This window comes from Lampetra planeri, chromosome 39 (assembly GCF_965212315.1).
Source record: "Lampetra planeri chromosome 39, kcLamPlan1.2.h2, whole genome shotgun sequence".
Taxonomy (NCBI): Eukaryota; Metazoa; Chordata; class Hyperoartia; order Petromyzontiformes; family Petromyzontidae; genus Lampetra; species Lampetra planeri.
Window position 1 is genome coordinate 5,404 of NC_136145.1, and position 72,089 is coordinate 77,492.

Below are 72,089 nucleotides of genomic sequence, written 5' to 3' on the forward strand. Positions count from 1 at the left end.
TATGCAAATTCTTTTGTCAAGGCGCCCTTCCCCCCCCCCCCCCTTCCAACCCAGCTTATATATATGCTCCAAGCACGTGTGCTGTTTCATTCAGACTCTGTCGCCTCGACAGACCTGGTTTCACCTGAGGACGGCTGCTTGCGTTGTGGCCAAAACGTCGTGGGAATTATTTTATTGTTTTATTTTTATTATTTTATTACTTCCCTTCTATGTGACTTTACCGAAAGAACCAAGAAGATGAACCTTACACTTATTACTACACCGCATTACACTTATTACTACACACATTACACTTATTACACATTATTCTTATTATAACATTATACTCGTTATAACATATTATAATTACGGCTTTGTGTCAATGAGAGATTTGGAGGTTTGTTGACTGCACTTAATCAAACAAACTTCGTAACATTTGAAATGTAATGCAATGCAACACAGAGAGTCGGTCAACACACAATTGACGCATCGCCTGGCTGATTGCGTTCTTCCACAGATTGCTAAACTAAGCGAGAGAATTGAAGCGAACGCCATCAGGCGAGGGCAGGAGGCAAGGCCCCGCGTTGTAAAGTTCCAACGTGGACATCGCTTCCATGCTCGCTGCTACTCAATTGACATCCCTACGAGAGAGAGCGCGAGGCTCTACCTCGGTATACAACAACAACCACCACATCCACCACCACATCCACCACCACATCCACCACCACAACAACCACCACAACCACCACATCCTCCACCACAACCACAACAACCACCACAACCACCACTACAACCACCACAACCGCGATGAAAATTTCTCACCTCGAATTTCAGTGTGAGCACGGAGATGCAACAGTCACGCAGCAGCAGGCCGTGACGTCACTTCCAGGGTACAAGACACGCCCCTCCCGCAATGAGCGTCTCTTAACTTAAAAAATTATGTTAATGAGCCCCGCCAATACGTGGAGGGGTGGGGTGCGCGTGCTGAACCCGTCGCAATGAACTTGCGACGGCTTTCACGAATAAATTATGTTAATGAGGTGCCAGTCACTGGGCGTGGCTTTGCCCAAATAAGGATTGGCATTGGAAGATATCGTCTTCTTAGGTTTTTTCGGTAAAGTCACGTAGAAAGTAAAATAAAATAAAAACAAAAATCACGACGTTTCGGAGGCAACACAAGTCTCCGTCATCAGGTGGGACCGTCACAGCCAGATTAGCTGTATCAAGTGAGGCAATGATTCAAGATGTAATCCCTTAAAAGCGAGTTGAGGGGGGAGGGAGAGGGAGGGGGGAGCTCATCAGACTATGGTAGCCAATGAAAGGAACGTATCGGGAGGGAGGGGGGGCGAGGCCAAAAGGGTGGGCGATGGACGTGGAAGCGCTTGTGCCCAAGCGGCCAATTACTGCACACGCCAACACAATGGAGCGATTGTGCGCAAGCGGCCAGCCACTGCACCCGCCAACACAATGGGCAGAGAGGAGGAGGGGGAGGTCTAATACACATGATAGACAAAAGAACGAAAATGATGATGGGTACAAACTTAGGGGGAGCTCATCAGACTATGGTAGCCAATGAATGGAACGTATCGGGAGGGAGGGGGGGGGGGGGGCGAGGCCAAAGGGTGGGCGACGGACGTGGAAGCGCTTGTGCGCAAGCGGCCAATTACTGCACACGCCAACACAATGGAGAGAGAGGGGGAGGGGGGGTCTGATACACATGATAGACAAAAGAACGAAAATGCCTATGTTTATACCAATGCTGGCTGAACAATGAAGAGAGTACTGTTAAAATAACTGGGGATGTTAACACTCGGTAAAGTACAGTAAAATAGTGCCTGTCAGATAAGATGGTCCAAAAAATTTGTGATTAAGTCTTTTTGGACCATCTTATCTGACAGGCACTATTTTACTGTACTTTACCGAGTGTTAACATCCCCAGTTATTTTAACAGTACTCTCTTCATTGTTCAGCCAGCATTGGTATAAACATAGGCATTTTCGTTCTTTTGTCTATCATGTGTATCAGACCCCCCCCTCCCCCTCTCTCTCCATTGTGTTGGCGTGTGCAGTAATTGGCCGCTTGCGCACAAGCGCTTCCACGTCCGTCGCCCACCCTTTGGCCCCCCCCCCCCCCTCCCTCCCGATACGTTCCATTCATTGGCTACCATAGTCTGATGAGCTCCCCCTAAGTTTGTACCCATCATCATTTTCGTTCTTTTGTCTATCATGTGTATTAGACCTCCCCCTCCTCCTCTCTGCCCATTGTGTTGGCGGGTGCAGTGGCTGGCCGCTTGCGCACAATCGCTCCATTGTGTTGGCGTGTGCAGTAATTGGCCGCTTGGGCACAAGCGCTTCCACGTCCATCGCCCACCCTTTTGGCCTCGCCCCCCCTCCCTCCCGATACGTTCCTTTCATTGGCTACCATAGTCTGATGAGCTCCCCCCTCCCTCTCCCTCCCCCCTCAACTCGCTTTTAAGGGATTACATCTTGAATCATTGCCTCACTTGATACAGCTAATCTGGCTGTGACGGTCCCACCTGATGACGGAGACTTGTGTTGCCTCCGAAACGTCGTGATTTTTGTTTTTATTTTATTTTACTTTCTACGTGACTTTACCGGAAAAAACCTAAGAAGATGATTCCTTGCAGTCACGAAAGCTTCAAATCTAGAATGGAAGATATCGGTTGCGGCCGAGCGGAAGTGACGTCAGGAGGTGGGCGAATACCTTGGTGACATGACGTCACTAGCGAAGCACACCTCCCCCTGACGTTTGACGTCGATGAGGTCACGCTGAGCGGCGACGTCAGAGAGCGGGGTCAGAGTTCAAGTTTGTTGACAACAGTGGAGCGGCAGTGTCGTGGTGAGCGCTGCGCTCCGCACCGACCAGCCGAGTTCCATTCCCGCTCGTGGCCAACACCGCCAGTGACGACTTTCTGAACCGGTCCTGAGCCTCCCCTACGTCGACTCAGCCTCAAACGAGTACCCGGTGCGGTGTGTCAACATCGCCACTGGGGAGACAAAGGCGGCCGGGCGTGGTGCTGGCCACCCACCCCCTCGTGTGCCGTCCCACCCTTAATAGGTGCTCGCTAACAGCACTTGCCCCTGCAGTCTGTACGGGGGATCGTTGTCTTTGTGTGTTGGGAGCAAGTTTGTGTGGCGTGTAGCCTTGGGAGTTGAACGGGCGACTGCTGGTACTGACAGTCGTTGACTGCGGTTGGACAGACGCTGATAGACAGACACACACAGACAAGACAGGCGGACAGACACAGACAAGAGGAACACAGAGACACAGAGACGACATAGACAGAGACAGGCAGAGAGAGAGAGACACAGAGGCGAACAGAGACACAGACGGACAGAGAGATGTTGAATCGAACTCACTGAACTCGCTCCATTGAAAGAGATTCCTCGATCTTTGCCCATCCCCGGAAGTCGTTCTCGTTTCTATTTATTTCATTGTGTGTGGTGTGTAGTGTAATCAATGTGGGATATCGATGTACACGGATATGAACAAGATCAGCAGACAAGACGTCTTTCGTACTCTTTGGTTCTTTCGGTAAAGTCACGTAGGTAGAACAAGTAAAATAATAAATAAATCACGACGTTTGGATCGCAACACGAGCGGTCGTCCTCAGGCGAAAACATCCAGACATTGTCGCGGCAGAAGTCACGTGAGCTACAGCTGAGCATTGTTGTAATGCGGTGGGCTCACTCGAAATTGATTTCTGTAAGACGAAGGTACTTTGAAAACCCACTGGCGATGCTCTTTTATATAAGCGCACAACTTGATCTATCTGTATTCTTAGTTCTTTCTTAAAATTATTCATTTTGATTTCATTTTTTACCTACGTGACTTTACAGAAAGAACTAAGAATATGAATCCTTGCAGTCACGAAAGCTTCAAATCTAGAATTAATCTGTGATGAATGCTGCACTTTCCGTCGTTTTCATGCAGGGGGCGCTATAACCCTACGCGCCCCCTGCATGAACGACGGAGGCACAGGGACAGACGTTCGATCACGTTGGAATCGATCTGCAGACGGCGGTCTTCTCGCACGGCCAGCTCTGTGTCGCCTCATCTCAATCCCGCGATCCCAACCAGGTGAAAGTCCGCATCGAACCGAATCCCCGGCAAGGCCACCTACTTAACGACGAGAGAAAATTCACACGAAATGTCGTTTTCAATTAAGTCTTCCAGATGTAAAATTGTATTGAAGAAACACAATTCAAAACATAATACAATTCAAAGTTGTTTCATTTTAAAACTTCAAAACGGAGCATCGGGTGCTTGCGTGGATGCGTCCGTGTGCAATTTTTTCGTGACTTTCCTGGCCAAGGCCGTAAATGGTTGTGAGGGGCACCGCAGGCAGTCAGGCTTGCTTCAACCCATGGTTGTGAACATCCAGACGTTGATCGGCAAGGGCCATTTCTCGTCCTAATTCGACAAAATCTACGTCAACACGTAATACAAAATTATAATTCGTGTTGTTGAGAATGTATCTCCTCTACGTGTAACTTTTGGGTGGTATGCCTTGTAATTGATGAATGATCCGAGTGTGCTCCCTATTTCAAAGACAATGAGTTGCTCCAGAGAAAGATGCTTCCTGAAAACACAAAAATACCCTTTTACCTGTATCACAAGAACAATGAGTCTCACCTGAGTTATCTGTACAGGTTACTTGCAAAACACACATTGTGTCCTAACATCACTTATTCAATGTTTGACCCTCATAGACAAAAGGTTGCATGTACGCACACAATCAGACAAGTATTCATTGTAACTTATTGACAGGCATATGAACAAAATTGAATTACTGCACTGAAATATACTGCATCAGGTTACATCCTATAAACTAGAAGCTAATTAAAAAAACACGCACCGTCTATGCATGTACAACATACTAATGCACCATTCAAAACGAGTCGACCATTGCATGCTGGCATCTGGGTAAAAATTTAGCAAATTCTAAACATTACCTACAAACTCCACAACTGAGATGCCACATCAACCATCGCCCCCTACTGACAGGCTCTTGTCCACATGCAGGCCGGTAAAGGGCCACCACCTTGTGCCACACAGGGGCAGCTGCTACTTGGGGATGCTCTTCGAGTGTTTGAGACGAGATACGATGCAAAACTCCGAATTGCCGAGGCAATTAAGCAAGGACAATATAAATGCAATTGATAACAGTGAATGCTTGGGAGCTTATTGGCATTCGCTCCTGGTTAGAGATCTACCCAACACACAGGTTCACAAAGACTGGCCGCTCTTACCCTGCAGGTTGAACCTAGGAATTGAGTGTTCAACTTCACATTCTTGTCATTAAAAGCCTGTGACAAAGGTGCATCTACTGGAGCGACATCGTCTCAGGCTTACACATCTACCGTGTCTCCAATTGACTTTGTATTGTCTCGGAGGAAGTCCACCCACACCTCCACTTCCACAAACTGCTGGGAGTTGCCTCGCTCTGCCTCACAGTCAGAATTCTTCTCCTGCTTCACGTTGCCTCCATCAATGTGAAAGTCCGATTTTGGAATTTAATCTTCATTTTCACATTTTACCTTCACTTCTTCGCTCTTCACCATCACCTCTTCACATTTCACCTTCACCTCTTCATATTTCACCTTGTTACCTTTAAAAGTGTCCAAGCTGGGATTGTCATCCGGTTCTTGTTTGATGAGGGATGGGCTCATTGCGGCACTGACTTTCACAAGCTGATTTCACACTCCACTGCTAGTGGATCTTCTGATGCTTGTGTGTTCTCTGGTGTATTTGAAGATTTGATGAACGTGCAAACGCCTTCCCACACACACTGCACTTGAAGGGTTTTTCTCCCGTGTGTATTCTCTGGTGTGTTACAATAGTAGATGAAAGTGCAAACACCTTCCCACACACACTGCACTTGAAGGGTTTCTCTCCTGTGCGAGTTCTCTGGTGCCGTGTCAAATGTGCAGGACAATCCGTGCTGTATGCACACCGGTCGCATTGATGCCTTTTTGCACCGAGCCACGCCGACTGCCTTTGCTCCATGAGACCAATTCTGCAGAGGCAGCGACAGCTGCAGACAGACAAAAAAGAATACCCACACCATCTACACGTCAGTATCGAGGCACCGAGGAATGCATATACACAGTCACACGTGACTTACACGTCTATAGTTATTCATATATTTATGATATAGTAAAAAAAAGTGTCCCAAATTCATCACACGGGCTGTTATGGCACACAATGAGAGGATAAATGGTCATAAACATGCCTGGAAGCCCTCGTATCTTCAAAATGAACGTTAACCCAAAACTCAGCACACAATTTCAACTGTCTGGCTTCAAAATAAATGTTTATGAAAGCTAAATTCAGCTGACATAGCAAAGGGTGTTGAAAATAATACTATTTGTGTTCTGCACAAATGCATAAATTAATGTTCAATTGCAACTTAGAGGTGTGAAGCCAGGCACAGATGTCCTTGATTGCCGGGATGAGCAGTTCCGACTTCAGCTGCTGCACGTGTGTGCAGTGATCACTTCCTGACTCCATTCTTACAAAGAGTTCCAGAGGAAAAATAAAATAAACTACCGTTTTGATATAACCTCTGTGCTCAATAGAGTTAATAGACTTTACTGCAAATACAAACTTGACACTGTTACACACTCAGAGGTGGAGCCAGGATTTTCAGGAAGGGGGGGGAACCCCTCCAGCAATGAAAAATTACAGGAGTTGTTAGTAAGTAAGGAGTTGTTAGTGAGAAAGGAGTTGTTAATAAGAAAGGACTTGTCCCTTGCTTTTCATTCGACGCGTGTGATCGTCATCGCGCTCGCTGAACGTGTTGATGCCTTCAGGAAAGAAAAATAGACTTTTGTATTTGGGGGGGGGGGGGGGGGAATGACCATGACGTATGTGGCATCAACCCGCATCACACCTGAGCTAAGCGCTCTGCAATGCTTACCCCCCTACCACATGGCTCTTCGCGCACCGTACTTCTATAGCTGCTCACAGCGTGCCGGGAGATTTTAGGTGGCGCTTCGCTCCTGGCCGATTAAGTCAATGGCTTCTCGGAGTTTCAATAAAAATCCGTGTGAAGAACGGGTACAACTGCCATCTTAAATATATAGCAGAACTTACACCTGTTTGTTTGTGTGAATCAGCAAAAACTCTCCAACGCTGAGCTCTGGCGTCATGAAATTTTCACAGCTTATGCTGTCTGGAATTTCTAAGCGAACGCCACGTCATTCCCTTCCCGAGTGGCAAACATCGACCTGACGTAGCAGTGGGTTCAGGTTGAATTTCCTTGAGTGAAAACATCCGATTTAGGTAAATTGAAGTGTTTCGGCTTCCTTCTTGCAAGCATCAATTTTTCAGGGTTTTTCATTGAATTATGAGGAAATATTAAATTAATCCAAGACAAGAATCCAAGTCCCGGGCAAAGCCGGGTAGTGAAGCTAGTTATTAATAAACCCCAATGATCCTATCGAAATTAGGGATTTCTATCGGATCGTTGGGGGGGGGGGGCACGTGCCACCCCACCCCCACTGGCTCCACCACTGTCACACACTGGTATGGTTCACAGGTGGTGGTGTGTCCAGACCCACGCCTGGCACCTTCACCTGCTCAGTATTAATGCTTCCTCACTCCACCAAGTAATTCATTGAGGATCAATCAACACAGCCGAGACTGCGTGTCTCTCTCTCCGCGTGGTCGTGTGGATTTCCTTCCCGATCCCCGGGTTTCCCCTCCACATGTAGAGAGTGAACACCGCCACGCGTCTAGAGTGAACACCGCCACGCGTCTAGAGTGAACACCGCCACGCGTCTAGAGTGAACACCGCCACGCGTCTAGAGTGAACTCCGCCACGCGTCTTGAGTGAACACCGCCACGCGTCTTGAGTGAACACCGCTACGCGTCTAGAGTGAACACCGCCACGCGTCTAGAGTGAACTCCGCCACGCGTCTAGAGTGAACTCCGCCACGCGTCTAGAGTGAACTCCGCCACGCGTCTAGAGTGAACTCCGCCACACGTCTAGAGTGAACACCGCCACGCGTCTAGAGTGAACACCGCCACGCGTCTAGAGTGAACTCCACCACGCGTCTAGAGCGAACACCGCCACACGTCTAGAGCGAACACCGCCACGCGTCTAGAGTGAACACCGCCACACGTCCAGAGTGAACTCCGCCACGTGTCTTGAGTGAACACCGCCACGCGTCTAGAGTGAACATCGCCACGTGTCTTGAGTGAACACCGCCACGTGTCTTGAGTGAACACCGCCACACGTCCAGAGTGAACTCCGCCACGTGTCTAGAGTGAACTCCGCCACGTGTCTAGAGTGAACTCCGCCACGTGTCTAGAGTGAACTCCGCCACACGTCTAGAGTGAACACCATCACGTGTCTAGAGTGAACACCACCACGTGTCTAGAGTGAACTCCGCCACGCATCTAGAGTGAACACCGCCACGCGTCTAGAGTGAACACTGCCACGCGTCTAGAGTGAACACCGCCACGCTGTTGACGAGCCCTCACCTTGTTGTTATTGTTGTTGTGGGCAAGTCATCTCAGTCATCTCGGTCATCTCGGTCAGTCGACCCGTGGCACCTGGGTCTGCCCCGTGACCTCCTGCCAGCGGGCGTTCGACACTTCACGTGGCCTCAGGGTGCACATGGCCTGGCACAAGCGTCGTGGTGACGTCACCGCCACTTAGTGGCGAATGGCGGTTGTTGTTTTATCTCTCAAATGTAGTTCTACCTGATGACGACTGCTTGTGTTGCAATCGAAACGTCGTACTTTATTATTAAATTTATTTTCTACCTACGTGACTTTACCGAAAGAACCAAATAGTAATTCCCAGAGGTGTGGACTCGAGTCATGTGACTTGGACTCGAGTCAGACTCGAGTCATGAATTTGATGACTTGCGACTCGACTTGGACTTGCATAACAATGACTTTGTCCCACCTATGAGATGTGGACTCGAGTCATGTGACTTGGACTCGAGTCAGACTCGAGTCATGAATTTGATGACTTGCGACTCGACTTGGACTTGCATAACAATGACTTTGTCCCACCTCTGGTAATTCCTGCAGTCACGAAAGCTTAAAATCAAGGAGGGGAATTGTCCGCCTATTGATTATTTCGAAAACTGCACAGGAAATCGGGAATAGATCGTAGAGCGAGAATCGATTACTAGTGTAATATAACAAATCGATTCTCATGAGGGCGGATGTTCGTGTTGGAATCGAATCGCGACGTCACTCGCCCGGGGTGTGACGCGGAACATCGTGCGGACTCTACCAACACCGATCCCGTGCGCGAGTGGGGGGTGGGCGGCATTTAATAGCAACTCAAACTCCTTTAACCCGGATTTTTACTAAATGGCATCAAGTAATTCCGCATGTTAGTAAATAAAATAAAACTACATAAAGTACTTGAGACGAGGGATTATAAAATGTGCTGCTGGTGACAGGAATAGAGAGTGGGAGTCCCCACAGGGAGTGGTTTGGTCGCATTGTGGTGCGAAGCCGCCGCCGCCATTTCGAGCAGAGGAGACCAGCGGCCCTCAGAGGCAAGCGACTCGGGAAGAAGAGACACGGGGAGAGACACGTGGAGACACGGAGAGAGCCGCGGGGAGAGACACGTGGAGAGACGGTGACGATGGCAGACACGGTGAGACGAGCGAGAGGCTCTCTCCTTCGCTGGTGGCGGTGACGCGGGGCCCTGAAATGCGACCGCGCGCGCCTCGGCGCCGCTTCTGCCGCGGGGCCGCGGCTTCTTCGCCTTGCGCCGGCGCTCGCTGCTGCTGTTGTTGTTGTTGCTGCTGCTGTTGTTGTTGTTGTGTGGAGATTTTGCCGCACTGTTTTCAGTGCAACAAACATCGTCGCGATCGTCGGGGCAACTTCGGTAAGGCGCGGCCTTGACGTTCTCGTCGTCATCCAGCAGCGGATGGGTCGTGGCTGCTGCTGCTCATGAGCGAGTATCGTGCTCCTCGTAGAAGTGCCTCCCGCTGTTTGTAGCGCGGTGGTGGTGGTGGGTGGTGAAGCCGGGTCAGATGTAACCCTCCCCCGTCGCTGAGGTGGTGGTCGGGGTTAGTTTCGCAGTAACCAAACCACTGCGCCACCGCTCCAGTACCCTCACACACAGACTACACACACACACAGACTACACACACACAGACTACACACACACACAGACTACACACACACACAGACTACACACACACACAGACTACACACACACACAGACTACACACACACAGACTACACACACACAGACTACACACACACAGAGATACTACACACACACAGAGATACTACACACACACAGAGATACTACACACACACACAGAGATACTACACACGCAGACTACACACACACACAGACTACACACACACAGACTACACACACACACAGACTACACACACACACAGACTACACACACACACAGACTACACAGACTACACACACACACAGACTACACACACACACACAGACTACACACACACACAGACTACACACACACACTACACACTACACACACACTACACACACACACAGACTACACACACACACAGACTACACACACACACAGACTACACACACAGACTACACACACACACAGACTACACACACACAGACTACACACACACAGACTACACACACACTACACACACACTACACACACACACACTACACACACACACTACACACACTACACACACTACACACACACGCAGAGATACTACACACACACTACACACACACAGACTACACACACACACAGAGATACTACACACACAGAGATACTACACACACAGAGATACTACACACACACAGACTACACACACACTACACACACACAGACGGCACACACACACAGACTACACACACACACAGACTCTACACACACACAGACTACACACACACAGACTACACACACACACAGACTACACACACACACAGACTACACACACACACAGACTACACACACACACAGACTACACACACACAGATGACTACACACACACAGACGACTACACACACACAGACGACTACACACACACAGACGACTACACACACACAGACGACTACACACACACAGACGACTACACACACAGACGACTACACACACACAGACGACTACACACACACACAGACGACTACACACACACACAGACGGCTACACACACACACAGACGGCTACACACACAGACGACTACACACACAGACTGCTACACACACAGACGGCTACACACACACACACAGACGGCTACACACACACACAGACGGCTACACACACACACAGACGACTGCACACACACACAGACTGCACACACACACAGAGATACTACACACACACAGACTACACACACGCAGAGATACTACACACACACAGAGATACTACACACACAGACTACACACACGCAGAGATACTACACACACGACTACACACACACACGGACGACTACACACACGGACGACTACACACACGGACGACTACACACACACACGGACGACTACACACACACACGGACGACTACACACACACACGGACGACTACACACACACAGACTACACACACACACAGACCACACACACACAGACTACACACACAGACTACACACACAGACGACTACACACACAGACGACTACACACACAGACGACTACACACACAGACGACTACACACACACAGACGACTACACACACACGACTACGCACACAACGACTACGCACACAGACGACTACGCACACAGACGACTACGCACACAGACGACTACGCACACAGACGACTACGCACACAGACTAATACGCACACAGACGACTACACACACACACAGACGACTACACACACACACACGACTACGCACACAGACGACTACACACACACACGACTACGCACACAGACGACTACGCACACAGACGACTACGCACACAGACGACTACGCACACAGACTACTACGCACACAGACGACTACACACACACACACACAGACGACTACACACACACACAGACGACTACACACACACACAGACGACTACACACACACACAGACGACTACACACACACACAGACGACTACACACACACACAGACGACTACACACACACACACGACTACACACACAGACGACTACACACACAGACGACTACACACACAGACGACTACACACACAAAGACTACACACACACACTACACACACACGCAGAGATACTACACACACTACACACACACACTACACACACTACACACACACACACACAGACTACACACACACACAGACTACACACACACACAGAGATACTACACACACACAGACTACACACACACTACACACACACACAGATATACTACACACACACAGATATACTACACACACAGACTACACACACGCAGGGATACTACACACACACACAGAGATACTACACACACAGACTACACACACACAGACGACTACACACACACAGAAGACTACACACACACACAGACTACACACACACACAGACTACACACACACACAGACTACACACACAGATACTACACACACACAGACGACTATACACACAACAGACGACTACACACACACAGACGACTACACACACACAGACGACTACACACACACAGACGACTACACACAGACGACTACACACACACAGACGACTACACACACACAGACGACTACACACACACAGACGACTACACACACACAGACGACTACACACACACAGACGACTACACACACACAGACGACTACACACACACAGACGACTACACACACACAGACGACTACACACACACAGACGACTACACACACACAGACGACTACACACACACAGACGACTACACACACACAGACGACTACACACACACAGACGACTACACACACACAGACGGCTACACACACACACAGACGGCTACACACACACACAGACGGCTACACACACACACAGACGGCTACACACACACACAGACGGCTACACACACACACAGACGACTACACACACACACAGACGACTACACACACACACAGACGACTACACACACACACACGACTACACACACAACGACTACACACACAGACGACTACACACACAAAGACTACACACACACTACACACACACGCAGAGACACTACACACACACTACACACACACACTACACACACACTACACACACACACACAGACTACACACACACACACACAGACTACACACACACACACAGACTACACACAGAGATACTACACACACACAGAGATACTACACACACACAGACTACACACACACTACACACACACACAGACGGCACACACACACATACTGCACACACACACAGACTGCACACACACACAGACTACACACACACACAGATATACTACACACACACAGATATACTACACACACAGACTACACACACGCAGGGATACTACACACACACAGAGATACTACACACACAGACTACACACACGCAGAGATACTACACACACACAGACGACTACACACACACAGAAGACTACACACACACAGAAGACTACACACACACACATACTACACACACACACAGACTACACACACAGATACTACACACACACAGATACTACACACACACAGACGACTACACACACACAGACGACTACACACACACAGACGACTACACACACACAGACGACTACACACACACACAGACGGCTACACACACACAGACGACTACACACACAGACGACTACACACACACACAGACGACTACACACAGACGACTACACACAGACGACTACACACACACAGACTGCACACACAGACTGCACACACACAGAGATACTACACACACACAGAGATACTACACACACGCAGAGATACTACACACACGCAGAGATACTACACACACGCAGAGATACTACACACACAGACTACACACACGCAGAGATACTACACACACGACTACACACACACAGACGACTACACACACACACGGACGACTACACACACACACACGGACGACTACACACACGGACGACTACACACACACACGGACGACTACACACACAGACGACTACACACACAGACGACTACACACACAGACGACTACACACACGGACGACTACACACACACACACAGACGACTACACACACACAGAGACTACACACACAGACTACACACACACACAGAGATACTACACACACGCAGAGATACTACACACACACAGAGATACTACACACACACAGAGATACTACACACACGCAGAGATACTACACACACGCAGAGATACTACACACACGCAGAGATACTACACACACGCAGAGATACTACACACACACAGACTACACACACACACGACTACACACACACACAGACGACCACACACACACACGACTACACACACACGACTACACACACAACGACTACACACACAACGACTACGCACACAGACGACTACGCACACAGACGACTACACACACACACAGACGACTACACACACACACACACGACTACACACACACGACTACACACACAACGACTACACACACACAAAGACTACACACACACAAAGACTACACACACACACAGACCACACACACACACAGACCACACACACACACAGACCACACACACACACAGACTACACAGACGACTACACACACACAGACTACACACACACACAGACTACACACACACAGACTACACACACACAGACTACACACACACACGGAGACAACAGACATCACTTTTAAAGTTTCTTGAATTGAGTAAGGATATCATTGTGTGAAGAGCTTGAGGGAGGGGTTTTGAAATGTTCCTATTTTCAATGAGAAAACGTGGTGTATATTAGTGTCTTTCGTTCACATAAAGTCCTGGTCACAAAAGCAAAGTTTGTGGGGAATAATTGCCATTTTCTATACTTTTTAGGCATAAGCAATTAAAAAATCACACCGAGTACCCAGGCACAACAATTGTGTTACATACTGTGATCACTCCCTCCACCCTTGACTGCTGGTTTAGGAACTGGGTGCTCCAGCTCATATTTCCAGATTTGTGTGACAGCAGCAGGATTCCAGCTTGGGCCTCATTTGTGTTATGTGTAGTCGCAGTAGTAGTGTTCATTGTGGCAGAGCCATCCTGAAAGGCTTGAGATTCAACATTGCTTCCCTATGTAAATGGTATCCGTAAATCATCCCATAACTCAAACATTAACGTCGGTGTTGTAAACAACATAGCAGCCATTTTACTTAACGACGTTAACACCGTTACGAACATCGTATTGAATGTAAATCTTCATATTCGTACACTTGTACACGTCACATTCATCAACGTAAACATCGTCTCCGTTACAACTCGCAGTTATCAGCGCGCCAACATCACGCTCGTTATCATCAGCTCCCGTCATCAATCGCCAAACTGCAGGCCATGCTCACGCCCACTCACAAAGTTACTGGCCCACTTGCACCCATTCACTCACTCGCCCGCTCGCCCAACCACGAGTTCACCCGCCGACTCGCCCACCACACCGAAGGTCACAATACTGCTCTTCCTGCATGTCTGCACTGTTCCACTTTGGAAATCCCTGCCATTGTCTCTATCAAAGCCCTGACAAGAACTTTGCTCAATTCAAGCAACGTGTTACACTTGGCTATTACAATTTATTTCTGATTGCCGGAATTTTTTGGCTTTGCTCCGCAGTCGTGCTGTGATGGTTACGATGTATACAATTTTGTGTACTGGTCAAATCATTGCCTTGTTAAAAAAATAATCAATTTAAATGTAAACTACAGAATTGTCTTCAACTTGACACCCCCCAAATGTGTTATGATGATTTTCAATTTTGGCTAAGGTTGCGTAATGTGCAGAACTACATGATGTTGCCAAGTAACATAGGGGTTGTGGTTATCAAACAAACTGTTCCTTTTTGAAAAATAGTGCTCGTGACTGAACGTGTACGAACGCATCGCGATGTGAATCTTTATCTACTCTCTCCCGGCCTGACGGTTCAGTCCCTGTGCCACAAGCAGTAGGGCTCCCATCTATTTACGTCACAGATGAGCAGTTGGGTTTGCTCCCATGTCAATACTTTCTTTGCTTATTGGCACACAGACATTCACAATAACAACAGCCGCCATTCACCACTGAGTGGTGGTGCTGTCACCATGGCTCTCGGAGGCCTCTTGAAGTGTCGACGGCTCACTGGCAGGAGGTCACGGGACCAACCCAGGTGCCATGGATTGATTGGCTGCGATTTAATGCGGCAGCAACCATTCGCCACTAAGTGGTTGTAACATTACCACGGCGTCTGTGCCAGGCTAGGTGTACTTTGAGGCCATGTGGAGTGTTCAAAGCTCTTGATGTTGCCAAGCCACAGTATAGACCCAGGTGTTTATAGGTTGACTGAGGTGACTGGCAGATGCACCATCTGTGCTCCCCACTGTGCCAACTTGCTGCGTTTAGTCGCCCAGCGCTCTGTTCGTTGTTGTAAGCGTCACTTCTCCGCCCTCCGCTGTTGTTGGAAGGCGACCGTCTCCAACTGCTCAGTGGCATTCTGCACAAGCCGCCTCCATGGAGGCTGATCCAGGCACCTCAGTCATTGGCAAGTCCACTCAGCTCCACATCCTCCTATACCACATAGGTCCAGCTATCTATTCTCTGGCCCATACTGCATCCGTTTAGCCCCCTCTATCTGACTAAACAAGCAGCTTGGGCATGGGGGCTGCATGACCCAGCCAATCGCAGACACAATCACCTACATATACAGCCACAGACGAACAAAGACAGAAACGAACACACCTCTCGTTTCGAAGGAGGCCTCTTGGTGAGTGTGCCAGCAGTGCAATCATCCATCTATTTCTGTCACAGATGGGCTGCTGGCATTGTGCCCATGTTGGTCTTGTTTACGAAGATGGCTTCAGCACCCCCACCATATCCGCCACAGACCGTTGCTCTTGCGGGTTATCTATTGCTCCTGCTGGTAGTGTATGTGAATAATCTGCGTTATTTTTGAGGAGTGAAACCCCAGGATGAACGTGTAATTGGCCGTGTGCGGTGAACGGGGGGGTTTCCAGATGCCGTGCCCGAAGCAGCAGCAGCAGCAGCGGCGCCGCTGCTCGTCCGAACGAGACGGCTGCCGCTTTGAGGTTTCCAGCCCCTCTCGGAGAAACCGGCGCCGGCTGGATGCGGAGGAGCGATTAGTGCGTGCTCGCCACCGGGACAGCTACCAGACCCGCTCACGCCTCTCATACAGGTGAGCCCCGGCTGCCTCCTGCGCGTCGCTAACCCCAACAGGCTCGCTCTCTAGAATGCGCCGCCGGTATCAACCCATTTAAATATTTTATTTAAACTCGTGCGACATTTGCGACCGCTTATTCTCGTTTCTTATGTTTGCTATCAAAGTCTATATCCAAGCCAATGAACTACGGTACTTAGTCATCACAATTTCATTGCCTTGGCTTGGCCTTCTCTCTCCACAGTTTCTGTTGTGAGAAACAGTTCTCGACAATGGGCAGCTGTCTGCTGGCCAGCTCCACAGCAGTCACACGCAGTAGGAATGACACGGTGCTAAGACGCCCAGACCCACACTCCGGCCTGTTGAGCCTGGGCTCGTATGGTGTGGATAGCTTTTTGTCTGGTGCCCAATGTGAACGAGTGGCAGACGGGCAGTGGAGGTGTAATGCAGTCCGATCTTAGTCCCAGGCATTCTGCCACCACTCGGCAAGGAACCGACTGAATGAGCTCCTACGATGAGCAGCCGCAGCCGAGGAGATGATTCCACAGCTATAAGCCGGCAGACCGTGAGCTGTTGTCACAAAGGTGCAGCCTCACCTTCGGCCTTGTTGACACTGGGGGCGCCGTGGCGATCGCAGGTGTTTATGCCGATTGGTGGGATTGGCACTGCATGGGTATCTGCAGCTGTTACAGTTTAGAGTACGTGCTGTATGAACTGTGGTGTGCACTACGTTAGCCAATGGCTGATAAGGTGTAGCAACGGCAAGAGTTGAGTAAACATTACGGCGACCCCCAGCGAACCGCATCTCATTGGTATTGGCACGGAACAGGGAGGTAGTGAGAGTGGCATTGAGAGAGAGGGTGGGGCAGAGAGATTTGGAAGAGAGGGGGGCAGGGGGGAGATTGAGTGAAGAGGCTATATAGGGAGGCAGATATCTTTTCAAATGGTGTTCTTCAGAGCAGCAGCAGCAGTGTTATATTTCACAAGCTGATGCCGTCGTTTTGCCATTGGTCTCCACAGCTCGGAGCGGTTGTGTCGCGCGTACGACGCGCCGGAACCCAGAAGGCGGAGGGAGGAGCGAGCCGCCGCTGCCGGCGATTTCTGCTGCGAGCGGAGCAAGCGACCCAGCTGCAGCCGGTGCTGGCGTTCACGCTCACGCCGGCGCACCCGCTCGCGCCGGCGCTCGCGTCGCTGCCACGCGCGGGAAGGCAGCTGCTCGCCTGACAGCTACGAGCGGCGTCAAAAGAAGCGGAGGCGGCGGCAGCAGCAGCAGCCGCGGAACCGGAGTGCATCGGTGAGTACCGGGGGGAGGGGTTGTGGTGGCGGCTGTGGTGGCGGCTGTGGTGGCGGCGCTGTTGGTGTTTGTTTGCCTGCCCACGCCGCGTAGTGCTAACGGCAACTCGCGTGCCATGTGAGGTCTTGGAGAGCGGCAGGGTCGATCGTTAAACTAATTTCTGAAATGATTTGCCTTGTTTACCGTGCGTGTGTACGCATTGTGTGTATGAACTGCAAGTGTGATGTTTTTTCTGTGGTAGGGAGTTGATAGCGTGTAAAATTTACGATGAAGTTCTTGATTTTGTTTTCTGTAATGGGTTAATGTGTGAGGTATTCATTTTCGTAAAAGTTTGTTTTTAACTTCTGTAATTTTTTTTGTTAACTCTTAGGGGTGCTTTTTGGTGTAGCGTTACGTGCCAAAGATTAACTTGTTTACATTCATAAACCCGTTGCAGGTAAGTGTGTTATCGCTAGTGTAGATGATTGCCTATTAGTAGCAAGCGGTAGCCAATTTATTGTACTGTCCTGCATGCGCTGACGGGTCGACTTGCCGCAAGTCTGTTTGAAAAAAAAGTGTAAGTTTGAACATATGACCGTGTTGTAGCCGTGCCTGTATCTTCACATGTCCCTTGCGATATCCCTATCGTTTATACATCCCATGTGCCACAAATGCATTGCCGGGCATCGACACAATGCCATTGCCGACCACCCACCACCTGCCGTCGCTGCCGTTGAAACGCGTTTTTGCGGACATCCCCGGGGCACCCTGCTCGCGCGCGCCACTTTGGCTGCCGCCCCCCTTCTGCCGCCGCGGGCGATTTGGCCGGGTCTTTACGGTGTGCCGCTTGACCGCTGGTCCGGGAAACTGGGTGGCGACCACAGAGGAGCAAGGAGAGGCATCAGCGGCGGGCCAAGATTGTTCAAGATGACTCAGACGGCCACCTAATCTATCGGATCGGCGACTGGCTGCAAGCGAGATGTACAGCTCCTTCCGTAACCATTTAGCGCTCTCTAGTGTCAAATTTTTTTTGTCAGAACCTGTCATAGTATTTTTGTGTGTTTCTTCACATGTTTCCTCTCTCGTTCTTATCATCTGTTACTTACGAGCACCAATTATTCAGATAACATGTTTTGATGTTATGGTGCATTGCATCACAAACGCACAAGCATATAGTTTAACGTAAACCTCGCACAGCAAACACCTTGTGCAGATCTGAAAGGCAATATTTACCTTTGCAGTAATTCATAATTGAAAAGTATTTTTTGTTTGCGTACAGTTGTCACTGACTTTGTGTTTGTCTTCCTGTTTAGATGAAGTTATTTCCACCTTAGGGGAAGGGACCTTTGGTAAAGTTGTTCGATGTGCCGACCACCTCGGGTAAGCGCAGCGTCACACCGGTACCTTCCCATCTTGTGCGTTTTATCTGCTGCATGAATTGCCTTAGTGGCCATGTGGCTCAGCGGCAGAGCGAGTGGCTAGTAAACGGAAGGTCACAAGTTCACACCATAGTGGGGGTTGACTTGCTCCCTTCCCCCCCTTTTCTGAAGGGGTCCAAATTATGTACTAAGTTAAACGAGTACCACTTTGTGGGGAAGATCAACAGTGGTCTTCATGGATACGCTTGCCCCCCACCCACCATAAGAATGTGGAATTGCAACCGCTGCCTCCACCCATTTGAGCAGAAATCATTCTTGTCTTGTTGCAAATGCAGTTTTGCAGGTGACATCTGTATTCACGTTTCCTTTTTAATAATAAGTGGCAACTTTCTCGTTCACAGGGGCAAATCTGAGGTGGCTGTAAAAATTATAAAAAATGTGGACAAATACAGAGAAGCCGCAAAGTTAGAAATCAACGTGCTCGAAAAAATCAACGAGAAACATTGCGATGGCAAACAGTGAGTACAAGAGCGTCCGTCTCGTTTGCACCCCGGTCACTGGCGTCTGTCTGCGTGCGAGTGTCCACTCCCGATAGCTGAGGCGTAGCAGTGTGCCCCCCCCCCCCCCGCGTTGTATTTGAAGGGTAAAGAGGCAACCCTGCAATTCCTTGTTCATGCCACTGCAGGCAGAGAGCCTCCTCCACTATTGGGGGCTCTGGAGAGCTCCTCTGGGAGGGTATTTTTCGGCCTACTCTTCCACGCTGGCCAGACTCTTTGGGAAGAGGTCTTCAGATTGTATGTATTTATTTAACACATGTTCTCCTGTGACATTTACAATTCGATACGGCTATTGCGAGATCAGGAATTGGTGCCACTGATGTTGAGTGACAAGACACGAGTTGCCGGATGTGTCTTGACAATGAGCGGTGTAGGCACCTGCACGTACATTGGTGCCAGCTTAACACATCTCATCTGAACTTATTCCATTGCCCCGCTGCAACCTAGCCAAGGGAGGACCCCAGTGGCAGCAAGCCCCTGTGCGGCACAAGGCGCACGGAAGCGTAGAGGGAAGTCGCCCCGCTTCACTGGGCCTGCCCAGTAGATGCCATCGTGCGTGCGCGCCGTGACGCCACTGTGTCCTCGTATGGCAGGCTGTGTGTGCAGATGTACGACTGGTTCGACTACCATGGCCACATTTGCATCGTCTTCCAGCTGCTCGGCCTCAGCACCTTCGATTTTCTCCGGGACAACCTCTACCTGCCTTTCCCTCTCCATCAAGTGCGGCATATGGCCCACCAGCTGTGCCGCGCCGTCAAATGTGAGTACACGGAGTTCCACCTCCACTACGACCACCGTTGATTGAACATACAAATTTTTAACGCCCCACATGGTTGTTTCACACTTGGAGAGAGTGGTTCGGAGGTGCTGGAAACCACAGGCAAGTGGGAAGGCAGCCAGAATCTGTCAACAATTTCCCAGGCCCTCTATTGAGATGTTCGATTTCTGGCTCGGGCACTTTTATGTGTGGAGTTTGTATATTCTTTAAGATGTTCTTTGTTCATGTTTTAGTTTGTTGCGGTCACACCCGAGTCAAGAGCCGCATGGCTCACAGGGCTATACCTAATACATTAAACTTAAACTGTTCTCTGGTTTCCTCCCATAGATAAAACAGTGTATCTGGTATTGGCCATAACATCCCAATGCTGAAAATTTACCAGCAAATTACTCAATTTGGGATCATGCATAGTAACATCACACCCTGCTGTGCAAACTTTACAGGACCCTTCTGGCTGACGTTATATTGGAATATGGTTCCACAGTGAATGCCCGAGCTTATTTGGAATTAGATGAGTGAATGTGAATGCTGGCATGGGTGGAGGAACGGTGAACCTGGTCGTAGCAATAAGAGCGTGCTGAGGCGACCGACTACCGGTGAGCGAGTGAATGGAGTGAATCGGCGAGGTCTGGATCATTCATCAACAAGAGCGGCGTGGACGTCATTGGCGTGGCTGTCGGTCTGATGTAGCCGAGTGGCTGGTGGACGTGCCGTCTGCTGAGGGGGGGGGGAGGGTGTGAACGGCGACTCGGAGACGGCGTGCGTGGTGGAGCTGTTCTGCCTCGCGAATGACCCCGTGGTGATGGTGCCGTCCCCCTATTTTGTCTCCGCATCACAGTTTTGCACGACAACAAGCTGACGCACACCGATCTGAAGCCCGAGAACATCTTGTTTGTGAATTCCGACTTTCACGTGAAGTACAACTCCTACAAGGTGCGTCAGGTCGCCCGCCCATCTCCCTGCCCACCGCCCCCCAGTGATCCTGATTTCAATCCATGAATCGAAGCACCCTTCCTTGCCTATTTACTAATACAACGATGATAATGAAAAGCGTAGGTTATTTCGAGTCGTCATTGATGTCTGGTTGAGTACAATACATTTACAAACACTCATGCGCCCACAGCAAATATACAAAAAAAAGCAATCTACGACTTGCACATTATGCATTGGTACAGTGAAAAGTATCTCCACCTTCACCAAGGATAACATTTTAATTGAAAAAAATTCGGTGCTTGCAACTTGATGGTGAGAACCGGTTCTGATGGCTGCACGGGTATGCGAGCTCACACTGTAAGTTAGCGCGTGGGCTGGTGACGCGCCAGTGGCACCGAGGTAACACTGGTGACACTGGTGGTGCGATGGTGGTGCTGTGGTTTCAACAGAGAAGGAACGAACGCACAGTGAAGGACCCGACCCTGCAGGTCGTGGATTTCGGCAGCGCGACCTTCGACCACGAGTACCACAGCACAACGGTGTCGACGCGCCACTACCGCCCGCCCGAGGTCATCCTGGGTGAGTGTGCCATGCAGGAGTGGACAACTGAGTTCACCAGGGAAATCCGAGGCTCGCGCACGATGCTCGCTCCTGAAACTCCCCATGTAGAAGACTCCTCCCACTAAGTGGATAGCAGAGCCATGCCAATACTAAGTAATCAAACTGCCTGCTGTTATAAAGACTACTGTAGAGGCAATCACTTGGATTTCAGATTAACTGGAGCACATACGTTCAGGTTAAGCACGTGACTTGTAATAAACATGTCCAGGAATAGCAACCTAAAACTTTTTTAGATTGTTCATTTGGATTTAAGAGAAAAGACATTAGCTTTTAATCCACAAATCAGATAAACTGCACGCGGATAAGAGTACTGTTATAATAACAGAGACTGTTATTACGCTTTGCTATTGGCTAAGGGTCTGGCTGCCATATTGTCTCCCCCCCCCCCCCCCCCAACAGAGCTCGGCTGGTCGCACCCTTGCGACGTGTGGAGCCTCGGGTGCATCTTTTTCGAGTACTACGCAGGGTACACACTGTTCCAGGTGAGACACCTGTGAGGTTGGACAGGCGCTGCGATCGGCAAGTGTTCATGCACGGGTCCGCGGGGGAGCGTTATTCAGCTCACGGGAATCGTGTGTGTAAAAGCGTGCGTGCTGTTTGAGTAACACACTTGCTGAGCCACAGGCCCAAAGGCCCAAAATGTCAAGCTGCCAGCAACAAAACAGAAAATTCTCAGTTGTAACGGGTAAAGCGTGTGATGCGTTTCTTCATTTAAGCGAGATTGTTAAAGTGTTGGGACCTGTGGTATGATGTGTGGGTGGGGGAGTGAGTAACTGCACAAATAGGTGGTTGAGTGAGAATGGATTGGTGAGCAAGTAGTTGGGTGAGTGAGCGAGTGTGCGTGGGTGGGTTAGTGAGTGGGTAGGGGAGTGTGTTGTAATCTGCAGTGTGGTGGGTGAGTAAGAGTGTGAGGTTCGTGAGTTGTGACTAGCAGTTTAGTGGGTGATTAGGTGGATGAATGAGTGAGTTGTTGTGACCTGTAGTGCGGTGGTTGAACAATGGATGAGACGGGTGTGAGTCTGGGCTCGAGACGATCATCAGCGCTCACTCGCTCACTGCTTTCCCCTTGACAGACCCACGACAATATGGAGCACTTGGCAATGATGGAGAGGATTCTGGGACGGATTCCCTCTGACATGATCAGAGCGACGAGGTGAATGCTGGCTCAAGCCCGTTTTCTCCTGTCTTACTGCCTCTTCCCCCAAAATGAATAAGCCCCCATGGTTTCTGTTTAGTCTTGAGATGCGGCCACATTATGTAAAACGCTACATAAATCCACATTTTGTATAAAAAAATATTTGAAAAGCCGATCTCCGTCACGCTTTGTGTCAGTGCCGCTCTGGATGCTGGTACTGCATGCCACTACCTGTATTCATTGTCACCTTCTCTCTTTAAATATATCCTACCAATTTTAAAATGTTTAATTTTATATTTAATTTCCAATGCGGCATCAAATCCTGAGCCAAAGTATTCATTTTGGCAACTCGCAGTGCAGCGCAACCCCCTGTGTATTATATAATGGCTCTCGGAGGTGGATAGCATAGAGCTACCCTCTCGCAGTGGGCAGACGTTGCCACTCACACTGCCACTGAGAGTAATGATTGATAGCATAGAGCTACCCTCTCGCAGTGGGCAGACGTTGCCACTCACCCTGCCACTGAGAGTAATGATTGTGATTGCCGTTCTTCTGAATGTTCCGTGTAGGAAGCAGAAGTATTTCCGTCGCCGGCGGCTGGACTGGGACGAGGATGGCATGGCCGGCAGGTTCGTGCGTCAAAACTGCAAGCCCCTGAAGGTACCTGCTGGCTGGCGAATGTTCTTTACATATATACCCACACACAGGAGACGAACCAGGGTAACAACAACATCAAGGAAAATTATGTTTTGGGTAGAGCCCGCCCTCCTTTATGCTGGGGCATCTTGGCTTCACCTGCGTTAAGTGACTTTCATCTCATCTTATTACAAACATTTGAAAGGGACACCTCCAGTGGGAGTTGTCTCTCTGTGGCACAGGTTGACTCGGCACATGACCTGCAAGGGGTAATTATTCGGCCAATAGTGGGCGATGATTGTTGCCCATGTGTGATCCCCATTGAGTAATTCGCGGTGTAATTTTTTGGGCATTTGGTAAATTTGGACCGTGACACTGGCCCACAATGGCCGACTCTATTTGATTGACGTCACGGGCTCTTTATCGACCACCACTGCAGCAAAGGACGTGTGGTGTTCAACAGTTAATAATTCACTCTCTGCATCGCCGTGGATATTTAAAATCCTGTGATGTTCTAAATCGAGTCGTTCTTGCGTTCTGATGTAATGTTCCAACAATGGTTTCTCACAAATTACTTCACTGGAAAATCCAATCGCAGCATTGCCCCCTATTGGCAGATGCATTCCTATTCACAAGCCGGTGCTCGGTTCACCTTGCGCCAAACAAGGGACACCTGCACAGGGAGTCCTCTGGGCTGAACTTCAGCAGGGCAGTGGAATAGTTGAAATTTACAATTTTAAATATTGTGGGTTCACTCTCCAACACACCAGTGTGCTAAACTAGTCATGAATTGGCAAGTTTTGTTACTAATTGGCTATGGCGAGTTTAACGACACATTTATATTTATGAGATCTAACCTAAAAAACCTCTTATGGATTATATTGGTCGCGAAAGCCTGCTACTACGTGTTTAAACTACGATTGGATGTTGAGGCACTTTGAGTTGTTGAGGCTTTTAAGCAAGCACCACTGAACATGCACCTCCTTAAATCCTTATGTATGACTATCTTGAGTCGTTGGGCCTCTGAGTCGGAGTCTCTACATGAGTTTGTCTGCATGAACCTGTGGATCTGTGAAGTCCGATAGCCCTGTGCGAGTTTCTGGGTTTTTGTGTGTGTGGATCTGTGCAAGTTTTTTATGGCTCTTGCCGAGTCTGCTTCTCGATGCGAGTCTGGGTTGCTGTGCGAGTGGCTGTCTGTCAATGTATGGCTCTCTTGCTGAGTCTGTGTGTGTCTTTGGCCTCTACGTTAGTCTGTGGCTATCTTTGTGAGTTTATGGCTCGTTCTCAGTCTGTGTCCCTGTGAGTCTGGGTGTCTTGTGTGAATTTGTGTTTCTCTACAAGTCTTTAAATTTATGTTCTTCCAAACAACTATTTTTGGCACCTGGACTATCTGTAGAAGAATCCGTATCCCCGTGTGTGTGTGCGCACAGCGCTGTATGCTGGCCTCCAGCCAGGAGCACTTGGAGCTGCTGGACCTGCTGCAGCGCATGCTGGAGTACGAGCCGTCCCGACGCATCACGCTCGCGCAGGCGCTGCGCCACCCCTTCTTCAGCGGCATGGATCCCTACTTCCCTCCCTCCGCGTGCGATCTGAGCGCTGGAGTCGGCGCACGCGACCTCAGCCGGTGACTGAGCCGTGCTCGCTAGCGTCGCCCGACAATGCCGCGCGCCGGCGCCTCCCGTGCCTGTCCTTCAGCCAGCGGCGCGCTCGCGCATTCGTCTTTGCCACCGGCGCGATACGGCCGACGGCCGGTGCGGCAGCTTTGCCTGCCCCGAAGCTCACTTGGCTCTCCCCGAAGCTTGCTTGACTTTCTGCAGGAACTGGGGGGGGGGGGGGCGCTTGCGAGAAATGCCGCAGCTGCTACTGCTGCGGCCAGTAGGGGGCCGTCGTTGCAGAACTAAGACTCGCGAGGAGTGGTGAAGCCGTGATGAGGAAGACGTGTGCCAAAGCAATGAAGGCTGGAGTGCTGGCCGTCAATTCTGAAGACTGCCGCTAAAACAATTGCTCGGCACCAAGTCGCGTTGTTTTCATTGCGGAGTTCATTGGGGCTCTGTTTTGGCGGTTCTGGTTCGTACAACAAAAGCTCTCCCCAAAAAATGATGTTGGATAAATCAGAAGTGTTTTTAACAATCCGAAGAGGGCTTGGTCCACAGCGTGAGGGGAGGGTCATATTTTCTCGATGTAAAACTCTCATCTCAAGTTGAGGTCGTATCACTCGTGCAAAGTTTGAATGTTTTGTTGACGAAAACAAGTGGAAGGTAATGTACATAAGTATGCCTTGGAGGTTGGTGTGTTTTTTAAGTGTGTGGTGTTGGTGCCTGGCGGCATGCATGCGTGTGTGCGTTGTGAATAAGAGCTGAGGATCTGCATCGCCTCTTCGGCAGAGGCCCTGTGATGCATGCAGTTCAGTGGCTGAGAGGCTTCTCATTGCGCTGGCATGGAAGTGAAATGGGTATCAAGTTTTAAGTGCAGAGCCACGGCCACTGCCTCGCACGGGAATCCCCTTATCCCTCCAATCTCCCTCCACCAGTTAATTGGCAAGAGCGTGGAGGAGTTCCCATACCTCAGCAGTGTTATGACGAGCCCTGGTTTGGCAGTGGAGGTTCCTTTTCAAATTAGTTGTGTTGCATCTTTTATCAGCTGCGTAACACTTTGGGCCTGGTAATTGCTAAATTCCAAGCTCCAGGTTTTCTTCGCCAGTTTTTACCACTCTTTATGTGGAGCAGACTTGTGAAGAACGCCACAGCATCTTCTTGGTTCTTTCGGTAAAGTCACGTAGAAGGGAAATAATACGAATAAAACAATACAATTCTCACGACGTTTCGACCACAACACAAGCAGCCGTCCTCAGGTGAAGACAGAGCTGTCTGAAAGACAGCGCTCCAATGAACACGGCTAAGCTTGGCAGCGTATTTTAAACTGTGTGGGAGGAGAAGAGTGCCTTGACAAAGGAATTTACATATCAACAGAATATTTTTTCATTGAATAAACCGTGTTAATGTGAGAGAATTAGCAGGATGTTAAAGTCATAAATTAGCATGTAACTGGTAGATTCTTTAGCGTCAATATACTAAATGCCTCTGTTGATATGTAAACTCTTACTTTAACACAGCCACTTCCGTGACCAGTTACATGCTAATTCCTCACATTAACATGCTAATCTCCCAGTTACATGCTTATTTCTGACTTTAACATCCTGCTAATTCTCTCACATTAACACGGTTTATTAAATGCTAAATTATTCTGTTGATATGTAAACTCCTTTGTCTAGGCGCTCTTCTCCTCCCACCCAGCATAAAATACGCTTCCAAGCTTAGCCGTGTTCATTGGAGCGCTGTCTTTCAGACAGCTCTGTCTTCACCCGAGGACGGCTGCTTGTGTTGTGGCCGAAACGTGAGAATTTAATTTTATTATGTTTAATTTTTATTATTTCCCTTCTACGTGACTTTACCGAAAGAACCAAGAAGATAAATCCCTGCAGTCACGAAAGCTTTAAATCGAAACGCCACAGCAGTTCGAGGCAATCGCCCTCCGATAACAACGGGCAGAGGAGCGCCGCTCGTAACAACGAGCGGCGTGTTTGGCGGACAACGTAACTTGGCAGTGGGGAGCACAGGTGGTGCATCTGCCAGTCGTCTCGGTCAACCTACAAACGCCTCGGCCTATCCTCTCACTTGGCAGTAGCGAGAGCCTTGCACACTCCACATGGCCTCAGCGTCCACCAAGCCTGGCACAGGCGCCGTGGTGATGTTACAACCATCTCGTGGTGAATGGCTGCTGCCCCAATCGCCTAACGTAGTGAAGTACTCTGAAATGCCCCCAGCTTGAAGGGCGGGGGTGATTATGAGTTGAGTAGTCACTATGAATCTACTTAGAGTGGCTATGCCATTCCATGCCTGTGTGCATACGTGCAGGTGCGTGAGGCTTGTGTATGGCTGCCCGGGTCGTTGGTAGGTTGTGGCTGTGCGAGAGACGGCCATTATATTGCCTCTCGCCACAGCCAAACCTGATAATCGGATGCACCGGATGTTTGGCAAGTGTCGGATATAAATATATTTGTATACAGTTTTTAGGAAACGGTGTAAATACGTTTTTAGAAATAAAGGCGGCTCTGTTTACACGAAGGCGCTGGGCTTATCCTGGGGGTTTTCCAAGAAAGGGAACATGGAAATAGTCATTCTGAGTAAGTGGTCCCCAGTAAAGTGGTAATGCCACCCTGCCCTGCCCATTCCTTCAGGGCTTACCACTCGCCCAACCCCAACCCTTTGGCTATTCGGTTGTTCACCTTGGGGTGAATCTAGCGGCCATTAGTGGCCGCAGAAGTTGCACAGCAAACCCATATGCATCACCGGTCATTCCACTGCCGTGTGCAAGCCTTCCCACTCCGTGCGGGTCGTGGGGTTTGACCATAATTCGCTACGCTGGGCAGTGCGTGTTTGGTGAAGGCGGGCAACGTAGACACGTGGGAGCGTCGATCTTGCTGAAATTGATACGGCACTGCCCTCTACTGGCCACTAGCCCTGCAGCAGCCTCACGTTTGTCCAAGCGATCCAATTCACATGGGGTGAGTTCACACGGCTACAACAAGCAGCCGCCCATTCGACACTCAGTAGCGGTGACGTCGGCACGGCGTTTGTGCCAGGTTAGGTGCACTTTGAGGGCCGTCTGCGTGCAGTATGGAAAGCTCGCTGCTGGCAGGAGGTAACGAGACGGACACAGGTGCCGAGATGACCGGCAGGGTGTACACGGACGTTGAACACACTCGGGAAGTTTATTTCCCGAGTAAAGGCCATTGAGCTAATAATCTCTTTTTCAAGGGGGGCGATTCGGCCGGCAGACAACATCAAAGCATGTCACGATTACACTCGGGCTGTTTACATCGGGCATTATGCGTTGTCGGTAACTGCATGGGACAATCTTCCTGGCTTGCCACACACATCTCTCGTAACGACCACGACAGCTTTACCTTGTTTTTGTTGGCTGTCGTGTGGTGGGTAGCACACTGGACTCGCAATCCAGAGGTCGTCGATTCAATTTCATCTTCCGGAGCGGCATTAGGAACCGAGGTAACTCCCCCGTGACCCCCCACGTCTCTTCACCCAGCTGCGTAAACGGGGTCACACCGCAGTCGACCGCAAGCTCGCGTTCGGTGCGATAGATTGTGGATACGCCCACCTATTACGAGACGCCTGGAAGAGTAGACCAATACACTCTCAAGAGCTCCCCTCTCGTGGCGGCCTTTCTGCCAGCAGTGGTGTAAACGTGCACTTGCAGGGCTGCGCTTTTACAGTTGAGCTAAGGACGAGGGCAATTGCACCACAGAGCATCACGCCCGGCCGCCTTTGTCTCCCTAGTAAGCGGTTTACACAATGTAGCAGGTACTCATTTTGAGGCTGAGTTGACCTAGAGGAGGCCCCGGGCCGGTTCAAATCATTGTCGCTGGTGTTGGCCAGGTTCGTAGCGCGTTGGGGGTTAATCGCTCCCCTACCGCTATCGTTGTACAACCCAAGTAGCCCCACACAGACCCGCGTGAGCGGCACTGGCGCTCTGGAGTGCAGCCAGAGTGTGGGTGCCTTCTCTGGGCTGACGCTAGTGAGACGAGGCCCTCGGGAAGGATGTAGCTGGAATAGGCCAATCTGTTTCGATGGCGATGCCTATATCAAAGCACGATTGCATGTTCACGAGTTAATTCAGACTTAATTCCTTGCATAAAGTTTCTATTTGGTGTTTGAACATCTTAACACCTGTTTTATTGCCAGAAACGGTGAAACCGATTCTTATTTCTTCATACTTTGATACTGGCAAACAGGTCCCATGTTGTGGCTGCGCCCTCCACGGCCGCCCTGTAGGTGGCGTGATGACACCACACGACAGGTCCCTCCGCATCGCCTGCAACAGGCTGTTCGCGAACACTCGACACGCAATGCCATTTCGACATTGACATCATGGCGAGCTGTTGGAGCAAGGCTGTTGGGACAAAGCTGTTGGGGCAAGGCTGTTGGGGCAAGGCTGTTGGAGCAAGGCTGTTGGGGCAAGGCTGTTGGGGCAAGGTGTGTTCGCGAACACTCGACACGCAACGCCATTTCAACATTGACATCATGGCGAGCATGCTGTCTCCCCTGCTGGATGAGAGCCACAGTGGCAGCTGCTGGAGAAAAGGCACATTCAGCAGTTGTCTTGGTCAATCCGCTGGTGGATGATGGCCACTATCAAGTCATGACAATAACACATCAAACAGTACTGGTAATACCACAGTCCCATATTTGACGATGGTATTCTTATCCATAGGAAAACCACGACTGCTTTGCACGAACATTTTTCCTTGAGCTGTCGAGGATTGGCTGCATCTTTCACCTGGGTGAGGAGGCACCGTGGTTTGCTTTTCCGTGCCAAAGCTGCTCTACCCGGTGCACATTCGGTTGAGGATGGCATTCTGCTGCTGCTGTCGCTTATACCCCACTGCATTGGACATAATTCAGAGGCCTGAAGCAGTCGGGGATGATTCACGGTCCAGCACTGACGTATTCCCTCCAAATAGCAAAGATTCCCCGTATAGCCTTAACAGACTTGCGGCAAGTGCGAGCACCTATGAAGGTGCTACATCGCACACGAGGGGGTGGGTGGCCAGCACCACGCCCGGCCGCCTTTGTCTCCCGATTGGCGATGGTTACACACCGCACCACGTACTCATTTGAGGCTAAGTCAACCTAGGGGACGCCCAGGATCGGTTCAGATAATCGTCGCTGGTGTTGGCCGTGAGTGGGAATCAAACTTGTGTCACTGGACTCGTCGGCTCCACTGCCGCTCCCCAGTCACTCGCTCACCGGCAGTCGATCGCCTGCTGATCGCCCTTCTGTCCATGTGTAGTGGTGGTGCGGACGCGCGCCCGCAGTGAGAGATCACGGGGCAGCGCGGGGTGCGTGGTTGTGCGCGCTGACACAAGGTGGGAAAGAGGATCGTGGGCAGCGCGCAGTGATTGGTCAACTGGGGTGGGTGCTCTCAGCGACGTCCGCATGAAGGACTATAAATGGGGACGCGCGGGAGCACTCGGGGAGTTGTTAACCAGTCGCAGACCGAAGACGGAGTTCAGAGGTAGGCCCTGAGACCCCTAGTCCCGCTGTCCTTGTGAGGGCCGGGGCCCTGTGTGGCTCGGAGGCGAGACTGTGGGACCCGTGGTCTGACGTCCCTGTGGACCGAGACTGTGGGACCCAGAGTCGAGACGGACACCCCGGCTGGGTGTGTTCCGAGAGGCTACGGGGCGTAAGAGCCCGTGTGGGTGTAGCCGGGGGAACCCTGTGGGTTAAGGCTGGAGTTAGCCACCCGTGTAATATAAGTTGGTGTTAATAAAAGAGTGTGCTACCCGTAAGGTCGTCTCCCGCCAAGTTCCTACATTACAACTGGCGTCAGAAGTAAACCTGTCTTCAAAAGGATGGATACTAGGAAGACTACCCGTACCCACGAGCGAGATCGGGAAGACGACGGCGTACCGGAGCCACAAACCTCGGAAGGAGAGGACGAGGAGTTGCCGCGTCATCGGCGCGCGCCAGAGCTCTCCACCATGCGCCTGCCGACGGAGCCGACATTTTCGTCAACCACAGCGGCGCGCGGGAAAAGCATTCCTCGGAGGACGACGACCAGGTCTTCCAGCAACGACTGCCCGCGCTGACGGCGTTCAAGGCAGACGGGGGCGACTGGGGGGCCTTCCAACGAAGGTTCCTCGCACATCAAGAAATGTCGGGGTGGTCCGACACCACTGCCCTACGCGCGCTGCCAGCGACGCTCGACGACGACGCGCTTGCGGCCTTCACATCCGCCCCAAGGTCGTCCCGCTCAACGCTCCAGGCCGCGCTACATCTAATGGCTAAGGTGTTCGGACCGCCCTCGACCTGTCGCCACCAGTTCTACGAACGGCGCAAGATGGTTGGAGAAACTACGCTCGCCTATCGCACGGCGCTGCTCGCCCTGGCGGACGCTGCTTTTCCCCGCATGGACAAGGAGGGGAAGGACGCCATGGTGACAGAGCAGCTGCTGGCGTTGGCTCACGACCTGGGAGTCCCCATCAATACGGCGGACGAAATGGACATCTGCTCCTTGGGGATTGCTACAAGTATTCACGCACACGAGGTCCTCAAGCGCAAGCGGACGGTCGTCTGTGCATCGGCGGGGATCGCGGCACCTGCCGCCACGGTCGCCGAGCCTCAGACTGCTACGGCTCGGGAGGAGGCCTTCACCGTGTCGAGACCGGGGGAGTGGAGAGCGGGAGGTCGTTCGCCCACACGTTCGTCCCGCAAGCTGGAGCAACCGAAACCCACGACGTCCCTCGTCATGTGTTACAACTGCGGCCTTCGGGGTCACGTCGCGGCCGGGTGCCGGGCTCCGCGTCAGCGCGCCACGGGACCACGTCCGGACGACGACCAAGGCCCCAAGTCGTCCCAGCTAACCCCGGCAAGTCGCGGCACCCCACACGCTCAGTCCACATACACGGCACACTCGGGTCGCCGCTTCGCGGTGGGGGGACCGCGTATGGGTACCGGGGATTCGGTTCGGCGAGGGGGGTTTGTACATGGCCCGAAAGCAGTCGAATGGTCCGAATTGGCCCACAGGATAGTGGCTGCGTCGGCCGGGTCGTCCGTGGTAACGGGTTTTATTGACGGGGTTGAGGTCCGGGTGCTGGTGGACATGGGTGCGTCAGCCACTATCATTTCGGACCTTATTTATAACATCCTTCCCGTCCAATGTCGACCCCTTTTGCCGGTGGACGTACCATTTTACGCGGCGAACGGGGGATCCTTGGGAATCATCGGACAGATTCGGGCGACTATTTGTATTGGCGATATCAAATTGGCGGGTCCTATTTTTGTATCATCATCTCTGGCAGTTCCTTGTTTACTGGGTACGGACTTTCTGGATAAAATGCCCATCAAAATTCTCATCGATCAGGCCTGCATTGAGCTTCCATCGGGACGGCGGGTTGCATTTTTGACGAGTCCTACAAAAATACGCATGGTTTGTGCGACGGTTCAGGCGCTGGCAACTCAGACTGTACGGGTACCCCCGGGATCGCAAATGTTGGTACCCCTTCGATTGAGGAAACCCCTCGGGGTGGATGCGGCGGGACAGGGTGTTCTGTTGGGGCCGTCAAACAGAGCTGTTGGGGGCCTCGACTTAGCGGTAGCTCAGACCATGGTGCGGGCGGACAGTGAGCCGTTCGTTATGGTTCTGAATACGGGGTCGCGGCCAGCCGTAATTACACAGGGCACGGTGCTGGCTCACGCGGCGCCGCTACCCGTCGATGAACAGCTCGTTGCACACGCGGATTCGGGCCTTGATACGCATCCTCCATTTGAGGAGGGGACAGAGTGGTTGGACTCGTTGTGTGCTGGGTCTGGTAACTTGTCTAGTGTGCAGTTGGGAGCGTTGAGGGGCTTGCTACTCGAATTCGCTGACGTGTTTAGCAGACACAAGTACGATATTGGCTGCACAGACCTGTTGCGCCACCACATAGCGACGGGTGACGCGGCCCCTATTCGGCAGAATCCCTTCCGGCTCAGCCTTGCCGAGAAGGAGCATGTGCAGTCAGCTGTTAATGACATGTTGGCGGCCGACATCATTTCGCCCTCTTCCAGTCCGTGGGGTGCTCCCATCGTCCTTGTTAAAAAACAGGACGGGTCCTTGCGGTTCTGTGTGGATTTCCGCCGCCTAAACAAAATCTCAATGGCCGACGCGTATCCACTCCCCAGGATGGATGAGTCGCTGGATGCCTTGGCGGGAGCACAGTTTTTTTCGACGCTTGACCTGTTTTCGGGATTTTGGCAATTGCCCCTCGATGACGAATCGAAACCAAAGACCGCTTTCCGGACACCAGGAGGCCTATTTGAATTCAATCGATTACCCATGGGCTTACATTCCGCTCCCGCCACGTTTCAGAGGCTCATGGAATTGGTTTTGTCAGGACTCCAATGGGACACCTGTTTGATTTACCTCGATGATATCATCGTTTTCAGCCGGACTTTCGAGGAGCACCTCCAGCGACTGAGAGCGGTGTTCCTCAGGATGCGTTCCGCTAAATTAAAATTTAAACCGGCGAAATGTTACCTGCTTCGGGAATCGGTCAGGTACTTGGGGCATATCGTTGGCCATTCAGGGATCTCTACAGACCCTGCTAAGACGCACTGCGTCAGCTCATGGCCAACGCCAACCTCAGTCACTGAAGTCCGCAGCTTCATAGGATTCGCCTCCTACTACCGCCGTTTTGTCGAACATTTTGCCACCATAGCCAGGCCCCTGCACGCTTTGACGGCTAAAGGAGTAAGGTTTCACTGGGGACCGGAAGAGGAGGCTGCGTTCTGCTCCCTTCGAGACGCCTTGGTGCGGGCTCCCCCCTTGTGTTACCCCGATTTCACGCAACCGTTCCTACTTGACACGGATGCCAGTAACACGGGTATCGGGGGAGTGCTCTCACAGGTGGTCGGGGGGGTCGAACGGGTGGTCGCCTACGGTAGCAGAGTTTTGTCACCTGCGGAACAACGCTACTGTGTAACACGTTGTGAATTGCTAGCGATCGTTTTTTTTATACAGCAATTCAGGCCGTATCTCTACGGCCGTCATTTTACTGTTCGTACGGACCACGCGGCTCTTCAATACGCTATGCGGGTGGCGCAACCCTCCGGCCAATTGTCCCGATGGCTGGAGGTCCTCCAAGACTACCAATTCACGACGATTTACCGTAAGGGATTGCGGCACTCGAATGCGGATGCCTTGTCGCGATTGCCGCCCCGCTCGGAATGCACATGTCTTCTGGGATCGGCGCGGTGTAAACCCCCTGTCGCCGTCCCCACGGAAGTTTTGCTCGCCGCCACTGACGCCCCGGGGGTCGACGCGCCCGCCGCTCCCACGGGGTGGGACTCGTTACTAGCGTTGCCTCTTATCGAGTGGGGCCGTCTCCAAATGGCCGACAGCTCCCTACTCACGCTGCGTCAGAAGGCTGACGCTCCCGGGGGGTGGGAGACGCGGGTCGGTTCCTGGGTGGTCAGACAGGGCCTCCTGATGAAGTAGGACAACATGTCTCGGCGTCATGCGCTCGTTGTGCCATTTGCTATGCGGGGTAGGGTCGTTCTGGCTGCTCACGAACGACTCATGCATTTGGGATTTCACAAAACGCTCGCCCTAATCCAACGGGACTATTATTGGCCGGGTATGGGCAACGACGTGGCAAACATCCTTAAGGGATGTGTGGGGTGCGCCCAAAGGAAACCGCCACCAATAGCGGCTAATCCACCGCTACAATCCATTCAGGTTTCGCGCACAAACGAACTTGTTGCGCTCGACATCTTGGGGCCCTTTCCCGCTACACCTAGGGGTAATAAGTACCTGCTGGTTGGCGTAGAATACTTCACCCGATGGCCCATGGCATGGCCACTCGCCAACCAGTCGGCTGCGGCAGTGGCGGACGCCTTTGTCCAGGGCTATGTTTTGGACAAAGGCGCCCCCGAACGCTTGCTGACGGACCAAGGGAAGAATTTTTCGAGCGTTTTGTTGCGCGAGGTGTGCGACCTGTTGGGTACAAAGAAAGTGCGTACCTCCCCGTACCACCCGCAGACTGATGGAATGGTTGAACGTCTGAACAGGACGATTACTTCTATGCTGTGCCAACAGGTTTGCAACGATCAGGTTGATTGGGACTTACAGGTACCTGGGGTACTCGCGGCCTATCGAATGGCCCCTCATGCGGCGACGGGGTTTTCCCCATTTTTTCTCATGTATGGGCGGGAGGCCGATCCGGCCATGGATGTCCAACTGGGGATTTCCCAGCCACGTGCGAAATCTAAATTGGCCGACAACATCAAATTTAATATCGCCAAACTGGCTGAAGCGCAAGAGGCTGCGAGGTTGAATTCGAGGTCTCGCCAGATCGCTAACGAAAGATTGCATGAACGAAAGGTGTATACGCACGATTGGAAACCAGGCGATAAGGCCTGGCTGCACTGTCTACATGCACCGTTGGCTACGTCCCCTAAATTGTTGAGACCATGGAGGGGACTGGTGGAAATTGTGCGTGTTGCACGACCCCAGAGTATCCAGATTAAATGGGAAAAACGCCGTTGGTACGTACACCGCTCCCGGCTGAAATCCTTCGCGGCACCGCATGGCCTCCCTTTGTGCCGTAACGACCGAGCGTGTGATGTGGCCGTCGACTCAGGGAGGGATGTGTCGCAGGCTGATCCTCACGTGTCTCCACCTGACCCACTCCCAGGTGTCTCGGACCTGACGGCTGTTCACCGTCGGGAACCGGAACCCCGCGGCACGCGCGGATCTCCGATGCCTGCCCCGTGCCTTCCTGGACTGCCGGCACCACCGGACGGTCAACCGCGTCTGGTGCCGTACGACGGACCGGCCAGGCGGACTCGTGCTAAGACACAACACTTTTCATGAAAAAAAAAAAACCGAGCTCGCCGCCGCGTTCCCCTTCTGCCCGGTGTAATGTCCCGTTCAAGGGGTGCTCGGAAATGAAGGGACGCTGCACGAGTCATTTTTTTGCATACACATTTATTGTTGTCGCCCGCCGCGTTGTACATATTGTTCTTGGTGTGTTGTGTTGTTGTTGTTGTTGTTGCTTGTGTTACGGGACACACACGGGGGGGGGGGGGGTAATAAGAATGTTTTTTATAGCAGCCGGGTCGGCTGCGAGCTATGTGGTAGGGGGTGATGTAGTGGTGGTGCGGACGCGCGCCCGCAGTGAGAAATCACGGGGCGGCGCGGGGTGCGTGGTTGGGCACGCGATGTAGGCGTGGTGTTGACGCGCGCGCCGGGAGTGAGAGATTACGGGGCGGCGCGGGGTGCGTGGTTGTGCGCGCTGACACAAGGTGGGAAAGAGGATCGTGGGCAGCGCGCAGTGATTGGTCAACTGGGGTGGGTGCTCTCAGCGACGTCCGCATGAAGGACTATAAAGGGGGACGCGCGGGAGCACTCGGGGAGTTGTTAACCAGTCGAAGACCGAAGACGGAGTTCAGAGGTAGGCCCTGAGACCCCTAGTCCCGCTGTCCTTGTGAGGGCCGGGGGCCTGTGTGGCTCGGAGGCGAGACTGTGGGACCCGTGGTCTGAAGTCCCTGTGGACCGAGACTGTGGGACCCAGAGTCGAGACGGACACCCCGGCTGGGTGTGTTCCGAGAGGCTACGGGGCGTAAGAGCCCGTGTGGGTGTAGCCGGGGGAACCCTGTGGGTTAAGGCTGGAGTTAGCCACCCGTGTAATATAAGTTGGTGTTAATAAAAGAGTGTGCTACCCGTAAGGTCGTCTCCCGCCAAGTTCCTACATTACACATGCTACCACGGTCACTGTCCCCATGAACTCGCCTCGTTGATTCATCCTCTAGCGTTGACGACTCGCCCCACCATACACTTGAGTTTCACCCACACTGCTTCACCACACTGCAGGTCACAACATTGGCCGCCAGTCAGTCGCCCACTCATCCAGCACTCACTCGCCACACTGCACGTCACCTCACCCCTCTTGCTGCATATTCCCGTATACATCATTATCTATTACAGCTTTGACGGTGCTGTTTGTTGCTGGCTGCTCAAGTTATGGTCGTGTACTCAGCAGCTGTGTAAACCGGAAAGACCAATGCGTGTGGCATGCGGCTAGTACAAAATGTTCGGAATGGCGTGTATGTGTCACAAGGGGGTGTGTGTGCGCATTGTGTGTGAATGTTACTAGGCGTGTGTGTGCGCGTAGCAGTGAAGGAATGTGTGCGGCTGTGATCTAATCCAGAGCGGTGGCGCAATGGTTAGCACACAGCATTACGAATCTAGCCTCCCAATTTAGATTCCCACCCACGGCCCACATGAAGACGAGTTTTATCTGCACTGGTCCTTGAGCCTATATTGTATGCAAGTAGGTGAGTATATGTTCGCATGTATAGGTGAACTCAGCCTCAAATGAGTACCTGTTGCTATGTGTAAACATCGCCACTAAGGACACGAAGGCGGCCAGGCGTGGTGCTGGCCCGGCCAGCACCACCACCATGATGCTGGTGATGGGAGGAGGGAAATGAACAGTGCAGCAGCAGTGCGAGGGGAAATGCCGAGACAGGGGAGGTCACCTGCAGTGCGGTGATTGGGTGGGTGAATGAGTGGTTTTGTGGGTGAGTGTGTTTGTGACCTGTGACTTGTGTTCTTCACAACGACACGAATGAGGATTTGTGGCAGTATGTGCGGTGGTTCAATACAGTCCGATGGATGGGACTTAACAGTCGGTGCCTCGTACACGGAATCCTCGACACGGGTGGTTGATTCAATGAGCGAGTGGATGAGTGGGTGTGATTGCTCGGGGCGTGTTCAGTTGTAGTTGAAAGCCACGGGAAGAGGACTGGAGTCACAGATGGGGGTAAACCTGCTCCGAGGCACGCGCGCCCTACAATGACAAAAGCGATGCTGCTGGTGGTGGTGGTGGGGGTGGTAGGGGTGACGATGCGCATTCCAGGCTAGTAAGTCACACTCGCTGTGGATTGAGGGTCGTCGAGTTGTAACAGTTTATTTGTACGACCCCCAGGTAAGGGGACCCCACGTGAAGTTGGCTGACGTGACGGAACTGCAACGCGCACATCGCCATACATGGCAAGGAACGCAGTTCATGGCTTCGCACGGCGACCGCAATAGCCCAGAAGTATCCGGAAGCTACGACTGCTTGCCCAACCCACAGGCGGCAGAACAAACACGCCGACTATTCTATCTTTATCCCGCGATATAGGGAAATAAAAGTATCCAATTGACACATCCCATCAGCTACACGGCCTTCTCGGAGCGTGGAATCTTTAATCAGCGTTCGTTCAACAAGCACACTTTTGGATGGGTTTCAACATCGCCTTATAGTATCCACGGCGACGCTAATGCTTGTGTCGAGTTGTGTATTACGCACGGTTTTTACGTGGAACTAGGACCCACGTCTAACAGAGAGCGTTCGATGCCCCGAGCATTTCATAAGCATCGGTCCCAGCGAGCCGTGCTCTGCTGACGAGACACCGAAATAGGTAGATTGTTTTCTTGTGGGGTATTTGTTTCCGTTCAAATATCCAGAAAATAAAAACGACTATTAGTGTAGCTGGATTGGAAACAAAATATTGGCGCGTTTTACCTCAGCAAGCCGAGTCTCAAGACTACCTCTCGCTCTCAGGAGGGTCCTGCCAAGTTTCCCTAATCGGGGATGGGGGGCGATGTTGCTGCTGCAGCTGCTGTGTTATCCCAATTGAGTATTTGGCAGATCATTTGTCGGAATTGGGGAATGTTCGGCCAGTAGTACCAGGTACACTGTGTGGGTTTTACTCAATGTAACAATGTGCCCCTCCCTCTCCAAAGCATGGAAAGGGTGAGAACATCGTAAACGTAGCGTTTTGAAAAAAATCTTCCAGCTTATAAAATATTTAGTTACACATTTTCTCTGACTTGGGTAAAAAAAACAAAGTAAAAAAAATCCCCCGCTCCGAAAACAATTATTGATGGAGAGAGCAAAGTCGGAAATGTGTTTTTTATTATTATATTATTTCATGCGATACCTGGAAACCGCGTTTTTCAAAACCTCCAGATACAAAACATCCCCAAGGGCTGCCCTTCAACGACATCGATCGCTTTCCCATGCGAGGTGCGGTGGGAAACTCGGAAATGTAGAAATTTGAAATGCCGATTTTCTTTAGACTTCAGAACCTCCACCGGTCAACTTCGTTATATCCTAAGTACAGGCGTAAAGCACACGCGCCACCACGGTTTTATATACTGTTCCTATACACTATTTGCGGGCGAGGTAAATTAAGGTTTTGACGTGCGCTCACTTGCGTCGTAGAACTCTCAAATATTCTCCTCGTGCTAAAAATGTCATCTCTCTAGCCCCCCCGCGCCCCCGTGCAGAAAATAAACAGCGTCGCTCTTTAAACGTACAAGCAGTACTGATGTAATTTTTCAAAGGTTCAAAAAATATATACACCTCAGTGAGTCTCAAGACTCGTCACGTTTGGTCAGATCGGACGTTCATGAAAACGCAGTGGCCTGGTTTCCTGTTGGGAGGAACCCGGGAGTGAAACTAGGAAATCCCAGGGCTCAGAAGCTGCATCACACCAACAGCACCCGCCTGTGTCTTATCTCTGCGCATTTCATGTCTGTACTTTCTCCCTGTGCCGCTGCGCCATTCGCGTTTTGGCGATGTGCCCAGCGCCAGGTTTCCTTGCGGAGAAGCGGACGGGGCACACTGGCACACACCCCGTCCGGACCTTTTGCTCGCTCTGCCCCAAGCAGCAGCAGCAGTCTCGGCAGGGGCGTGGCGACTGAGAGGTTGGGGGGCTTTGTGGAGCCGATATACACGCAACCACTCGCAGCCCTGCACACACACACAGAGGCAGCGCTAACCTTCACACACCGCCACGCACGCAGGGGCGCGGAGTGACAGCCGTACAGAGATACCAACAGAGAACACGGGGAGACAGCCACACACGCGCGCGCTCAGACGCACAGGGACACACGCACACAGCCGCACCGCAGGCGCTCTCGCGGCACACAGCCCGCAATGTGTTGGACGTGCCGCCCGGAGCTCAAGGTCGACTCTTGCGCGGGACTGGCGGACGACTCGAGCATGGAACCTGTGGGCGACTGGCTGACTGAGCCGACGCAGGACGACGCGATCGGGGCGATGGACAAAGGGTCGCGGACCCTGGAGGCCGACTCGACACCCCTGCAGGTGGTCGCGGGCCCCCCCTCCCCTCTCCCCTCGCCGCCGCTGGCGCTGCAGACCCCCGCCCTGGTGAGGCACCTGCTGCTGTGGACGATGGAGCCCGGCGGGGGCCACCGGGCGCCGAGCGCCGCGGCCGAGGCGCTGGAGGCGGCCGCGCTCGAGATGACGTCGCGCTTCGGGGCGACGCTCGCGCAGATGGCGGTGGCCATGGAGGCGGCCGAGGGCCCCGTGGGGTCCACGCGCGACGCGGAGCGCACGCTGCGCGCCGTGGCCGACAGGATGTTCGAGGACCGCGTCACCAACTGGGGCCGCATCGTGAGCGTCGTGGTGTTCGCGGGCTTCGTGGCGCGGCGCGCGACCCGCGCCGGCGTCGTGGTGGACGCCGAGGCGCTCGCCGAGGGCGTGTCCCGGTACCTGCTGGAGACTCGCGGCGCGTGGATGAGTAAGCACGGAGGATGGGTGAGTGGCGGCGAGGAGGGATATGGGTGGCGGACCGATTGGGTTGGAGGTGGCCAGAGGGGGACGCGAGCCGGAATGCCGGGCCACGCGGCCCGGGCCTCACGGCGACTGGGTGAGGAATGGGATCGCGGCTCCGGGTTTTGTTCGACTTTAGTTGGGGGTTTGGGGCCGTGGTTGAGATTGCGCGCGCACCATCTCGGCATTCACGGCCCCGTTTGTCAATCAGCTGCTTTGGTCGATGACTCCAAAGTAGCCTCGGATCGCCATGGAAATCATTCCGTGCTTGTATTGCACCGCCGTTCAAACTATGTGAAGCGCCTTCAGCGAAAGGCGCCCGAAACATATCAAATAAGATGACATGGGAACGTGGAATTTTCACCACCGGTGGCGGTACACGGATGGGCACCAATGCCTCATTCTGTGTTTGTCGATACATTTCTGGACGAGAGCCTCCCGACACCGTGCGAGTCGTGGGGTGGGAGGTGTTGACCATACTTCCCCTCCGCCGGTGAGTGCGGGGTAGGTGAAGGAAGAAGGCCACGCCGGTGTGGTCGCAGTCGTGGTGGAAGCCACCGGGTTTCGTGCAGGGACGGGTCCCGGGGTCCAGTCACGAGGTTCGGGCCATAGACGGGTCCGGTCATGAGGTTCGGGGTTTGGGGGGGCTCAAGGTTGGGAATTGAGTGTCCGTCTGGGTTCAGAGGCTGGGACCCGGCGTTATTCGAGGCGTCGTCGCTGGTGATGTCGGGGGAGGGAGAGGTCGAGGGGGGAATTCCTCGGCCTGGGCCGCTGGGGGGGGCGAGTTTCGAGGGTGGCAGCAGCGGCAGTAGCAGCAGGCGGAGGATGGCAGCCAGACGCGGCACCGCGCTCTTTGGAACCTTCTCCCCTGCTGAGCACGGTAACGCTTAACCCCATTATTCATTATGTTTACTTGGGCACACCCGCTGTCACTTTGACCTCTGCTGAGTACAGTACGCTGCGACCTCCAATTGGATAGTCTCGTTTATGTTGGCCGCGATCCCGATACGTTTGGCCTCGTCAAATGTACAGTGGCAGCGGATTAACGAAGCGTTTACACATCAGCATCGTCGTCGTCGACACGACGTTGACTCACTTCGTTCACCTGCTGTACTGCTGTGAAGAGTCGCGTGGCGAGCGCGCATTGCCTGGCCTGGTGGCCGTGACCCCGATCGCTTCCGAGTGGTCGCTTTGATGACGGCGTCCTTCGTCTCGTGGTTGCCATCGGAGGTTCGCGGAGGACAGAGGAGCGACGCTCACAACAACGAGCGGAGCGACGCTAAATAGAGAATCAGAATATTTATACTGCAGTAATCCGATGAGTTATGAAGCTCGTTTTCACAGATGCAGCTTGGTGGCACAGCGGGGAGCACAGGTGGTGCATCTGTCAGTCATCTCAGTCAGTCAACCCATGGCAAATGGGTCGTCTGTCCCGTGGCCTGCCAGCGCTGTGGTGACATCACCACCAACCACTTCGTGGCCAATGACGATTGCTATTATGAAGCATATAGCAATGCCACTTGCCGTCTGCTTCATAGTAGACGTGAAAGATCCCCTGACGTCATTTGCAAGAGTACAGCCCATTGTGTGGCCATTCGCGAAATGGCTCCGTTGCATGTATGTTGAACTTCTCTCGCACCGTACGTAGCCAACCATGCTACTTCCGGTTGTACAGCACAACCGTCGCCTCCTACCTGGCCGACTCACGCCGCCGGTCGCCCTTGCAAATGAGACCCTTCCTGACCTCTTGAGGCCTGAAGCCTGTTTCCACAAAGTGAACCTGACAACTCGTTAAACGTCTCGATTTGGTGCGGCGATGACGACGATGACGACGATGACGACGATCCACCTGGTGTCTGTCTGCAGGAAGGTTGCGCCAGCCAACTCCGAGGAGCCAGCCCGGAGGACGCCCTGTGGAGCGGCCTGCTGAGGGTGGTGGGGATCGGGTTCGGCATCGGGGTCCTCCTCACCACCTGGAGGGTCCTGCGGGGGATCTGAGGGCGCAGTTGGTGGGTGGGCGGGGAGCCCTCGACCACGTCTCAAGGACTGCGTGAACGCGCTCGAAGTCGAGGAACGCGTCACGCTCTCGCCCCAACCCCCCCCCCCCCCCCCGAGGGACTGCACGCAGGGGCTCCCCGTGTCGCCCGTCTCCACAGCCCTCCGGGAGGAGCGGCGGGAGAGGAGAGCGTGAAGTCACACGGATTCAATCCCTGCTCAGCCACTCGAGACCTTGCTGTGGGTATAGCCAAGGGAACGCCCCCCCCTCCCCCGGTGGCGGCTGTCTCTACCTGGCCCAGCACATGCGGCATTCGTGTGCTGGCAGCGGACGATGGACATACAGACGACGGGTTTGGGGATGTGAAGATCAGGAGCCCGTGGCCTCTGAAGTTTGCACGCAGGTTTAGACAACTGTTGTGTGCACGTGTGGCGCTCCAGCACTTTGGAGGTGGTGGTTGGTGGCTCACTTCGAGATCTGTGAAACGCTCAAACCCTGCTGGACTGCCAGGTGGTGGCCAAGAGACGGAAGCACAGGAAGTGGAATTAGGGAATCGATCTGCGTGGAGCTTTGAGCATCACCCCTTCGTCGACAGTGGCGCGGTGCTGGGTTTTGTCAGGGGTCTTCCATGAGTAGCCAAACGCGCACCTCTCATGGAATGCATGGCCACGCGTCCCATTGTAACAGCACCCTCTGACAATGTGGGTTCCCAAATCAGAGACGACTCGTTAGAAACGTCGTTGTGCGCTACCATGCATTTGTGCACAATCGCGAGATCGCCAGAGTCGTTTTATCCTACGCGCGCGATGATTGGTTTGTGTTGTGGCCACTTTATTTATTTATTTGCCCGGCCAGACGACCCGGCTGTGGAGTGTGGCTCACGGCAAGCGGAAGGTCGCGAGGTCAAATCTCATCGTCAGCACCCTCCGGTGGTCGATAAAACGAGAACCACTTTGTGGGGAAGATCAACAGTGGTTGTCTTATGGATAGACTCGTCACCGCCATAGGAATGTGGAATTCCCACCACTGGCTCTGCATGGCTGTGAACTGGAAAGATGAGCACCCAACGCCTCAACGCCAACTTGAGCACGAAGTCACTTCTACTTTTTAATTTAACCGTTGCAAATCTAAGCACGTGGTACACTCACGGCTATGGCGATGCCAGTGTGCGAGTGAGTGTGCGAGTGAGTGTGCGAGTGAGTGTGTGCGAGTGAGTGTGCGAGTGTGTGTGCGAGTGTGTGTGTGCGAGTGAGTGTGCGAGTGTGTGTGCGAGTGAGTGTGCGAGTGAGTGTGCTAGTGAGTGTGCGAGTGAGTGTGTGCGAGTGAGTGTGCGAGTGTGTGTGCGAGTGAGTGTGCGAGTGAGTGTGTGCGAGTGAGTGTGCGAGTGTGTGTGCGAGTGAGTGTGCGAGTGTGTGTGCGAGTGAGTGTGCGAGTGAGTGTGCGAGTGAGTGTGCGAGTGAGTGTGTGCACTTTATTTATTCCCCGCCGATTGACTGTGCACTTTAACCTCATCTTTTATATATTTGTTTCGCACCTTAACCCAAGGCGCTTCAAGCTGATTGTGAAATTGTAAATTGAGTTGATCGTGGCCCTGTGGCCATACTTGGCACGTGTCCAGCGGTGCATGCCGGACTCTGCGTGTCCGTCGTGACCGATAAGGTTCCTCTCCCCAGACGCGATTTGTCCTCGCCATGTTACCCGATGTTTGACTACGTTATGAAGATGCGGTAATTCCCAACTTTCAAACAAATACAGGAATTGGAAAGAGAGCTCCAGAAAGTGATCGAATCTCTGATGATTGCCGCGGGGAAAACATTTGGTCACGTATATTTCGTTTCCTCCGAGATTAAATGTCAAATGTAGTAAATAGGTCATCATCGTTACCGTGGGCCCCCGAGTCCGAGAGTTGAGTTCTGGACTCGACTCGGCGGGATGAGAGTGGCCCGAGTCAGCGCTCGGATCAGTGCAAGTTCTCGTCTCGACGCTGTGCGCTGGGAGGGTCGACCGCCACAGTGGTGAGATGTTAACTCACTTGCCTGGTATGCAGGAGGTCGTGGGTTCGATCCCAACCCCTGATGCCTGCTGATGTACATTTGGAGTTCGCATGTTTTCTCTTCCCGTGGTCGTGTGTTTTTTTCTCCTGGTCCTCCGGTTTTTCCACCACATTTAGAATCAACATCACGCGTTTTGAGTAGTTGGCTGCTATAAAATTCCACATGATAAGCCACTTCGTTGAGCTATCATTTGTGGCCAGGTCACTTCTTAAAAAAGAACTACGTAGCTTAGTGGGCCTTACCTGGTAAAACAAAATGAATGTTTTAATAGGTTTAATAAAGAACAGTTTTGTACTGTGCTGGGGCAGGACACTTCACGGCGACCAGGGGCGACAAGCCAGTGGACGAGGCTAGCTCGTGAGCGGCAGCCAAACGAGGGAGTGCGCCGGCGTGGGCATCCATTGAGCAGCACGGAGCGACGAGATCAGGCTGCATGTGGGACCGTGAGAGATGGGAACGTTTTGCGAACGCCTTTGTCCAGCAGTGGATATATCATGATGCTGATGTTGTCCAGAGTGAATGAAGGATGTCTGTGGTGTTAATTTAATGCGCGTCTGTTGTGAATAAAGCTCGAATCTATTCATCGTCTCAGCGTGGTACTCATGACACCATCGACACAGGGAGAGAATCAACAGTGGAGCCGGGAGTCAGGTGTGTCACCTGGTGCAGGTGTGTCGCCTGCATCCGGTGTCGCCTGCGGCAGACGTGTCACCTGCACAGGTGCAGCAGCACACAGGTGTGTCACCTGTGCAGGCGTGTCACGTGCACCAGGTGTGTCACGTGCACCAGGTGTGTCACGTGCACCAGGTGTGTCACGTGCACCAGGTGTGTCACGTGCACCAGGCGTGTCACCTGCTCCAGGTGTTCCAGCCGCAGGTGAGGCGTGAACCGGTGAGGTTCTCACTGACATCACGTGATCAGATTACCTACAATGCAGCAAAACACGTCCGGGGTTCACCGTCTCCCTGCTCCTGTAGCTGCATTCCACCTACAGCAGGCCCGTGCGCGTGGCGGGTGCGAGGTTGATCACGTGACGCTGTGCTTGGTGATGGTTGTCGCTCTGAACCCAATTCTCGTGTGGGGTGTGGATCGCTCTCCAAAAACATCATCAGCTGTGGTGTTGGTGCCGAAGCGGTAATAAACTTGCACGTGACAACTTTATTAATTGGCCGTGTCAATTAGCTGTTAGCGAGGAGCACCTATGAAGGCCGGCACGGCACACCATGGCGTGGGTGGCCAGCACCACGCCCGGCCGCCTTTGTCTCCCCAGTGACAGTGTTTTTTTTTAAACCACCGCACCAAGTACTAATTTGAGGCTGAATCAACCTAGGGGAAGCCCAGGGCCGTTACAAATAATCGTCACTGGTGTTGGCCGTGAGCGGGAATCGAACTCGGTTAACTGGGTTAGTAGTGTAGCACGCTGACCGCTACACTGCCGCTCCCCGCACACGTCCGTCCCCCAACACAGACACCGGACGCACTGACTCCCACACTGGGTCACTGATCTCACCCACCCCGCGTCTCTGCGCGTGTGAGTGGCATTACATCACTCGCCATCGCTCGCATCGTCGTCGTCATCGTCGTCCACCGCCCCTCGTGACCACCCACGCAGCGCTCAGCAGGGGGCGACCTCGCACCGCAGCGAGGCGGGGGAACAGGACTCACTCCGCGGACATTGATCAGTCCCCCTCCCTCCCTCCTGTCCCCAATACCAATCACCCCGCCACTCGCCACCACGTGACGCTGACGTCACCACGTCGCCTGTGCCAGGCCAGGTGCGCTTCGAGGCCCACGTAAAGTGTCGAAGGCTCGCCGCTGACTGGAGGTCACGGAAAAGACCCTGCGCCATGGGTTTGGCTGACTAAGATGACTGGAAGATGCACCAGCTGTACCCTCGACTGTGCCAACTTGCTGAGTTTTATCCGCCCGGCGCTCCGCTCGTTGTTGTGAGCGTCGCTCCTCTGCCCTCCATTGTTGCTGGAGGGCGACTGCCTCCAACTGCCCAGTAGCAGCAGCGTCCTTCACGAGCCTCCTCCATAGAAGTCGATCTTGACGACCACTCACCCCCATACAAACAACCGCCGTGACGTCACCACGGCGCTTGTGCCAGGCAAGGTGCACTTTGAGGCCACGTGAAGTGTCAAAGTGTCCCTGGAAAGGAGGCCACGGGACAGACCCACGTGCCAGGGGTTAGCACCTCCGATTATCGCGGTTGGCTACGTACGGCGCAAAAGAAGTTCAACATGGATACATACAGGGGTTGACTCAGCCGGCCCAGCCACTAAGCGACCCTTGCAATTGCAAAGGGCCCCGTGGCCAGCAGAGCCCCCCCTAGAGTCACTGCTCGCGAGTGGGTGAAAAAAATCATACATCAAAGGGGCCTCCAACCAAATTTTGCTTAGGGCCCCCAAAGGTCTAGGGCCGGTTCTGGGTTGACTGACTGAGATGACTGGCAGATGCACCACTTGTGCCCCTTTGACGCTCTGCTCGGCGCTCCGCTCGTTGTTGTGAGCGTCGCTCCTCCGCCCTCTGCTGTCCTAAGAGCGCGACTGCCTCCAACTGCCCAAGAGCAGCGTCCTTCACGAGCCTCCTCCACAGTCCGACCTGGACACCGTTGACCAGAATATTTATTTGTACTGGAGGAATCCGATGAGCTATGGAGCTCTTTTTCACAGATGCTCAGTAGTTTTCACAGATGTCCAGATGGTACCGGTCATCGGCAAGTCCACTCAGCTCCACGTCCTCCTGTACCACACCAGCCCATCTCTTCCCCAGCCCGTACCGCGCCCGTTTAGCCCCCGCTATCCGACCAAACAAAAGCTGCTTGACCATGCAGGGGCTGGGCATGCGGGCTACATGACCCAGCAAACGCACCTCATTAATAATCATGAGCGGGTGACGTCACTCCGCATGGGGAACCCCCCTCATTAATAATCATGAGCAGGTGGGGTTCTCCAAATGGACACCTCCCCCCCATTAATAATTAGCGGGTGACGTCACTCTACGTGGGGGGGCGAGGCGCCTCCTCCCCACTCCCGTCAACTCACACGTCACGCCATCTCCGTAACGCTATTAAGACATCAAAGTAAAAAGGACGTCATGATGAACAAGGGATTATAACCTCTAAATGAAATAGGTCTGTGTCACCGCGCCCTTACAAATTGCACACGAATGGATGCAATGAATATCTCACGTCGCGCTCTGCTTTTTGCTTGCAAGTTTCACATTTACTGCAATACGCTCATCCTTGGACGGGCTCTAGGCTATTATATATAGTAGTACTATACTGCCTTCAACTTTTATGGACGACTAGCGATTTGTCGTATTATCTGGCTGTATAGCAAATACAAAAATACAATTGCTTTAAAATGCAAGTACAAAATGCGTGTTCTAATATGTATGTGTTTTTGAAAAAAAGATGTAGGGCCCCTTTATAACATATGCTACAGGCCCCGGCACTGCTCACATTCTCCACCGCGACGCGAGCGAGTGTTGTGCGTCGTGCATTGAGTAACGTGGGGGGGGGGGGGGTCCTGTCGAACTGGCGACCCGCGTGGCGTCAAAAAGAGGGAGCGGCGGAGAGGCGCCTCGCCCCCCCCCTGGCAGCAACTGGCAGCGGCTGGCGGCATCGGCGCTGCTGGCGAGGCGCAGCGCCACGAGGCGTTGATGTCGCCGCGACTTCCACCGCCTCGCGGCTCTCCGAGCCTCTGGGCGCAGCTCGGCGCTCCGCCTCTGGGTGCGGGGAGCAGCGGGCAGAGCGCCTCGCGGGGCCCCTCCGCTTAGCGTGGCCGAGACAGCGAATTCGCGGGGTCGAGGGGAGCCATCGAACGCCCCCCCTCTCGCCTCCTGCTCCCCGCCCATGCCCCCCCCTCGACCACGCGCGATCCGAGTCGCGTGAATAAAAACAAACTACCGGATAGAACGCGAATGGGAATCGGCACAGAAACAATCGCATTACAGAACAACATGGACACCGTTGCTCCAACCTAAGCAGTGTTCAATGTAATACCTTTCCTGTCACACAAGTTGGCTCGGATAAACGACTTTATATTCATGACAAAGAATTCCTCGTGACATCACGTGGCAGGAACATGAATCACATTGATTGGGTGATTATTGCGCTGGAAGTAAACTGACAATGACGTATTCGAGTCTGCTTGTAGAGTGGGGGGGCAGAGGGGGGGGGGGCAGAGGGGGGCGAGTGGGGGGGCGAGAGTGGGGGAGGGGGGGCGAGGATTGGGGAGGGTGAGAGTGGGGGGGGGGAGGGGGGGGGAGAGGGGGGGGGTTGAGAGTGGGGGGAGGCGAGTGGGGGGGGCGAGAGTCGGGGGGGGGGCGAGGGTTGGGGGGGGAGAGAGGGGGGGAGAGGGGGGGGGCTAGAGTGGGGGGGGGGAGGCCGCGACTCTCACTGCCAGCGAGAATCCCAACCCAGGAGACGGGCAGAGAGGACGTGACGATGACGCACATGATGACATCACCACCACCACTACTTCCATGACTAACATTACCACCAGCGTCACTAACATCACCACTATCACCACTACTTCCATGACTAACATCATCACCAGCATCACTAACATCACCACTATCACCACTACTTCCATGACTAACATCATCACCAGCATCACTAACATCACCACTTTACCATGACTAACATCACCACCAACATCACCACTACCATCACCACTACCATCACCATCACCACCACCATCACCACTACCATCATCATCACCACCACCATCATCATCACCACCATCACCACTACCATCATCATCACCACCACCACCATCATCACCACCACCATCACCACCACCATCACCACTACCATCACCAGCACCATCACCACTACCATCATCACCATCACCACCACCATCACCACTACCATCATCATCACCACCACCATCATCACCACCACCATCACCACCATCACCACTACCACCACCATCACCACCACCATCACCACTACCATCACCATCACCACCACCATCACCACTACCACCATCATCACCACCACCATCACCACTACCATCACCATCACCACCATCATCCCCACTACCATCACCACCACCACCACCATCACCACCACCATCACCACTACCATCACCATCACCACCACCATCACCACCATCACCACTACCATCATCACCATCACCAGCACCATCACCACCACCATCACCACTACCACCACCATCACCACTACCATCACCATCACCACCACCATCACCACCACCATCACCACTACCATCACCACTACCACCATCATCACCACCACTATCACCACTACCATCACCACCACCATCACCACTACCATCACCACCACCATCACCACCATCACCACTACCATCATCACCATCACCAGCACCATCACCACCACCATCACCACTACCATCACCATCATCACCACCATCACCACCACCATCATCACCACCATCATCACCACTACCATCATCACCATCACCACCACCATCACCACTACCATCACCATCACCACCATCACCACCATCACCATCACCACCACCATCACCACTACCATCACCATCACCACCACCATCACCACTACCATCACCATCACCACCACCATCACCACCACCATCACCACTACCATCACCATCACCACCACCATCACCACCACACCACCACCATGCTGCCGACACGGCCGTGGGGACATAATGAGGGGGAAATGAGACAGAAGTAGCTGCTGCGCTGATGCGATTTTGGTAAAATGGGCGCGTGATTTTGGTAATGGGCGCGTGATTGGATTGCAGCGCGCGGCACGCGACTGCGATGGGAGCGGAGGTCGCGACTCGGGCCCTGGGTCCCGGGGTTTGGAATCGGAGCGGATCGCGGCTTAAAAGCCACCCCCACCCCCTCCCCTCACCCACGAGCACTCACCCCGCCATTCACCCCAGCCAGGCAGCCCGTAACCCAATCACGAGTGAATAATTCAGTGAGACTCTCAACGACTCTCGACGCCCCCCCCCTTCCTTTTATAACAATTACCGATAGCCCCCCAACTCCACCCGAAGACCCTCTCACCCCCCTCCACCCCGCCCCTTCGACCCCCACCTCCACAGTGTAGCGCTATGATTCATGTCGATCGCTGGTGTGTGCCGAGAGCTGCTGGGGAGCTGTCTCTTAAGTAGTATGATAATCATCGTAATTATCATCATCATCATGAGTAGTAATATCAGATGATTTGTCCACTGCTGGATGAAAGCCTCCTTAGCCAAACCGACGCCCTTTGTCACGGTCCGGCGATCTATCCACACAGCCGGCACGTGCGCCCTTCATCGCCACAGTCTACTGGGGACATTAGCATCCACCTGTGTGGTTTGGACACGCACACACAATGACACGCCTGACTACATGCCATGCGTGTCGTTGTGTGCGCGCGCATGTGTGTGTATGTCTTTGTGCGCGTGTGTGTGTGCAGTTAGCGGAGCCAAGCTCAGAGTCACTCGAAAGCGTGGTTGTAGAGGTGAGCTTTTAAGTGTCTCTTGAAGGACACCGTCCTGGATCTTGGTATCACGAGGAGGTGGTGAGTCGCACTGCGCAGGCATCTGCCGCGTGCTGTGCTGCACGCCGGCAATAATGAAGAGAGGTTCGAGGGGCAGGCAGATGTGAAGGCGCGGTGGCAGAGGCAGGCGGTGTTGTATGTGATCCCTGCTGGCGATGGGGAGCCAGTGGAGGGCACGGAGAGAGGCGAGTGAGTCTAGACGGGGATGAGTGTTGCCGATGGCGACGCGTGCCAGGTTGTTTTGCCGTCTTTGACGTGTTTTGAGGTTGCCAGAGGAGGACTGGACTAGGACGGAGTCGCGATGGTCGAGGCGAGACCCAACGATGCAGCGTGCCGATGTGTTGGCAGTTTCAGTGGAGATCAGAGGACGTAGGTGTCTGAGAGCCTTCAGGTGAAAGTTACATGAACTGATGATATGGTTGGTTTGACGGTCGAAGGATAAAGTTGAATCTAGGATGACACCGAGGTAGCTGAAGTGATCGGTGAATCTGATGCTGTGACCAAAGATGTGTCTGTGTGTTGGGAGCGCGGATGAGTTGAGACGTTGCCTGGTACCTAACACGATGGCCACTGACTCTGACGGATTAAGGGCAAGGTTGTGTGCAGAGAACCACTGTTCCAAGGCGGCGGTGCATTCCGAGAGTCTGTTGAGGTCGCTGGTCACCCCGAGGCCTCTCCCTGCTGGGCACCGATCGTAGGGGGTCCGCCGTCTCCCGATCCCTCGCTCGTGTGAGAGCAGCTGCTGCTGCTGTGCTCATCGCTCGCGGGAGAAGGGCTGCCGCCCACCGGCTCTCCTTCCTGGGTCACCCCCCCGCGAGTCCGCGAGTCCTGCTTGGGGGGCATGACTCGTCGCTGGCGCACGGTCGCCTGAGAGCACCCTGTTGCCTCTCCGCCAATCAAACGCGACGCCTCCCCTCACACAGCCTCGCGCAGCAATCACACGCTCTGAACGGGGGGTCAGGGGTCGGAGGGCAATTGACGTTGCTCGCGCCCGCGTCGCCGATTGGGGGTTTTCTTTACGGGTGGTTTAAAGGGCTGTGGGACGGGTGTTTGCAAGGGGAGTTAGTCCGCACGCAGGGCGGGGGGTTCGCAGCAGCAAGACGAAGCGCACACCCGTGGCGCACCGACTACACACGTTGTGAGCGCACATACACACAGCACCCCGCGCTTCCCACACGCTCGCCGAATCCACACGAGGCTGTGTTTAGTTATTAACAATGTATTATCGGCGCGACGGCTAGCCACCCTCACTGAGTCAGTAGGAATCGGCAAGGCAGGATTAAACTATCTCCCGATGGTCTGTACCCGATTTATCTAGTTTGATAGGACTTAAGCTGCTTTGGTTTTTAGGCTAAATCTCAACACTCCCTCTCTCTCTTACTCACAGTTCGATGCGTACGGCGCTCCGGCGGGCCCGTCCTCTCTGCACACCTCGACTCGTCGCACGGACGTTCGAGTGGCCGAACTGGAGAGCGTCCCGCTGGCTGACTTGAGGAGCAAGACCCTTTTCCCCTTTCTGCGTCCCCCTTTTATTGTTTACCTACATCAAAGAAAAGCCGTCGCTAATCCGAGGGCCCTCTCGGCCAATCAGATTGCTCGTCTGTCCTACAGCATTCGGCGCCCTCAGCGCCGTGCACATCCCGGTTTCCATATCAAAGGGACCGCCGCTGGCTGCCGCGCTGGCGGCCGCGCACAACACATTCGTCCTGCCACTCAGACGCCCACCCTGGTTTACCGCCGCCCGTGGCTCTGTCCCCCCCCCCCCACCTGCCTGCCTGCCGATCCGTGTGTGGGGGTGCGTGTGCTAACCGCGGTGGCTGGGCAGCCCCGTCGTGACCATGTAATTTCAACCCAAGTCACGGCGCCGCGGTGCGAGTTAGCATCGGGGGAGGTCGCCCAATTCCTTGGCCGCAGGAAACCGTGAAGATTATCCCTATGAGAGGGCTTCTGGGTGAAAACCTGTCGGCCAGGTGACCTCCCCTCGGAGCTCTATGTGGGGGGGAAATGCGTGAGGGTGTGTTTATGTGGGGGGCGGTGAGGGGGGAGCAGCGTCGGCCCCGTCGCTTGGCGGTGGTCGAGTCGTAGGTGGGGCTCCCGCAGAGCGGCTTCGTGGCTGCGGCATCACAAGCCTCTCAAATCCAGACGCGTTGGGAGAATTGATGGCGGTGAACAGAATAGTGTCATCCGCATATGAGTGGTGCTTGACACCGAAGCTTGCGATGAGGCAGCGGATCGGCGAAGTGTAGGCCGTGAACAGCAGGGGACCGAGCACGGAGCCCTGGGGGACGCCACGTGACGCTTTTGTTTCAGGAGATGTGGACGAGCCCACCCTGACTGAGGATTGCTGATCAGAAGGTACGACAGTATCCACTTGAGTGCTGAGCCACATATACCGAAGTCGGATTTCAGGAGGGAAGTAATGAGCGAGTGGTTGACCGTGTCAAAAGCTGATGAAATTCCCAGACTTACAAGAGCAACGATGGAGCCGAAGTCAATAATCATTAAAATGTCATCGAGCACTCTGGTGAGTGCTGTTTCTGTGGAGTAGTTGTGACGGCAAGCCGACTGGAAGCAGCAGTAGTTTGGGGAGGAGGTGATGTGGGGTCTGAGCTGGGCGAGTCTTTCGAGGAGTTTAGAGAGGTTCGAGAGAATAGTGATGGGACGATAGCTAGACGGGGCATCAGGATCGAGACTTGGTTTCTTTAACAGGGGGGAAACCAGGCCAGATTTGAGGTTGGACGGAAAACACCCCATAGAGAATGAGGGATTTGCGATGTTCCTGATCATGATGGCGACTTCCGGAGCACATTGCTTGAACAAGGAACCTGGGAGAACGCCGAGTGGAGATGACTTCGTGTGAAGTGATTGAATCAAAGAGAAAACGTCGTTTGAAGACACCGGCTTGAACGTGGTTAGAAAGGTGTTTGGGCGAGTGCTTACAATTTCAGAAACGGGAGCGGGGTACGATGGTGCGATGTGAGGGAAGACGTGCAGGAGTTTGCGATGGTGATCAGCTCGTTGGTGAAGTCAGTTTTGAAAGAGGTGGCAAGTTTCAGTGAGGCCAGGGGATCGCTAAGGTGAGGGACCACGTTGCTACCAGGATGTAGAATATCTTTTAGGGTCTTCCAAAGGATGCGTAGTTTTCCGGTAGCTGTTCTGATGCGTTCTTCAATGTAGGAGGAATGTGAGGCAAGGAGGATAATTTCGTTGGTTTTCCTGCAGGCAGCTTTGTAGGCAACTCGATCAGCAGGAAGACCACTGCGGGACCCGATCGTTTCAAGGAACCTCCTGCTTCGCTTAGCAAGGATGGCGCCTCTTGAGAGCCAGCGAGCGTCGTGGGAAGGCTACCGAGTTGTTCGTGGTTTTAATGGTGCCAGCTTGTCCAGAGCACTGTCCTCAGGTCAGCTTCTAGTTGAAGAGCGCAGAGTGTTGGATCGGAAAAGTTGATACCCTTGAAATGACGGGAGTGGCGGGTGATTTTGATGGTGATTAGCTTGGGAATTTTAAGGAAAAATAGTATGAGGTGGTGGTCGGAGTAACCAGTTTGGGAAACTCCCAGTGCAGAAATGCAACGATCCAGGTAAGGTTCCAGAACCAAGTCGAGCATACTCTCAACATTTGTTGAGGAAGCTCTGGTGGGGCCTGAGTTGGTGATGACCAGGTTATGGCAGGCCAAGGTTGACTCGAGGTGGCTATCAATGGAGGCTGGGATATTGCCGGGGCAGCTTAAGTCTCCAGTAAGCACGAGCCTGTGAGATGGGTTAGGAATGAGGTAACGATATTCGGAAAGCTCGTTTGAGAAGGTAGTGATGCTGCCATCTGGAGGGCGATAGATGGAAATGAGGGAAAATCACTCGGTGTTAGTAGTGGGGGACACGGACTGGACCTCAAAGATGGCGGGAGCCATCGGTAGATAGAGCTCTTTAATTTTCAAGTGAGCATTGTGGACGACTGCTAAGCCACCGCCCCGCTGGTTAGTTGTGCGAGGTTTGTGAAGAACCTTGTATCCCTGGGGCGCGACTTCCAAAGAGATGGCTGGCGGGGAGTCTGGCCTGCACCGGGTCTCGGTAATAAGCAAAAGGTCGATGCGGTGGTCCAAGATGGTATTTGAGAATCGGGCTGATTTGTTGGGAATGGAGCGTGAGTTGAGGAGGCGGATGGGTGAAGGTGGATGTGAAGATCCGAAGAGGTGCGGCGTCGAGAGGTCAGAGGAAGTAGCTGGTTGAAGGTTGACCTGTCAACAGCGGCCCCTACCGCCTCTGCCACCACGGCGCCGATGCAGTCTCTGACGTTGACCGCGAAGAAGCCCGAGGACAGAGAGTGTCCTCGGGAGCGCGGATTCCAGGCGCAGGTGATGAAGAGATGGTGCGTGTCGAAGCCCTGTTATATCAGCCCACCCTGTACGGGTGGTGGTGTTGGGGGGGGGGGGCAGGTTTCGGGTGGACTCCGATCAGCGGCTGTGCTGCCCGCAGCAGCAAGTCCAGGTAGTGGTGGCCAGGATCCACGCGTCAGCACGCGCTGCCACGCACGCGGGCGGACACGCACGCCACTCCCTCGTGTTGAGTCCACTCCCTCGTGTTGAGTGGTGGACAAAGCCACTCTCTCGTGTTGAGTGGTGGACAGTCTGCGTCACGTTCCCACTCGCGGGTGGTGTTGAGCGGTGAATGTTGCTGTTGTTGTGTGTGAGAATGCGTGTGTGTGCCGAGGGAGGCTGTTATGTTATAACAAGCAGACACTTGGCTTCACCACGATAAGCCATGACACTGCATTGACGGCGGTGCGCAACAGCACGCTCGTCAACAACACGGCCTTAAGAATAAACACGTTTGAAATAGGCGACGTTTTGGCATTTGGCCCTTATTCAGAGCACACAAAGATACCAGAGAGGTATTCAGAGTCTCTGAAGAAGAGCTATTGCCCAGTACGTTAGACTTCCTGTCGCTAAGGCCGCGTTATTCGTGAATGTGTTGAGGCATGGTGACGCTGCGCTAAGGATCGTACACGGCCTGTGTGTCAAACCGCCGTTATATTTGCAACACAGGCGGAGGTCAAACTCGGGTGGGCGAGGGTATGAGGGCAGTGGGGAAGGTTGGAGGGGTGTGGAGGTGGGGTGAGGGGGAAAGAGTGAGGCGGGGGGGGCTGTGAATTATTAATGGGGTCGCGGTGGTTGGGGTCAAATTGCCGAGCACACAGTTCACTGTCTCTCCACACCGGGGGGGGGGGAGAGCGGGAAAGATGCAGGGAGAGAGATAAGAGAGTGGGGAAGATGAAGGGGAGAGCGGAAAATGGAGGCAGAGTTGTAGGGAGTGGTGAGACAATTCAGGGACGCCTCAGGACCGACTCGGACGTCGCTCAACGCGGGTGTCGTTTCCGTGGCTGGGATTCGAACTCGCTGGGCTCGTAGCGCAACTAACCGCGCACGTGAACACAATCTATGAGCACGTGGCAGCCCCCATTGAGGCGCGGTCTCGTTTGCAGAGAGGGTCCCAATGTCGCCACCGCTGGGCCAGTTGGGAGTCGTGCGCGCACGGTCGAGTCTGGCTGGTGGTTGGCATGGCCCTGTGCGCAGTTGTACCGCCGGCGCACTCGACAGCTGACGCTGCTCACGGGACTCGTCGTCTGTTCCCCGTCACCGCCAACCCCCCATCCTCCTCCCTGCGTGAGACGCGCAGGAGGCCGAGCGGCGGCGTGGACACGTTGGGGTTGGGGGATCCGAGGGAAGGGGCTCTGCGAGAACCGAGGGATGAAGGGAGGCGGCAATTGGTGGGGGGGGGAGGGGGAGGGGTCGCGCTCTGTTCTTTCCGCGCCGATCCTAATTGGGGAGTCGAGGGGGTCGTGACCTCAACATTACGGGCCAGTCGTTCCCACTCCCCCCCTCCCGCCCTCTCCATTACCCCCCCCCCCTCCCTCAACATCGTCTCAGAGCACCCTCCACAACTCGGACCCCCTTGGCTTTTGACTGTCCGAGGCGAGCGCTGTCAGAGGCCACCTACTATTGTTGTTATTGTTGTTGTAACCGCATGCGGGGGGGGGGGGGAGCGGGGGGCCTTCCTCATCCTCATTGCTCCTCGTCCTCCTCGCTCCTTTAAGGTCCTCCGACCTCCGCATTGCTCCTCCTTCCACCTCCTCCTACATCCTCCTACATCCTCCTACCTCTTCCTCACCACCCCCTCCCTCCTCCTTCTCCTCCTCCTACATCCTCCTACCTCTTCCTCACCACCCCCTCCCTCCTCCTTCCACCTCCTCCTACATCCTCCTACCTCTTCCTCACCACCCCCTCCCTCCTCCTCCATGGACCCCCCCCCCCAATCGTCACCCTCGTCCATGCGAACAGTCCTCGACTTACGCACATAACTCGTTCATGAGGGCGGTCCGTAAGTCGAACGGTTCGTAAGTCGGAACACAATGTACCGTATTTCAATGCCAACGCGCACAAACGCTCACTCACAGCGCGAGGTTGACTCATTTACATCTCGCGGAGGATCGCTCAGCCGGACAAAATAGTGCCGCGGTTTAATCTGCAAGTGCGAGTTCGCGTTTTAAGTCGATAAAAAAATTGTATATGTCACGGAAGCTGGTTTAACTCGTAGGGCTTTGGCGACCAATATTATGCATAATAGAGGGGTGTTTTTGTTTTTATCGCGTAAATATTTATGTAAATATTTTTTTTAAAATTAAGTAAATCTTTACTTAAATATTTACCTAAATATTTACGCGATCTAACCCAAAACACGTCGATTATGGATTCATGGAAGCTGGTTCGTAAGTCGGGTGTTCATGAGACGAGGTGTTCATGAGTCGAGGACTGTCTGCATTGCGAGCGACTCCCCCCCCCCCCCCCCCACTGCGCTATTCGCGGGGCCGTTCGCTAGGGGGAGACCGTGGCGCGTGGAGTGACGACGAGAGCAGGCAGGTCGTGTCTCCTCGGTGATCATCACTAACCAGGTCAACACCACCACTAGCACGGGTACAAGTGGCAAGGTGACCATCATCACTAACCAGGTCACACTACCACTATCACTGAGTATTACGGACTTGATCAGCATCAATAATACCCAGGTGAACACCACCATCAGTACTAATGTGATGTGTAATATAGGGAACCATGTCATATAGGTGCCGTGCAATATAGTTCACTGTGTAATGTAATGCACCGTGTAATGTAGGTGCTTTTTAATACAGTGTACAGTGCAGGGACTCGCGGGAGGCAGAGCCTCACCTGCCATACTCCAATGAAAATAGCTGTTACGAAAAGGAAAAAAATAATAATAGTAAAATAAAATAAATATTAAGATTTTTCCACTGATCTGTGTTATACGATTCCAATCATTTTTATAGTAAAAATCGCCAAATTTTCGGAGCTCCGCTGCAAATACAGGAAGAGACGAGAGGTGAGGCAGCGACGAGCTCAGCCTCCCCTCTGATTGCGCAACCCCTCAGTAACTGGATGGAGCGCGGGCAATAAGCGCGTGCCTGTTACTATCTCTCAGTATGTCACCAATGTAATGTTTGTAGACCCCTTCATTTCATGTTCTCGCCTTCCATACTCCAGGTAACTTATTTCACGTATGTGTATAAATATATTTAGGCTCGCTGGTCTCGTCATGAAACTGCAATGAAAAAGCACCAGGGGAGGCAGCTTTCACATCTGCCTCACTGAGGGGACGTGTCTAACACGCCCCCCTCAGTGAGGCCACGCCCCCCTCCGTGAGGCCACGCCCCTTCCGTGTGTGAATCTGGCTCTGACACGAGCCAGTGTCTCCCCAGCCATTGACCTGACCGCACGTCACTGGTGCCGTGTAACATGGGGTGCGGTGTGTATTTGTAGTGTCCTGCATCATTTAGGCTACCAGGTAATATAGGGTACTGTGTATACATCGTTTCCTGTGCAGGGGTACAGGCAAGAGCTCTCTTTGCGCGACTCCGTAGAACACTGATTCGTTATAGCGCTTTTTTGACTTGGAGAAAATGTTTACGCGCAGAAATGAAATAAAATAATCTACAAAGCGCTTACGAGTGACGATCGGCAGCAGCGCCGGGCGAGGAGACGTGCCCTGTCCCCGGCATTCGCTCAGCCAATGAGAGCGACGAACTCCTCTGAGCGAACCAGACCCCCGAGATTTTATTATCACGAATCGTGGTCACGAATACATTACACTCGCACACGAAATAAAACATGTTGCCAGGTAAGAACTCACGAGGCCAGGATAGAGTATCAGGCTCCACCCAAAAGCAACCGTGGCGCAGACATTTAGACTCAAGGCATCAACTAAGGTCACATACGTGTCTGGAGCTCTTCCCTGAAGATGACCCAGAATGAGAACCTTTTGTTTATTACTGGAGGAGGAATCCGATGAGCTATAAAGCTGTTTTTCACAGGTGTCCAGTAGGGGCACTGGGTAAGAACGTCACTACAACAACAAACAATACTAAAATACCTCGTCTCGCGAGTACAGTGCAGAGTATTCACTGATGCTATTCGATTAGCGCTCACTTCTCCAGGAACGCATCTCGAGCGCCAAGTGAGGCCGCCTGCACGAGGCACTGAGTGTGGCTGAGTCGCGCAGCGCGCGGGTGATGCCGCCTCCAGGGGCTGGCCGGCTCACGCCGTGCCGGCTGCTCCTGTGGTGAGTCTCCCAAGACGAAGTCGTGGGATGATGCGCACAGAGGGCACCACCCCTCCCTGCTCCCCCCCACCCCCCAGGATGATTTACTCGCGAGAGCCGGACCGCTTTTGTCTCCCCTTCCCAAGGGACCCCAGGTCACAGCTCAGCGAATGTATTATACAGGGGTCCGGCACGACCCTACAAACCGACCCCTTCCGCCCAAAATCAAGACTCGCGCCAGCGGACACACACAGCTCGTAGTGCTAAAACATCAAGCGGCCAGCAACAAATAGCACCACGAAAGTTGTCCTGGAGGAGAGGGATGGGGGGGGGGGGGAGGTTGAGTCGGGTCCAGGAGGAACTTGATCCCGGGTATCCATGGAGATGCGCAGGCCCTCGGTTGCCATGGCGACTGCGCGTGCCGCTATTGATCCGCACTTGGAGCAGAGAACACAGAGACACAATCGGCAGGGTAGGGGGGGGGGGGCAGCGGGGCAGGAAGGATGCAGACGGAGAAGGGCAAGCCGGGTCACGGAAGAAACAGTCGAGGCAGGGCACCGACCCGGGGGAAGCGCTTTCCCTGTAGAACAGATGCGCTGCTCGTACCGCATCAGTGCCATGCCGACAGTATACACGTGCACTGCCAGTGCTGTGGTGACGTCACTGCCGTGATGCATTGCGAAGTCACGGAGTGACGCCACGCGCTGCCTTGGTTTGCAGTCGCCTCGTCTGTAAAAACGAAAGTTTTCGTCTCGAATCGGATGTGATCCGAGCTGTGAGGTTTAGCGCTTGAATTGCAGAGCGTGGGTCCATTGTGGGCTGAATCTGGGAGAGGGGCTGGAAACATCGGAAATCAGGGAGATGGAAACACCTGGGGAGTTGGGAGGACCTGGGGAGTTGGGAGGACCTGGGGAGTTGGGAGGACCTGGGGAGGTGGAAGGACCTGGGGAGATGGGAGGACCTGGGGAGATGGGAGGACCTGGGGAGTTGGGAGGACCTGGGGAGATGGGAGGACCTGGGGAGATGGGAGGACCTGGTGAGATGGGAGGACCTGGGGAGATGGGAGGACCTGGGGAGTTGGGAGGACCTGGGGAGTTGGGAGGACCTGGGGAGATGGGAGGACCTGGGGAGATGGGAGGACCTGGGAAGATGGGAGGATCTGGGGAGATGGGAGGACCTGGGGAGTTTGGAGGACCTGGGAAGATGGAGACACCTGGGGAGTTGGGAGAACCTGGGGAGATGGGAGGACCTGGGGAGATGGAGACACCTGGGGAGATAGGCGGACCTGGGGAGAGGGGAGGACCTGGGGAGATGGAGACACCTGGGGAGATGGGAGGACCTGGGGAGGTGGGAGGACCTGGGGAGATGGAGACACCTGGGGAGATGGGAGGACCTGGGGAGTTGGGAGGACCTGGGGAGATGGGAGGACCTGGGAAGATGGGAGGATCTGGGGAGATGGGAGGACCTGGGGAGATGAGAGGACCTGGGGAGATGGGAGGACCTGGGGAGTTTGGAGGACCTGGGAAGATGGAGACACCTGGGGAGTTGGGAAAACCTGGGGAGATGGGAGGACCTGGGGAGATGGAGACACCTGGGGAGATGGGAGGACCTGGGGAGAGGGGAGGACCTGGGGAGGTGGGAGGACTTGGGGAGATGGGAGGACCTGGGGAGATGGAGACACCTGGGGAGATGGGAGGACCTGGGGAGAGGGGAGGACCTGGGGAGGTGGGAGGACTTGGGGAGATGGGAGGACCTGGGGAGATGGAGACACCTGGGGAGATGGGAGGACCTGGGGAGTTGGGAGGACCTGGGGAGGTGGGAGGACTTGGGGAGATGGGAGGACCTGGGGAGATGGAGACACCTGGGGAGTTGGGAGGACCTGGGGAGTTGGGAGGACCTGGGCAGTTGGAGACACCTGGAAGAGGAGGAGCTGAGAGAGTTGGACCGGGAGAGATGGGCGAGATCTGAGCGAGAAAAATGAAGGCCTCATTCCTTTCACTTCCTGTGTCTCACCCCCCGCCCCCCCTCTCTATATCCCATCCCTCCTTCTCCTCTCCCTGCAGTGGAGGCTCCTGTAAGTGGAGCCGCCACTCCACGGATGAAATGGAGACGTCGCCCGCTCTGGGGACCCTAAGCGCTCCGCGCGGTGGGGGGAGGGGCGGGTGGGGGGTCTGGGGAGAGGTGGATGGCGATAGGGGGGCGGAGGGGATGATGATGGTGGTGACGATGGTGATGTATGTTGAACTTCTTTCGTGCCGTACGTAGCCAACCTTGGTGATGTATTTAGGGAGAGTGGCTACAACGCTTCCGTTTGAGGTGAAGTTTCGATATCAAGTCAAGAGCTCTGGGTAGTCACGGAGTGGATTTCTGAGACTCGACAACAGAGCAACTGTCGAACACGACAATCCAGCAGCAGGCGATCCTCCTGCTTCACACATCCGTCTCTCCACGTCAACAATCAAAGTGGTTTTACACATCAAATCAGCCGCACGGCCTTCCCCCCGTGGGAAATGCGGAATTTCAGAAGCATTACCCATTGCGGAAAATCATCATGGCCTCCTACCGGTGAATTTATTTCCGTTCGCAGTCCAGGTGCTGAGTCACTTTGTGCCGCACAGGGGCAGCTACCACTGGGAGTGCCCTTCAAAGTAGTGGAGATGTGGTGTGACGCCAGGCCCTGTGGATTTACGAGGCATTGAATGACGATGATTCCGTGATGGACAGCGCGTGTTCACACCATGCCAACACAGCGAGCCTCACTAGAACAAGCTGCAGCTTCACTAGAACAAGCTCTAGCCTCACGAAAACAAGCTGCAGCCTCACTAGAACAAGCTGTGGCCTCACTAGAACAAGCTGCAGTTTCACTAGAACAAGCTGTAGCTTCACTAGAACAAGCTGCAACTTCACTAGAACAAGCTGTAGCTTCACTAGAACAAGGTGTAACTTCACTAGAACAAACTTATGCGTCACTAGAACAAGGAGGAGCGGAAGCTGCAGCTTATTCTAGTGAGGCTCCAGCTTCCGCTCCTCCCTGAACACAACCTCCTTCTCTTCTCCGTAGTCCATCCTACTCTACTCCCTGCCCCCTACCCTCCCACTACCCCTATCACTTTCTCTGCCCCTATCACTGCACCCTCCCACGACTCCTATCAGTAACCCTATTACTACCTCTATCACTACACCTAACACTGCACCTCCCCACTACTCTGATGACTACCTCTACCCCTTTCGCTACTCCTACCTCGACCCCACCTTAACCACTCCTGCCTGTTTCCCTGCCACCATAACCACACCACCACTTTTAATAACAACCCCACTCTTTCTGATCTCAACCACTGCCATCTTGTGTACACGGGTACGTGTGGTTCATGTAGACTTGATGCCTTGAAAAGGGTATCTATTTGGTATTTTAACATATTAACATCTGTTTTTTTGCCAGAAAGGGTAAAAACATCCTCTTTTTGAATAAATGTTATAACCTTTATAAAGCACCTCGGATAAACTAGCTATATACGGTGAATATATTTAAGATATGATCACCCCTCCTTGGGGGGTTTCCTTATAGCTTTTCAATGCCCTGCAGTAGCCAACGGGACCCTGGAGTGGCAGCTGTCTCGAGCTTTCCAGTAGGAGAGATGGACATTGTGGGGGGGGGGGGGGGGGGGGGAGGCTGAATGACTCCACACGCAGCGATGATGTTGGCGACCCTCCGGCTGCTGCTTTACCAGTGGCACACAAGCACCGCGAGCACATCCTCAACACATTCGTCTATGACTCTTATGAGAGGCGACGTTTCGGGTAGTAGTCCTTCTGCATCACAAAGTGATGAATGCTGTGCTCATCATGTATGTGTTACGAAGCACGGCCATTGCTTAAAGGCCACCTAATAAACACTTTCAATCCTTTTAATGCCACAGCGTTTGCGACGAACATTGTTGTTTTTTTGGGTCGGGCCACTTGGCGGTTATATTACCAAGTTATTATCGTCAGTCGTCCACCACCCCACGAGATTGACACTTTCACGGAGGCGTTGTTTACGCGCGCCAATGCATCTATCAGACTTTGACCGACAAGAGGAGCTCCTCCTCACCGACGCCTTGAGACCTCCCCGTGGACGAATCTAACACCAAACGGCACGACAGAAACTGGCTCTGGGCTTCATCAAGTCGTGAACTGGGTAATCCATGGCATCAGAATTTGGCCAATGCATCGGAACGTCTAAATCAATATCTCTCTGTAAACGTGCCAATCTCGTGGGGGTGGTGGAGAGCCAATGGCACAAATTTTTACATAAAGCCACTTGGCCGAACCCAAGAACATGACCACTGTACATGGACCACGTGGCGTGCGCTGAAGTTGCACGGAGGCGCCCAGCCTGGCGCTACTTTAGGGGGGGGGGGGGGTGGTGGCTGCGGGGGGAGATGGATGGGGGGGCGTGCACCCCCACGGATGATGACGGAGTTTGAGCTGCCAGGCCATCAGTGCGACTGACTTGCCCCCCCCCCCCTCCCCCCACGCTCTCTTCCACATGCAGCTGATTTTTTTATTCTCTCCCCACAAGCCCCCACCATGAATCCCCCAAACCCCCTCCCCACTTTTCATCCCACTTGCCCCCCCTCACCCCCATCTCACCCCCCCCCCCCGACAGCCCCACCCCCCACTCGTGTCCTTCCCCGAGCTCTCTATCCTGCCCCCCAAGGGCTTATTAAGATCATTTTCCGTGTTATCACTGCCACGATGCATCCGCGCGCCGTGTTGGCTTCCTCTGCAAAAAGCATTTCTCTCTACCCCCCCCCCGCACTCCACCCCCCTCCCCGCGGCAGAGAGGAGATGGAGCCGGGAGAGCAGTTTTGAGCCACAGTGGCCCAACGGCCAGCAACAAACAGCACCATCGGAGCTGTAATAAATAATAGTATAACGCGGTTTTTTTTATTCAGTGAGGTTGTTGTTGTTGCATAAGACCTTGGGGGGAGACGACGGGAGGGAATTCCAGAGTGCAGTAGTGCGAGGGGAAAAGCAGAGAGAGAAGTGAGTTGACCTGCAGTGTGGTGCGTATGTGGGTGAGTGAGTGAGAGGGTGAGGGGTTACGTATGGGGAGCGGTAGTGTAGCGGTTAGCGGCGCTGCGCTTCAAACTCGGAAACCCAATTTCGATTCCCGCTCACGACCAACACCATTGACAATTATATGAACTGGTCCTGCACCTCCCGTAGGTCGACTCAGCCTCAAATGAGACCTTGGTGCGGTGTGTGAACATTGCAACTGGGGAGACAAAGGCGGTGTTGGCCACCTACCCCCTCGTGTCCCGTGGCGTCCTTCATAGGTGCTCGCTAACGGCACTTGCTCCAACAGTCTGTTGAGGCTATAGGGAGGATCTTTGTCTTTGTATTTTGAGGAGTTAAGCGAGTATGTGAATGAGTGAGCCGGTGAGTGTGTTGTGACTTGTTATTTGTGTCCTTTACAACGATGCGAACGATAATTAGGTTGAAGAGTTGTGACCAGCAGTGTGGTGAGCGTGGGTGGCGGGTGGGTGAGTAAGATAGACGGTGGGTGGATGAGTGGGGGAGTGGGTAAGTGAGGGGCGGGTGGGTGGGTGAGTGGGTGGCTGGGTGGGTGAGAGAGTGAGAGAGACGGTGGGTGTATGAGTGGGGGAGTGGGTAAGAGTGAGTGAGCGGCGGGTAGGTGGGTGAGTGGGTGGCTGGGTGGGTGGGTGAGAGAGTGAGAGAGACGGTGGGTGAGAGAGTGAGAGAGACGGTGGGTGAGAGAATGAGAGAGACGGTGGGTGGATGAGTGGGGAAGTGGGTAAGAGTGAGTGAGGGGTGGGTGGGTGAGTGGGTGAGTGGGTGGGTGAGTGGGTGGGTGAGTGGGTGGCTGGGTGGGTGGCGGGTGGGTGCGTGAGAGAGACGGTGGGTGGATGAGTGGGTGAGTGGGTAAGAGTGAGTAAGGGGCGGGGGGGTGGGTGAGTGGGTGGGTGAGTGGGCGGCGGGTGGGTGCGTGAGAAAGACGGTGGGTGGATGAGTGGGTAAGAGTGAGTGAGTGAGGGGCGGGGGGGGGGGCGGCTGGGTGAGAGAGTGAGGGAGACGGTGGGTGACGAGACGCCGCCTCTAGTCGGCGTGGAGGCGAATCGCTCGTCACTCAGACTCCGCCGCTCTCGCGCTATTGATCAAAATCGTCCAACAAGTTTCATTTGCCGGGTGTAATTTACTTTACCGCACTCATTTGATATTAGATCGTGTTCTACAACAAGGGAAGCGATTTCGAATGTTGATGGGCGAGTCACTCAGACTGGAAATCAAAGCACTTACTCCATATTATCCCTTTATTGGGCATTGTTTGCCAACTCGAGTTTCCGACTTTGCCAGCGAAGCGATAAATCAGAAGCCGCCTCCTCCTCCTCTGGGAGCCTCGTGCCCAGCGCAACCGCGGCTCAGCGAGGAGGGAGGGGGTGACGAGGAGGATGACGGAGTGGAGGAGAAGAGGCGGGAGGATGAGGGTGGGTGAGGAGGCGGTAGTAGGAGGTAGGAAGAGGTGGGAGGAGGAGCAATGAGGTGTTAGAAGGAGCGAGGATGACGAGGAGCAATGATGATGTAGCAGGAGGTAGGGGGAGGTGGGAGGATGAGCAATGAGGTGGTAGGAGAAGATTGGAGCAATGAGGAGGTAAATTTCGATTTAAAGCTTTCGTGACTGTAGGGATTCATCTTCTTGGTACTTTCGGTAAAGTCACGTAGAAGGGAAATTATTAAATAATGAAATAAAACTTTTTTAAATAATAAAATAATATGATAAAATATCTTATTTTATAATGTTTTATTTTTTTTATTTTTTTATTTCCCTTCTACGTGACTTTACCGAAAGAACCAAGAAAATGAACAGGTAGTCATAGCGAGGACGAGAAGCAATGAGGAGGTAGGGGGAGGTGGGAAGAGCGAGGAGGAGCAATGAGGAGGAGCAATGAGGAGGTAGGGGGAGGAGGTGGGAGGAAGCACGGCCCACTGGGCGTGGTGGGTGAGAGCGCGACACGCGCGGCCGCTAGGAAGCAGCACTCAGCCGCTGCTGTCGGCGTGGTTCAGCACCACGGACAGCGCCAGTGCAGTGGACGTCCCCCGCGCTCGCTCGCACGCATTGCTGCTGCTGCTGTTGCCCTTCTTAAGTGGTCACAATGCGTGGAGGGCACGGGGGGTGGCCGCGGGGTGGGGGGCGGAGGGATGGGAGGCGGAGCGTTGGAGCTTGTCACGTGGGGCAAGGGGCCGTGTGTACTGGGGGGGGAGGGTTGTGGGGGAAAGGCGGGGTGGGTTGGTGGGGGGTGGGGCTATGCACACAGTTGTGGTGCCTATTGAGTGGGACGCACGGCCTCGATGGCTATTTCTGTACCCGGTCTGCGGACAGCGTAATTATTATATCAACGCCCATATAAGTGGTATCCATATAAGTGTTACACTCGGATTGTTATAACACTCGCGGTCCACCCTGCTCCCACAGTCCCCCCATCCCAACCTTGTGTCGATGAAGTTTACGACACGAAATGACAGTAATGGCATCTAAAATTGGTTCAGTAAAAATGAAATAAATATTGCGTCGCGGAATCGGAAGGGATGGCACGATTTGGGGAGAGGTCTTCATCCAGCAGCGGATAGATCACGGCTGATGTTGACGACGATGATGAGCTGAACGCGGGTGAACGATGTCAGGGTTTTATTTTCACATCTCTCGCGTTTCCATTCTAATTCGCGTTTCCAGCGCAGCGCCGTCACGAGACGAACACGCACCTCCATCGCCCCCCCCCTCCTGACGTCACCGCGGCGTCTGACGCCCCTTCGATCGCTTCTTCATCCACCGCGCGCACTCGCGAGATCTGTTTGCCTTTTAAACGAAACGATCCGCGACTTCTCGGCCATCCTCTGCGCGCTGGGCCACTCCTGGCGCGTGGTTCAGGGTTTGTTGAGCCGGAGTGGTTCTCGACATCAGTGGAGGAGACAAACCATCCCAATAGAAAACACAACAACAGAGATTGATGCCAACGCCACCAAGGTTCCGAAAACCACCTCCCTCTCTCTTGCTCCACAGCTGTGGGCTTTATTAATCCAGGAGGTTGTAGTTTATGGGGCCGCGCGCTTCGATCCGCCGGGCGCTTGAGGGATGATTCCGCGCGATGGCCGCGCTTCATTAGTGAGCAGCCGGGCTCGCCAATTACCCCGGGGGCTGAAGGTCAGGGCCCCGAGGGGTCGAAGGTTATGGGGCAGATGGGCAGCACCGTGCCGCGTCGTCGGGGCCTCGTGTCTCTGCGAGGGCGGCCCGATCGGCTGCTGCCCGCGCAGTGGCGTGGGATTCGTGTGTTTGTGGACAAATTCCCCTCCTCACTCCCCTCCTCCACTCCCCTCGTGCTCTCCCCGCCCTCGCGCCGCTCACCGCTTCGGGGGGTTCGTGACGGGAGAGCCCCGCGCTAGCGCGGTCGCTGCTCGTTGCAGAGGTTAGCGGTTCGACTCCAGCAGGCCGCCCTGGTTATTGACCGTAAAATAAAACGACTACGCGCCGTCGGCTTCACTCACCAGTGGATGTGAAAGATTCCGTCGCTTCATTCGGAACGGGTAGGACGCCAGTGTGTGCCAGCGTCAAGGTTTCATATTTTCCAAACTTGAAAAAATTGCACCGCACATTAAACCATTACGCACGGCCACATCGCACCCTATACTGTGAAACGACTGCAGAATCTGTCTGTTAAAAGAAAGCAGCAGCGGCTTCCTCCTTAGTGACGATAGCCCTGCGCTACCTACAGAGGCTGCTGCTGCTGCTACTGCTGGAGGAGGAGGACGGACGCGAGGGCAGCCACGGCGCGCGCAGAGGTCGCCGTGGCGAAGAAGAGGAGGAAGGGGAAGGCGGGGGAGGAGAGAGGAGGGAGGAGAGAGAGGGGGGGGGGGCAGGCGAGTGGAGTCTGTCGAGTGAGAAGGTAGGAGGTGAAAGGTTCGGGGTTGTGAGGAGTGCGGTGGCGCGGGATGAGCGTTCCGGTCGGATACGGGGTCAGGGTTCAAGGAAACACGGGATCAGGGTTTAGTGGTTGGGGTCAGACACTAGCTTAGATACGCGCAAGGTGAAGGTTTAAAGTTGAGTAGTGGGTGGGGGTTTATCGAGCTATAGACACCAGTTGTCTTTAGGGTTGAACACGCCAATAAAACACGTGGCTGGGGATTATGTATAGTCGCGAGTTTTGGTTCATTACGGTATCTATTTAGACATGGTGGCTAGGGTTAGAATTATTGCAAAATACAAGGTTAGTCAGTTTAACTCGTAGGCTTTCGCGACCAATATTATTCATAATGAAGGTTTTTGGGTTTTGCCAGAATAGGCAAATTGCCCGATGATGCTGGTTGATGTAATTACAAGCGAAACGTCGTACTACTCAAAAATTGTAAACGTTGTTGATTCACTCTTCAACACACCAGTGGGCTAAAGTAGTGAACTATTTGTCTTTTGTCAACGTGACACAAGGTTAGTGTTTACGTTTAGACAATGAGTTTATGTTTAGTATTAGAGATAAATACGATGTTAAGGTTAACGTCTAAGCACTGGGTGTAGCGTTAGTATTAGAGTAAAAAAATTAACCCGTAAAAACAAAATTTTTCACTATAAATCCTTATTATGCGTGGCGGCTAGAGTCCTCTCGTCCTCTGGCTTGAGATGGCTGCCACCTATGGGTCAGATGATTGCCTGCCACCATTAAGCAATTGGTAATTAAATATAATGTATTTTTTCCTAAAAAGTGTAAAATTTTGGAAAACATTTTCACGAAAATACATTGTCACGCACAACGAGTCTGTGTGCAAAATGTCAGCTCGATTAGATCACGGGAAGTGGGTAAAAAAACGACCGAAATATTTGCACGGTCGTAAGCGCGCAAGCAAGCACGCAAGCACGCAAGCAAGCGAACTTAATATAAAGGATTTAAAAAATGGGTTACAGTTTATGTTCAGACAATACGTTGAGATTTCGATTTGAAGCTTTCGTGACTGCAGGGATTCATATTATTGGTTCTTTCGGTTAAGTCACGTAGAAGGGGAACAATACAAATACTAGTTTTATTTTCATTATTTAAGTTTAGAGTTCATCATCGAGTTAGAAACTTGGGGTCTCGGAGCGCACGGAGACTCGGGGGGGTCCGGGCCGCAGCTGCCGAGGGACCTGCAGATCCTCCGAGTGTCACGTCGGGTCCAGGAGAGGTTTTAGTTCGGGTTAAACACCGTGACAAGGTATATCTTTAAACACCGCCTCGGGGTTTATGCAGAATGGAACACAACCATCGTGAAGATTTTGCCTCGCGCGCCAGGGGCTTGAGGGAGCGTCAAGGTACCGGCACCGCGACAAGGAGAGACGACGGGGATGAGACTCCCGACTCGTGGAGCTGAATGTGAATGCCAACAGCACCGCTGCGTGGACATCGGCCTGGCCCTGCAGCTCGTGGCTGTTACGTGGAGTGTGCTCAGCGGATAGACACAAGGCTGTCGGATAAAGGGCAGTCAAGTTGTGTCGTCGTCATCATCATCACAATAATTAATCACCGCAGTGTCACAGTGACAGGAGACACAATAAGGATTGTTGCGAGTGTGGACCGGTATATTCTATTAGTTCATCAAATCGTTTTATCCATGTGGGTTTACGCGTACAATATTGCCAGTCGTTTCTTACTGTTAACATTAGGCGACATTTAGACACGGAATTAATGTTCAGTATTCGAGATAATCGTGGACTCGGCATTCACGCCAATACACAGGGTATAGAATTCGAGATAAACTCGGATTTATGGTTTATGTTTCGACACTGGCTTTATGGTTAGAGTGTAACGGGCTGGGGGTATGGTTTATATTTAGACACGGGGTTTGGATTTAGTTTTAGGGTTAAATGCAAGCACCACTTGTTTAGATCGAGTCGAACGCTAGGCTCGTGTTTGTGTTTAGACACGGGGTGAAGTTTTAGTATTCGAGTTGCACAGCGGGCATGGGGTAAGCGCGAGTACTCGACATATGCACAGCGGGCTCAGGTCTCGTGTCTCGAGCACGTGCTTTGGGTTGTGCAAGTCGACTCGCTGTGAGCGACGTTCGTAGTGGACACGACACACGACGCATCAGAGGCCGTCGGGTCAGGCTGCTCACAATTGTCGCTGTTTGTTGCTGGCAGTTTGTGCATTTACTCGGCAAACGTTTTACAATCGGCTGCATCATACATCGAGATATGGACGATTCATCAGTCTGTTCACGTGACAGACT

At 53.3% G+C, this 72,089-nt stretch overlaps 2 protein-coding genes and 1 long non-coding RNA gene across 6 annotated transcripts; 2 read left to right on the forward strand and 1 right to left on the reverse strand.

The window, feature by feature from the left end:
• Positions 1-2,529: 2,529 nt before the first annotated feature.
• LOC144731416 (uncharacterized) lies at positions 2,530-9,127 on the reverse strand. Its single transcript, XR_013587954.1, has 2 exons — positions 8,491-9,127; positions 2,530-6,037 (listed from the first exon to the last, which is right to left on the reverse strand). It is a non-coding gene; the product is annotated as an uncharacterized LOC144731416 (long non-coding RNA).
• An 82-nt stretch (positions 9,128-9,209) lies between these two features.
• On the forward strand, positions 9,210-28,596 carry LOC144731414 (dual specificity protein kinase CLK2-like). Of its 3 annotated transcripts, XM_078612430.1 has the most exons (13): positions 9,210-9,628; positions 17,006-17,184; positions 18,187-18,460; positions 19,324-19,420; positions 19,753-19,819; positions 20,220-20,336; positions 20,969-21,135; positions 21,992-22,086; positions 22,536-22,665; positions 23,107-23,189; positions 23,781-23,860; positions 24,412-24,502; positions 25,909-28,596. In XM_078612430.1, the coding sequence occupies exons 1-13, from the start codon at positions 9,617-9,619 to the stop codon at positions 26,104-26,106; spliced, it is 1,590 nt and encodes a 529-aa protein (XP_078468556.1). In that variant the 5' UTR covers positions 9,210-9,616; the 3' UTR covers positions 26,107-28,596. The 3 variants fall into 3 exon arrangements, with proteins under 3 accessions (XP_078468556.1, XP_078468559.1, XP_078468557.1); XM_078612433.1 differs by lacking the exons at positions 9,210-9,628; positions 17,006-17,184; positions 19,324-19,420 and having other exon boundaries at positions 18,418-18,460; XM_078612431.1 differs by lacking the exons at positions 9,210-9,628; positions 17,006-17,184; positions 18,187-18,460 and having other exon boundaries at positions 18,467-19,434.
• Positions 28,597-28,709: 113 nt separating this feature from the next.
• Positions 28,710-46,297, forward strand: LOC144731415 (anti-apoptotic protein NR13-like). Of its 2 annotated transcripts, none has more exons than XM_078612434.1 (2): positions 28,710-41,763; positions 43,533-46,297. In XM_078612434.1, the coding sequence occupies exons 1-2, from the start codon at positions 41,028-41,030 to the stop codon at positions 43,718-43,720; spliced, it is 924 nt and encodes a 307-aa protein (XP_078468560.1). In that variant the 5' UTR covers positions 28,710-41,027; the 3' UTR covers positions 43,721-46,297. The 2 variants fall into 2 exon arrangements, with proteins under 2 accessions (XP_078468560.1, XP_078468561.1); XM_078612435.1 differs by having other exon boundaries at positions 28,710-41,651.
• Positions 46,298-72,089: the final 25,792 nt, after the last annotated feature.

Coding starts and splice junctions, on each gene's coding strand:
- LOC144731415 (XM_078612434.1), top strand. CDS start 41,028: ATGTGTTGGACGTGCCGCCCGGAGCTCAAGGTCGACTCTTGCGCGGGA. Junction 41,764..43,532: donor CCGGGCCTCACGGCGACTGG/GTGAGGAATGGG, acceptor GTCTGTCTGCAG/GAAGGTTGCGCCAGCCAACT.
- LOC144731414 (XM_078612430.1), top strand. Junction 19,820..20,219: donor CGATGTGCCGACCACCTCGG/GTAAGCGCAGCG, acceptor TCTCGTTCACAG/GGGCAAATCTGAGGTGGCTG. Junction 23,861..24,411: donor GACATGATCAGAGCGACGAG/GTGAATGCTGGC, acceptor TGTTCCGTGTAG/GAAGCAGAAGTATTTCCGTC.